This window comes from Photinus pyralis, unplaced genomic scaffold, assembly GCF_008802855.1.
Source record: "Photinus pyralis isolate 1611_PpyrPB1 unplaced genomic scaffold, Ppyr1.3 Ppyr1.4_LG1, whole genome shotgun sequence".
NCBI classification, from domain to species: domain Eukaryota; kingdom Metazoa; phylum Arthropoda; class Insecta; order Coleoptera; family Lampyridae; genus Photinus; species Photinus pyralis.
The window spans coordinates 5,213,899-5,284,675 of record NW_022170249.1 but is presented as its reverse complement, the minus strand read 5'-3'; the positions used below and the strand labels follow the sequence as shown (position 1 = coordinate 5,284,675).

At 35.9% G+C, this 70,777-nt stretch overlaps 8 protein-coding genes and 1 long non-coding RNA gene across 9 annotated transcripts; 5 read left to right on the top strand and 4 right to left on the bottom strand.

Moving 5' to 3' along the window:
• Positions 1–14,482: 14,482 nt before the first annotated feature.
• LOC116178384 lies at positions 14,483–18,919 on the bottom strand. The gene is made up of 5 exons (XM_031497874.1): positions 18,163–18,919; positions 18,016–18,103; positions 16,943–17,896; positions 16,665–16,884; positions 14,483–16,583 (listed from the first exon to the last, which is right to left on the bottom strand). Exons 3-5 carry the CDS (start codon positions 17,867–17,869, stop codon positions 15,403–15,405), a joined length of 2,328 nt encoding a protein of 775 aa, XP_031353734.1. The 5' UTR covers positions 17,870–17,896; positions 18,016–18,103; positions 18,163–18,919; the 3' UTR covers positions 14,483–15,402.
• A 1,320-nt stretch (positions 18,920–20,239) lies between these two features.
• Positions 20,240–21,564, bottom strand: LOC116178448. Its single transcript, XM_031497942.1, has 6 exons — positions 21,309–21,564; positions 21,121–21,255; positions 20,963–21,055; positions 20,577–20,912; positions 20,471–20,525; positions 20,240–20,418 (listed from the first exon to the last, which is right to left on the bottom strand). Exons 1-6 carry the CDS (start codon positions 21,466–21,468, stop codon positions 20,391–20,393), a joined length of 807 nt encoding a protein of 268 aa, XP_031353802.1. The 5' UTR covers positions 21,469–21,564; the 3' UTR covers positions 20,240–20,390.
• A 3,637-nt stretch (positions 21,565–25,201) lies between these two features.
• Positions 25,202–28,699, top strand: LOC116167751. The gene is made up of 6 exons (XM_031483284.1): positions 25,202–25,675; positions 25,730–25,804; positions 25,877–25,963; positions 26,014–26,118; positions 26,170–27,001; positions 28,656–28,699. Exons 1-6 carry the CDS (start codon positions 25,598–25,600, stop codon positions 28,697–28,699), a joined length of 1,221 nt encoding a protein of 406 aa, XP_031339144.1. The 5' UTR covers positions 25,202–25,597.
• On the top strand, positions 26,907–30,696 carry LOC116178415. Its single transcript, XM_031497905.1, has 6 exons — positions 26,907–28,686; positions 28,873–29,366; positions 29,425–29,551; positions 29,639–29,823; positions 29,883–30,039; positions 30,193–30,696. The coding sequence occupies exons 2-6, from the start codon at positions 28,902–28,904 to the stop codon at positions 30,660–30,662; spliced, it is 1,404 nt and encodes a 467-aa protein (XP_031353765.1). The 5' UTR covers positions 26,907–28,686; positions 28,873–28,901; the 3' UTR covers positions 30,663–30,696.
• A 6,044-nt stretch (positions 30,697–36,740) lies between these two features.
• On the top strand, positions 36,741–38,879 carry LOC116167681 (protein ANTAGONIST OF LIKE HETEROCHROMATIN PROTEIN 1-like). Its single transcript, XM_031483178.1, has 2 exons — positions 36,741–37,303; positions 38,076–38,879. Exons 1-2 carry the CDS (start codon positions 36,875–36,877, stop codon positions 38,877–38,879), a joined length of 1,233 nt encoding a protein of 410 aa, XP_031339038.1. The 5' UTR covers positions 36,741–36,874.
• Positions 38,880–52,903: 14,024 nt separating this feature from the next.
• On the top strand, positions 52,904–53,697 carry LOC116178469. The gene is made up of 2 exons (XR_004146848.1): positions 52,904–53,049; positions 53,104–53,697. It is a non-coding gene; the product is annotated as an uncharacterized LOC116178469 (long non-coding RNA).
• Positions 53,698–57,312: 3,615 nt separating this feature from the next.
• On the top strand, positions 57,313–60,367 carry LOC116178392. The gene is made up of 2 exons (XM_031497887.1): positions 57,313–57,991; positions 58,043–60,367. The coding sequence occupies exon 2, from the start codon at positions 58,054–58,056 to the stop codon at positions 60,319–60,321; it is 2,268 nt and encodes a 755-aa protein (XP_031353747.1). The 5' UTR covers positions 57,313–57,991; positions 58,043–58,053; the 3' UTR covers positions 60,322–60,367.
• A 1,567-nt stretch (positions 60,368–61,934) lies between these two features.
• LOC116167616 lies at positions 61,935–63,165 on the bottom strand. Its single transcript, XM_031483055.1, has 3 exons — positions 62,437–63,165; positions 61,987–62,388; positions 61,935–61,940 (listed from the first exon to the last, which is right to left on the bottom strand). Exons 1-3 carry the CDS (start codon positions 62,944–62,946, stop codon positions 61,935–61,937), a joined length of 918 nt encoding a protein of 305 aa, XP_031338915.1. The 5' UTR covers positions 62,947–63,165.
• Positions 63,166–63,769: 604 nt separating this feature from the next.
• On the bottom strand, positions 63,770–65,872 carry LOC116167519. The gene is made up of 3 exons (XM_031482945.1): positions 65,401–65,872; positions 65,076–65,176; positions 63,770–63,949 (listed from the first exon to the last, which is right to left on the bottom strand). The coding sequence occupies exons 1-3, from the start codon at positions 65,870–65,872 to the stop codon at positions 63,770–63,772; spliced, it is 753 nt and encodes a 250-aa protein (XP_031338805.1).
• Between the last annotated feature and the right edge of the window lie 4,905 nt (positions 65,873–70,777).

Here is a 70,777-nt window from a genome sequence, read left to right as displayed (position 1 = left end):
AAGCAGTGCCTAGGAATTAGATATAAAGAGCGAAACAATGGCCCGTATGAATAAAAGTAAGCAAATGCTTATACTTGCAAATTTCAAAGTAAATACTCGTAAGTGCTCCTTCCCACTGGGCGACTTAGAAGCGCTGCTGAGCAGCAGGACAGGACGCAGTGCAGTGCTGCTAAACAGACCAGCATGAAGGGGCAGTTACGAGTATTTACTTTGAATTTTGCAAGTATAATAAGCATTTGCTTATTTTTATTCATACGGGCCAATACTTGCCTACAAATGAAAAATAAATAAACCTCTCGCCAGGAAAGATTGCCGGTCCCGGTCTACAATCTATGTTTTTCTAAAGATGTGAGCGACTTCCGGAATAGTATCGTTGAACAGAAAGACGTTCCGTTCAACATTGGCACGATTCTATTCCGGAAATCGCTCGCATCTTAAGAAAAACATAGACTGTAAATCGACACAAGGAGGTGTGCTGTGACCGGCAATCTTTCCTGGCGAGAGTTATAGCTTCCTGGCCAATACAATTTCGATCCTGGATATTGTCTGGCTTCTATCACTTCCATAGGAACATTCCCATCACTGTAACTTAGTTTATTATATCTACTTTCACAGCCTTTAGTTTTATTAATCATTTTTTTCCCTATCAAAATACGCTACTGTGGAAGAAGCTACCGGACTCCTTTTATAGGCAATGGCGGAAACAGGCACCTCAACAGTAACTGCGTGTACTAGTGGCTCAACACCAGAAAGGTCTTGATTTAATAGAAATGATTTTAGGTTGTCTAGAACACCAGTGGTGAAATTTTCTTCACAGTTCGCTGATGGTGAATGCGAAGACATAAATTTCTACCGGCGATTTAAAAGAAGCAATAAAATGGGGCACATTGGGAGAGACATTGCGACGTCCGTAGCTTCTTATCGCTGCAAAAGTTTTCAACAGAATCTTGATTAAACGCCCTTGGAAGAAAATATTCCATTCGTAGCACTAATTTGGATCGAAGGTAAAGAAAACCTTTCAAAGCTATACCTAATATTCATGATAATGTAAGAAATAACATATTTAATCAAAACGTTAAAACATTTCTAGGAAATTATGCACTTTTTAAACAGATCGACCTGTACCTACATAATTCAAAATATTATTTTAAAGAATGTTAGTTACATTTCGATTACTTACTCCACTGGGATATACGCTTCATAAGTGAGCCAACATTCCAGCTAAATACTTGTGTCATTAGTGAATCTTTCATTTTATTCAGATCATTTTGGGTAAATCTTGCATTATATTTAATCAAGTTATTGCGGATCCCTTTAAATATATGCGGCACATCGTACAATGGGAGAACCTCCTGCTTCTTTATCAGAAATGCATGATATCGATTCTCTATGCCTTGTGCTTGTAAATGTTTTGCAGTATCCCATAATAGGCTATTTATTGCAGCTCTATTTGCAGCCCCTTGATCGCAAATTGTTGCGATTGCTTCTACTCCAATTGCTTGACACTCTTCAATTATCTTCTTAATCGTGGTCTTTAATAGAACTGATTTAATAGGTCCAGAACTAAATGTAAATCCCAATGGTTGTTTCCACTGTCGATAGAGGCCCTTCAACATGAAGACATTGGCATGTGTAGCGATTCGAGGTGATCGATGCTCACAATGTTCAAGTCCATCTACACATTTAAGACTGGAATTGTACGCACCAGAGGGAGATATAGCCATTTCATCAAAGACTAAAGCAGCGATCTTCTGATTTCTTTCCATGCTTGCCAGAACACATTCCAAACTTCTAAATAGTTGTTCATTTATGCCCGGGCGCAATGGTAATTTATTTAGTAGGTACATTTAATAGTGTTTTCCGTGATGGCATGCTGAATATTTTAGATAATAATCGGAACACTTTGGGACCCGCTTTCAGCAAGTTTAAAGCAAATATTTTTTCATCTAATGAAAATCGTCGACCATGGGGTGGTTGCTTCTGGGTTCTAACTTGTTGGAGTATAAACATTTCGGTAGTTTTATTTACAGTTTCGAAAAATTGTGTGTGAGTTTATCATTACCTCAGCATTGCGTAGCCTTGTTAAAATCGTTAATTTTAGACTGCATTTTAGCAGTTTTGACTATTTCACGTATCTGCATATTGTACAGTTTTTTACACCGTGGTGAAAATCACTTGGTTCGAGTTACATTAATGTGTTCTAAAATGCCTCGTTTTTTTTAATACCTGTAAGAGTTTGGTTAAATTTATGATCCACATTTTACTTTAGAAATACTTACATAACGGTAGTGATTGAATCTGTTGTGGATGTGTCGATGGTATATTTTCCGGTGACTGTTGTAATGGTAAATCCAAATTAGCAGTTATCAAGTTCTCAGGGATAGGTATAACTAAAAGTATGATGAAAATGGTTGGTATTCCTCACAATGGGGTAGTTCGATCAGGAATGGTAAATACACGAAATCGCCCCACCTCGTTCCATTATCATAATGGAACGTGGTGCGTTCCGAAACGTGTCGTGTCTTTTCATCAGTACTACCTGTCAACTTTAACTGTTACTAAATTTTGGATGCGTGGGGAGATTTCGTGTATTTACCATTCCTATAACTAAAAGTAGGTAGTTTGTATTAAAAATTTAAACAAGCATATCGTAATAGGTACCTTGCAAACTACGTGATGTTGATGGTTCATTTATAAAGTATAACGCGCAAGCTTAGAATACAGGGCAGGGCACTATAAAATACCATGTGCAATTTGAAATCAACACACGCCGCTGATCGGCCAGCTAGCTCCGTTAGCCAAATAGTTCACAGCGTAGAGAGATATGCTCTTACTCAGGGTAGTAGGTAAGCGAATTAAAAACTTTGATAACAAATTATTATAAAAGGTTCCAAGTAAATCTCCGCCACTAATACTTACTGGTGCTTCGATTCAAGTCTTTCGGGCGCCACCTAATACCGATAACAATTTTATCTGCAGCCACCGGAATTAGGAAAGGCAGCTTCAGTATAAAAAGAGTCAACAATTGACCCACAAGAAAAATTATTGTTTATTAACCAAAGAGTATGCAAAATACAAAAAAATTAAATCTTCCCATGAACTATTAACACAAAAATGAACCCACCAACAACCCCTGAAGTTATGTGACACCTCGTACCGCTAAGCAACGACAAGTATAATTAATAGAAATTAAAATTGAAATGATGTACTATAATCGGTAGCTTGAGGTGTTGAAGTTAATCGTAGTAACGAGCTCTTTACCTTATAAGTGATTACTTCTCTAGAGTAATTCGTAATTGATAGTTAAACAGTCCTAAAGATCAAGCATACTAATTACACGTAAAAATCTCCACTTACATATCTGGGTCAAATAAACTGTTCATAGATATTTAGGTCTTAAAAACAAAAAAGAAAAAAAAAAGGTAGAAGGTACGTCACCGCTAACGATAAATTGTGTCGGAAATTCCACAGGTTCCTGGTGTAAAAAAAATATCCTATGGAGGTAACAAAGCTTATGCTCCAGGTATATTTCTCTCACGATCTACGTTCGGCTGCCCTTAAGATCTTAATGATTCTACGGGATGTTTTACAGCACACTCATCTGCAGTAGGCCGATTATTTCCCCGGATTGAGCTGAGTATTAACCCCCTTGCAAAGACTCTAAAAAATAACCTAATTACGACTACGTTATAACCCACAATGATGCTAACCTCTTATTCAGAGTGTATATAAAAGAAAAGAACTGGATACGTCCCAAATGACTTCAAAATATACTATATGGTCGGTATTTGTTCCCCTACAATAGAAAAAAGAGCATCGTAACCTCAATTCGTGCACAAGAAAACACTTACGATTTGGAATGCTCGAATTTTCCGTATTAAAAGTCCATTTCGGAATTGTAACCGAACGTTCAAAAAAAAGTCTACCACAAATTACATTATGCATATTTGCTTCTTGCACTCTTCTAGATTTAGAGATTGTCCAAACAATTTTTAACAAAGCACTGGGCAATGCCTGCGTCCCATCTGGCCCCAGCAGCAGCGGCAGTACCAGCGACGACACCAGCTGCCACTCATCGCAGAAAAGTGAAGCGCCACCTTTCAAGTGGCCTCATTCGGCGATTCTGCTTCTTATGGAACCTCCTGCTTAGTGTTCGTCCAGTTCTGGTACAATGACAGGCAGCAGGAACATTACTGAGACCCGCACCGATAGCCCTGAACCATCCCCTGGTACTATCCGTTGCCATTAGAGGCAGACATCAGGATCGGAAAACACTCCTAGCAAGAGGCGAGCATTGGAGTATGAAGCTTCAATTGCTAACGCAATCCTCGAGAGTAGAAGGACCGCAGAAGAAAACAAAAACAGGAGGCATGAGGCGATTCTTGCGAAACTAGATCAATTGCTAGAAAAAGCATAGCCAAAAGTTTGTTTCAGTCTGTAATTTTTTCTTTAATGAAATTGTAAATGAGCGGACTGTATCTTAAGTAAATCTTACCTTTAGTTTCGGCGAATCGGCGTAAACTTGTTTGAAATTGTGAATGGGGTGGCGAAGGAAAGGACACAAGGAAAACTCACCCCAATCACCTAAAAGAACTAAACGTTTTAACTGTTCTGCTTGCTTTTACTTAACTCTCTATGCGAATAATTGAAATCAAAAAATTATTTATCATTCTGTGCACGCATCAGTTATGCGCAGGTAACTAAAATTGGATTTGAAATCATTGAAACGAAAGTAACAAAAACGCGGCAAGTTTAAATTGCTCATTCATTAACAAAACCGCCCACCAAAAAATGAAACAATGAAACATTTTTTACTGAAATATTTACAAAAAAAAAAACAAATTATTAGTTTTCGCGTTTTCCTCACTGCTCAATGGGAAAACGTATTAGCGACGTAAGAGGGCGCGTTAAAATAGTGTTAGAGACCTTAATCTTGGCAATACGCGAGATGCCGTCTCTACCAGGACATAATGTCATGATTCGACCAATAGGCCAATTTAAAGGAGATGATGTCATCCCTTTAAGAAGGACGGTATCTCCAACATTAATAATGGGTGCCGGATTGGTCCACTTGGTTCGTTGCATCAAAGATTGCAAATATGATGAGCTCCATTGCTTCCAAAAGCTTTGAATGCTCTGCTGAATGAGCTGCCAACGCGTTAAACGGTTTTGAGGAACATCCAATAAGGAGGTTTCTGGTAACGACAACATAGAAGAGCCAATTAAGAAATGTCCAGGCGATAAAAACTCTACATCGTCTTGAGTATTTTTTACTACGGTACCACATAAAGGGCGGCTATTACATATAGCTTCTACACGACACAAAAGGGTATACAATTCTTCAAAAGTGAAGATGATTTCCTGCTACGCGGTACAAATGAAATTTCATTGACTTTACAGCTGCTTCACTTATCCCATTAAAGTGCGGAGTAGCAGGAGGGTTGAAGACCCATTCAATTTTACGATTAGCTAAATTGGTAAAAATGGTTTCAGAAGAAGAGGAAAGAAATTCCCAAACTTCTTTCATGCGATTGGCGGCACCGATGAAATTGGTGCCACGGTCAGACTGAATTCGCACGCAAAGACCACGTCTGCCTACAAAACGATCTAAGGTGGCCAAAAAAGCGTCCGTCAAAAGTTCAGACACAACCTCAAGGTGCATGGCTTTAGTAGAAAAACATACAAACACACAAATCCATACTTTACTAGTAGGTGCTTTGCGCCGACGACTTTCACGTATGGTAAAAGAGCCTGCAAAATCCACGCCAATCAGTTACTTACTCTACGGACAGTAGCCAACGCTGTTGCACGACTGACATTAAACTTCCCACAGATTGATCTGCAACAGAAGAACAATGTACCACATCTTGTAAGGAATAGTGTGAATGCACAAACACAAAACCTGTATGAATCAAGTGTGGCCATCCTCCAAATTGTGAGAAGAAGCTGCTTTACTGGATTGATCATGCCTACTGTCGGCGCAAAAAGTATGTGCACCCGAGTTTAAAGATTAATAAAAAAATAACCAGTTGACCTATTTTAATGAGAGGGGTATCAAATTAAAGCTCGTTTAATTTTGCGTTGATTAGGCCTAAAGGATATTTTTTCCATAAAATTTAACTACATTTAGAACGCATAAAGTGCAAAAAATGCCCCTTTTTTGTGATATTTCTCGTTACGGTCAAGTTTGGAGTCGAATAAAACGAAAACCACCCCATGAAATCGCTTCAATTTTAGTATGCTATACATTGAACCTTTCTAAATAAGTAGTTAAAATTTTAGTACGAGAATTTTTGTAGAGGCTAGAGCCATTTATGTAAGTTCCGATTTTATCAGAAACGGGAGGTCGCACGAACTTTTAAAGTACATCGATATCAGCGGCTTATTGTCAATAAAACAATAGATGTACTTTTAAAACTATAATTTGATTAAGTTTGTCATAAACATTTTTTTATTTTTTGGAGTTTTTCGCTTTGCATGTCGCGTGTATCGAGATGCATGTGAAGGATGCGCGCGAACTCCCAGTCCATTAGAATGTTACTCGCCCATGCATCTTTCTTATACGAAAGTAGGCGATGCATGGGCGAGTAACATTCTAATGGGCTGGGAGTTCGCGCGCATCCTTCACATGCATCTCGATACACGCGACATGCAAAGCGATTTTCGTACTAAAATTAATAACTACTTATTTAGAAAGGTTCAATGCATAGCATACTAAAATTTGAAGCGATTTCATGGGGTGGTTTTCGTTTTATTCGACTCCAAACTTGACCGTTACGAGAAATATCACAAAAAAGGGGCATTTTTTGCACTTTATGCGTTCTAAATGTAGTTAAATTTTATGGACTTCAATTCATCTAACATTTGTCACATTTCAACCAGTGAAATGTCTCGATTTCAAATTGCTGCGCCAATGGGAACGAATTATAGTGATAATTGCATGTGTGGTATTTCAGCGATTATTTTTCACATTTAACAGTCGACCAATGAAAACGCCGTATTCAAAGCTACTGGAGAGAATTATTTCGGATATACCCCTGCTTGTTGCTAGGCAGCGAAAAAATTTTTGAAACAAATAGCAACCCATGTCTATAAAGACATTTGTTTAACAACGCTTAGTAATCGTAATTTTGACGTTTATAAGTTAATACAAGTTTAGTGCAACATTTTCTCTAAAATGAGTCGTTTCGGTGTAGAATCGCTACAAAATATACAAGAAAAAACTAAGGAAAATGTGCCGTTAAACACCATTAAAACGAAAAACATGGTTTGGAAACAGTTTTCTTCCTTTTGCGCCGACAGGAATTATGAATTAATGGAAACCACTTCAAATGAACAACTCGCTAATATTTTAACAGATTGGGCTTTCAACATGCGAAAATCGAACGGAGAAAATTATAAAGAAAATGTAGTGAAAACTATGTGGAACCAGACTGCAAAAATGATACAAGACAAGTACTTCAACGAATTCAACAGAGAGACCCATTCAAAAACCCAACTTTTAAAGTAGCTAGAGATGCGAGAAATGCGAAAAGGCGCACACTTCAGGCCGATCCAACCAAACGTACCACCAGTTTAACGGCTTTGGACAAAAAAGACATAATAGCTATGATGAACGTCTGGAACGAAAATACACCAGAGGGATTGCAACGAAAACTATTTATTATCATTTCCGTGGAATTGGCTTGGAGGGGTAATGAAGGACTAACGGCAATCGTGCATCACTTTAAGGAGGAATTGGGAAACGATGGTATTTATACTGGTAGAATTGAATACAATCCTGTGTTCACAAAGACAACACAAGGTGGAGAACGGAAGTGCGCAAATAGTAAGTGGCTTTGCAAATGAAGAGGCTCTCAATTACTGTCCGGTAAGGTTGTTAAAGAAGTTATTGTCTTTTCGAGGTAAAAATATAAAGACGGACCGTTTATTTTTAACTGTACAACACCTCAATTGGAGAGATTTGCAAGGTGTTGGCTGGTACAAAGACGTTCCTGTAGGAAAAAATGTTATGGGAAAATGGATGAACGATTCTGCAAAACGCGCTGGGCTTAACACTACCGACAAGAAAATAACGAACCACTCGAGCAGGGCCACTGCTGTATCCACACTTGCAAAATCTGGAGTTGGGGAGCAGCAAATTATTAAAATTACCGGGCACTCCAATGCCAATTCAATAAAACCATACTTGCAGCTAGATAAGGAGCACCATGAACAAATATTAAAGAAAATGCGGCAAGATCCTACATCTACAGTTGAAATGAATTCGGCTACCTCCACAAGTTATAATGCCCCTAAAACAAGCAATAATGTCTTCAACAACTGCACCTTCAATTGTACTAATCTTTACTTAAATTAATTGTATGCAATCTGCAGTTTTGTAATTGTGTAATGTAAATAACTTAATGATTATTGGTGATAAATTATTAAATTTCAAATAAAAAATCTTGCAACTAAGACAAGAATTGGTGAAGTGGTTTACTTTCCAAATTTGAAAAATAATCTAGCCAAATACCCCTCGAGCATCAAAATTAATCGAATATTTCCCTTAAGTTTGGCTGCATTGCAACGGGCGGTGTCAAATCTTGGCAGAACAAAAATCTCGGGATTTTTGTTCTGCCAAATTTGTCACCACACCGTTGCTATGCAACCAAACTTTCGGGAAATATTCGATAATTTTGAAGCTCTCGGGGTATTACTACTGATTATTTCCTTCGTCTATTAAATGTCAATTATCAACCAATCACACTTTTGATTCCTGTTTGACGAAACCAATCAACACCCTCCATTAGCGACTATTTTGCATGGTGCACGATAGCCGACTATCAGCATGACTTATCAGCTTGTGCATCTGACAGCACTTAACTTAAACGTCAAAATCGTGTTTTTGAAGTTTTTGAAATGAATCGTTTTGGCAAAACCACAAGCGAAGAAATGATGGTGGTGTGGTCCAGTCTACAATCCCGCATAATATACAGTGAGGAGTAAAAATAGCGTATGGAGGCAGTTCACCAAATTTTGCGAGCATCGTCAATGTAAACTAAATGAATCAACACCATTCACAAAACTGAATGATATTTTGACCTGGAACATGAAAAAAGAAGATGGGGAATAAGGTTATAAAGAATATAGTGTAAAGTGTATGTGGAATTCAATTCAGTCAATTGATACGTATGTTTGTATTTTGTAGATTGTTGTTGATATTTTGCATAAATGATATCAAACTGTTTCATTTTGTGAATATGCCTCCCTGGTATAAATAATTGGATTCAAGAAATAATCTTCATAAATATAACACGACCTTGATTAATAAGCGACTATTTTGATTGCTGCTAAATTTCTCTTGTATTTATTAATTTGACTCGACATAATTTTGGCGTTAATAATCATAGATGAAAGCCCTCGAGCTTCGCTCTCGGGCTTTCATCAGATTATTAACGCCAAAATTAATATGTCTCGTTAAATTATTATAAAATACAATCGAAATTTAGATGCAATCAAAATAGTCGACTATTTATCAAGGTCTTGTTATATTACCCTTGATAATTTCACGTGTGGTATTTCAGCGACAATTCAATGCGATTATTCAATGACATTTGTCAAACTTCCACCAGTGAAATGACGTATTAACCGGAACATTCTTCTTAGTTTGTTAATCAATTTCGACAACCGTCTTATCACCACATCTTTTAATTTAATCACTCATAACGAATTAGCTTGGAGCACAAAAGTTCGAATAGAATCAATAGCAAAATGAAAAGCAACTTCCATAATTTATTTTGACGTTTATTGTTGTCATGGAAATAATTCGCGTGGGTAATTATGCTTAATTTTTCTTTTGATTCATTGAATAGTCCTCCGAATACCATTCGTAGTCGAAGTATTTGTAGATTATTTTTGAGCTGCTGCTCCACTCATACTAGCATTCGTGACAGCACCTCAAAAATATTCGACAATACTTCGACTACTTATGGTATTATATATGAAAAAATATCCTTTAGGCCTAATCAACGCAAAATTAAACGAGCTTTAATTTGATACCCCTCCCATTAAAATAGGTCAACTGGTTATTTTTTTATTAATCTTTAAACTCGGGTTCACATACTTTTTGCGCCGACAGTAGTCCTGGATATTTTCTTGTGAGAATTGCGCCAATAATGCCCAGCACATATTCAAAAGTTTCCCTTCGCATACTGTTGTAAATAAAACATGAAACAATGAATACGTGCAAGAGCAAAAACAAATACGAGTAGCTACTTAAATACCCATACCGGAAATGTGATTTGAAGTCACTATCCAACCACTGTGGCACCACTTCTTCCACATACTTCTTAATTCTTGGAATAGTCCTGCGCTGTCTTTTTCTACTTTCTACGTGCAGTAACACTTGCGTTCCTATAATATTTAATTCCTCTTCGCTACTACTATCGAGCAATTCCCCAAGGCAAATTGCGACACCTGCCAAAATGATTTTTTTATGTCTACTCGGGTCTGCCATTTATTTACGTTTTCACAGAAATAGGTTAGGTTCGGCGAGCCTCTTAGCGTCAACTGCTATTAGCCTCGCCAAACTACTCTAGTGATGTATGATTAGCTATAAAACTAGCTAAAATCAGCTCTTTCCGTTTGATTTGATCGGTACAAACTACAACACCGGAAAAGAGTTCAGGGGTACGTTACGCTAATAAGCCCCCCAGGTATGATCATGAAATTGATAGAAATGGATAGAGGACACCTTAATAACACGTTTAGATTAAAAAAATTTGCGGAAGAGGGCCTAAATTTTCCACAATCTTAATTAAAAGTTGACCTCATTTTCTGGAAATCTGGTGTTATTTTACGTATATTTTGTAATTCTTAAGTTGGCGAAACTGAAAAATTTTATGTGATAGCTCTTTTTCCACTAATAAACACAGGTGACAGTAAATTTTTGTGGGAGGTTATGTTAACTTCTTCGTCTACTAAAATGAAATATGCTGGATTTAACGTGTATATTAACAGAATGTAATAAAAGTAGTACAACAGGTATAATATACAATTCAATTTTAGGTTTTGTTCGACTTAAACACCAAATAAGCGACACTTCCATGTGACTAACATTTTAATAACACCACTTTTTGAAGCTTATACAGTCTAAACTTGAATGCATTAGGGAAGAAGGATGTCGTAGAGAAGGTTGCATGTGGCAAACATTTCTTGGTATCGATCACCGAGAGGGGAAACCCGGGCACTTCCTGTATGTTTCATATGAATCGACGCTTAGCATCCACCGCCTAATACGGTCGAGAGGGGAAGGAACATCTCTCGCATTTTCTATAATAATATTGTCAATCTCACTTCAACAGCCTTGTGTTATTTCCAAATCACTGGGATTGAAACATGAACATGAATTAAGGAAAACATGTAGGGAACTGCTTACTACTATTATGATATAATTAAAAACACATGTATAATTCTTATACATCATTATTTAATGTTTATTATATCGTGAAAAAATAACATAACCCCTTAAGAAATTAAAGTTGGCACTGAGGAATTTTAAAGTAGTTAGAGCGCGTTCGGCTGAAGTCAAGCGAGATACTCGGCCTACCTATTACTTACGGTAAACGTCCCCAAAAAAATGTTGTGATGAAGGAAACATAATTAGAAATACGGTATGAGTGGTATTTTGTACCTCAACACAATGCAAACGTCTTACATGAATTTTAAAAAGGTATATACAGTAGTCAACTTGACTAGTCTCCCTACTTTTCGACGCTGTTTCAAACCTTTGCACACTAAATGTTGACGACACACCGCGACTAAATATTCACAGTGTAAGCGGGAAATCCTAAACGAATATATTTATTTTTAATCAAAACGTATGCGAGACGTATCTAAAAGCCGAGAAACTAAATAATTTGGCGTTTTACATGAAGTCGGTATAGTGCATTTGGTTTTTCGATGTTGGCGCCAGAGATCCCCAGCCGCTATCTTGATCTCGATCTGATCAGTGTGTCAACAAGACGTGTGCAGGCCTTTATAAATATCGCTGGTTTTGGTGTTCTTTCTGAAAGACACCATGCCTTTTGTGAAGGAAAGTGCTCAGCAGAAGAAGGAAAAGATTGTCCTAGCTCAGTTATATACTAGACCCATAAAAAAAACACTGATAGAAACGAATCGGTAATAAAATAAAAGTACCACGTTTTTAAGCGCCGCTCGTGTTTGGACCGCAAAGTTTTTAAATAGTGATCTGTAATACCTTGTTGCCACAATTTTTACAGTGATCTGCATTACCTACAGTCATTGTTTGAATATATTGATACTCTATGGTTTTTGGCGCGTTTTTTTAAATTAAAGCCAAGGTACTTGAGGATCACCGTTTACAAAGCAAATGAGATTAATAGGTGTTTTCAGTTTTAACAGCTTAAGTAAAAAAATATGCCATAAAAAGGAGGAATATCCAATTTGATACAAGGAGCGTGTAAAAAATTTTTATCTAAAAATATTATAGCAAATTAAATACATACATTGATACAAATTAGGGTATATTTTTTTTTGTAATTTTAATAATTGCTTTATTGCAAGTACCTACTCCTAATAAATACAAGTATCTCCATAATTAGGTAACTGTGTTCCTTTTTTTTTCATTAAATATTTTTTATGTGCTGCAACTTAACTGGTTCAATCAAATGTGCGGGAGGTTTCTTTGCTAAAAAACTAACAAACTTGGCATCTTTACCCTTAGGCAACTTTGTTAAGACTCCTAAACCGCCAATATAAAACAACATCGCACAATTAATGATACAAAGGCATCTCCTACATTATGTTCATACAATTAAAAGGTGAAAAACTAAAATTTTTCTAAGTAAAAATGAACACAGAAGATATATCTTTGAACATACGCTATTCTTGGTATCCAATAAAATAAACTATTTAAACAATTACTAACCATAAACATTTAAATAACTACCAGGAATAACTAATTTGCATTTTGGTACTTCCTTGCCAAAATTATGTCATGATCAAAATTTAGTGTCTGATATTTGTAAATTCTTTGACATGTGTCACAGACCTTAATTTTTTAATTAACAATCGGCCTACATAACCACTAATGTATGTAATTATTGATCTGTGTAGTTTGGTTTTTGTATGAAGGGATTATGTGTTCTGGTACCTCAATTTTTTGATTATACAAATTTGGTGTATGTACCAGTGACTGGCTAGGAATACCAGTAATAAATGATTTGAGATTGTCTAACCCTCCGGAGTTAAGTCTTCCTCACAGTTAGAGGAAGGTGAATGAGTAGCCAGAAAATTGTTGACTATCAATGATTTCATTGATGCCACAAAATGAGAAGCATTTGGATTAATATTCGGTTTAATTATGACTTCTAATATAACCAAACAAATTTCAATAGGGTCTTGATTAAAGGCCCTAGTTGCCACAAATGCAAATTTCTTATTTCTAAATAATATTTTACATATATCATAAAAGCTCTTATAGCATGTGCTAAATTTTTTAAAGATGGATTATATACAAATTTCTGTCTCTTGTTACAAAAAAACTGCATCGATTCCACCACTTTAACTGCATTGGACCAAAATGCTGAATGGGGAGAGTTTGTTTATTGTGACACAGCTTCGATAAACTTTACCGGGATGTTGACGCAGCGCTTGATTGTTTAAGCTATCAAATAGCTGGTCTAAAAAGAGGATCAAATCCGCAGTATCCCTTACTTCAGACCCCAAATTGAACTCATCATTGGTGTCTGAAAAAGTTTAGATAGCTCAGTGTATAATGTACTAGTTAAAATGTTGTCTACAGGCATGCATATCTATTATTTTCAGACAACTATTGCTACCCTGTATTACATGTAAAATATAATAATTTATTCATAATGAAGCAGTACCGAATTAGGTTTTTCATTTTCACGATTATTTGTTTATATAAGTAAATGTCGAAACGAATGGTCAAATAATTTCATAACACTGTGTATATAGGTAGTTTAAACAGCGCGCCTTTTTAATTAAAGGAGGAAGGGTAGAGGTGACAGGCAGAGGAGAGTATGGCGGCTTTTGCCTAAAATTAAGTGGTGATTGAGGCGAAATATTTGCTTACATTACGAAATCATTAGTTATTAGCGTGTGCAAAGTGTTTTGTGAAATAAAGGTAATCGGTGGGAAGGAAGATTTCACGTGAATTCGACGAAGTAGAGATTCACCACGTGCTTGAGACGCCTTCAGAGATACCAGGAAAATCCACCACGTGCCTGACAAATTTGGTAGTTACCAGCCTGCTTGGAGTAAGAAAGAAAGCCTTCTATTGAGTACCAGGAATCATCACCAGAAGAAGTCATTTTGTATATTGTGAAAATTCCTGACGGGCAAGGTGGTCAGTAATGCAGTTCGCCGAAACACATACCTGTATCGCTGGAAGCATACCCACCAGAGAGCTATAGTAATTAAGGGGGATCTCACATCGCTCATTTACATGCGCATGCAGGAGTTTCGTGGACAAATTCCTGAGACTTTATTTTACGGGATAGAAGATTGGTTAATAGCTTAATCTGTTCATAAACAAATTTGCCATGCTTCTATAGTAACATATTTTTAAGTTACTCGAGTGAGCGAAAGAAATATCAATGTAAACATAGCCAATATTTGTCCAAACTTCCGCATTGTTGGGGGGTTGATAAATACATTAATTAAAAATGTAAAACTACAGAAGCATAGATTTATCTTTCTTCTGTCTAGCAAAAAAAATTTGGAGAAAAAATATTCATAAATAAACTTGCTAGAATTTGTGCACGAAACCCTTGCAATTCAACATTTTGTGAAATTTACTGACCATAATGTGGCGCGACGTTACGCGTTTAAAAGAACTAAACGTGAACGCAAACTGGACGTATTAAGGAGGATTTCTCACAACCGATTTTAGTGAATTGCATGGAATTAATTCTTTGTTGTATTAGGTCAGTGCATTAACAACTGAATAAGACGTAAATTTTCTTCACACCAAACAATAAGTAGATTAACTAATGGAAGGATGTAATGATGCGAAAAAATCTAAATACCAAAAACCTTATGAATCATCAGAACTTTCAGAAACTTCGCAGCTCATTCACAACCTTTAAAAGTCAAAATCCGTAGCGGCAAAATTTTTCGAATTCTTCGGAATCCCTAGCTGATTGCATTCCCAAATATGCCTCTCAATACAACAAGTATATTTCCAGAAAGGGTGACAAAACCCTATCAATGAGCGCTTCAAGAAGAAAATATAACAGACATAAAAAAGATATTTTGATGAATTATAACATTTAGAAAAGGCAAGTAAATGGTACTTTCTTTGTTTCTCAATTTTTTTAAAAATAAATAACAAGTCACTATAATTTTACCAAACACCATCGATTGGCGAAAAAATCAATTAGATTCGGCCTGCAACTTTCTTTTTCTGTTTTCTATAGCCTGTAAAATTGTGTCCGGATCACGAATGGGCATATTGCGCACTTTACGGGGGTCAACAAGTTCGGGCAATAAACACTTCATATAAAACGAAACCAACTTTTCTTCCATCTCAGTTTTCCAAAACTGATCGTCTTTCAAAATTGTTTCTGTTTTTAACCCTTTTGGTGTCCAAGCAGCAAACACACAGTATTGCCTTCTGGTGATGTGCAGTTGTCCCTGAATTTGGTAGTACCACTTGTGGTTCTGATTCACTTCACCTTTGCTGGACCAAAACAAAATCTTTCGTTTGGAAATGCCTTCTTCGGGAGTCATTTCTCTGGCTGACCATGGGCACTTCACTTCCAGTATACCCATGTCTCCAATTAAGCCATCAGGAGAAGCCGCCAAAAATGGATGACTCGAATCGATGAACAAACCACAAGGTTGAATTTTTGCTCCCACAACCTGTTCAACTGCTTCTCTCGCATTCTTTTCGTTGCGCTTCCCGTAATCACAAGCTTGACTAAAAAAGTGTTTAGAATATATTATGGAGTCCACTAAAACTTTACACGAAGTATATTCTCGCCTGCGGCATACGTCGCCAAACTTAGAAGCTGTAAGTCGCTTTCTTCTTTCTATATACCACAGACTGCAGGATTCTTGGGTTTGTGTTGCTCTTTCTATTTTTTCAATTTCATGATCACTTTTATGTAGGTTTTCTAAAAAAATCTGTTTAGCTAATTCATAATCTTCCAAATTCAGATCTGGCTTTTTACAAGAATCACCATAATCTTTATTGTTGCTAGTTCTATCATTTTCCTTGTCTCTACATTTGGGTTTTTTCGGTTTTTGTTTTTTTAAATTATTTCTTCTAATAGATCGTAGCTCAGCTTTTATTGCATACCGTTTTGGAGTTAGACCGTTAGACAAATATTTTTTTACCGTAAATAAAGGTTGTTTGGTGTTATGGGCTACAACTGCTGCCGCACATCTACTTTGATAGGACCTTTTTTTCGTATAATTTACACGTTTCCCTCCGATATATTTCGCAATTATAGAATTAAAGTGTTCCACAATATTACTGTCCACGTCATGAATTAGGCTTCTAGCGTGGTGAACCAAAACATTTATGAATGATTCCAGTTTCTCGTGTAAATCTATAATGGAATATATTTAAACTGACGAAAATGTTTATCGAAATGATATCTCTTATTTACAATACAATTTAAAATAAGTACCTGTGTGCTTTAAATCCGTTACTACACTTCCATGCGCAATAGGGGCTGCATCACAAAAATATTTCAAAGCTGCACAATCTTTGTGTTCACCAAACACATGACTAATGCAGTTGCCAAGGTCTTTCTTCAAGTTATTCACTTTTTCTTGAAATTGAATAGGTTCCGATTTTCGAAAAGATATTGCCTTGCAAACCGCCCAACGAAGTCTTAACTGATTTTGCTGAAATGATAAATTAACAGTTGTATGTAGGGCTAAAGTGAAAAATCAAGACATCTACCTGTATCTTTTTACGAAGTATTAGTGGACCCGATGATGTGTCTTTAATTAACTCCCGTATTTTTCTGGAAAAATTTCTTAACAGGTGGTTCTTACATTCAATTTTCTCGACAACCACAGATTCATAAGGATTTGTATCTAAAATTTTTTTATAGCAGCTGCTATCACCATCCGCAATCAATTTCTCATAAATTAAGCCGTACATTTCCATGCTTTTTGAAAATCCCTCAGCGATAATGTCAGCTTCCATAGCAGCCGAAGACCCATTCCAATTTTTAAAACACGTATGGGATTTAACTGTGTCGCCTGTTGTTTCAGCTATTTTGCATACCGTGCAAAATTTATTTCTGACACCCAAAAACAGAACTTTCTTTGTTCTGTATCCAATAACAGCGGCAGCACCTGATGACGAGTTGAAATTTGTATGGTAGGATCTTTTCGCCCAAGTTCCGTCTGCTACTACCGTGATACATGGAACACCATTTTTATCGACGTCTTTATTACGTAGGGCAATTTGCTTTTCTTCCTCTGCGGCTTCCTTCATCGTTCTTAAACTTGTTTCTTCCCAAGCTTCAGACACCTCATCGTGCAACGCAGTGTACATGCGTGATGACATGCATGGTATTTCCAACGATGATGTTACTTGTTCTAAATGGGAAAAGCCTGAACCGATAGCCATCATGGCAAGTACCGCGTCCCTGTTGACGCTGGCATCCGATGTATCAAGCTTGAACGTTTCATTGCACATGTTACATTTTAGGTGTAAGGAAGAACGAATACCCTGCATCTTTTCCTTTTGGAGCACTACGTTGCTCAACGAACAGCCAAATTGTTGACCGTGTGCTCCTATACGCACAATAGATTCAAAAAATGATTTAATATCCACAATGCGTCGACCTTCCAACATTTGGCTATTTGGGAAATCCATGAATGTGCTTGTTATTGTTGCACTACCCTACAAGTTCAAAACGTCATCAAAATTTGGAATTTTTTTACATTTAAATTCAGTAGATATTACACAAAATTCATAATTGACACTATTATAGTATAAGATACCTCAAAAGTAATACGCACTACTTACAGTTGGTTGATTTTCAGGAATAACATAAGAACAAGAAGGCAAAGCAGTAGTAGGTGAAGTTGGAAAATTAGGTTCATCATTCTAAAACATATTATGAAGTAGTCTAGTAGTCAGCTACGTAATTTTATCGAAATAAATACCCTGAACCGTTGAGTGCTGTGATCTGAAGTTGAAGAATTCTCTGCTGTTGAAATCGGATTCTAAAATATAACTGTCAAAAAGTGCTTATCAAACAGTTCAAATGGTCACTTGCCTGTTTTTTAACAGGGAAAGACTTTCTTTTTTTCCGATAGGTGCTCAAGCGCAAACGAGTTTTATTCCCCCGTCTATAATGATTTTCTTCGTCCATTTTTATTGCTTTCACATCACACTTCGCAAACACAAATTAAAAACTTTACGCACTCAGTACTAAATTTAGCCGACGTTTTACCAATAAAAGAAAATTTTTAATTGAAGTACCTCGCATAACATAAAAATGTAGACTAATAGAATGTGTTAGATATCTGAGCTATATAAAGTTTTATTTTTGGTGAATTGGAAATTGATAAGGCAAAACTTTATTTTTAATTCGCCCATTTAATTTATTAAACATATACAAAGAAATGAATGCTTATCGCTGTAAAAAGATAAATAATAGCTTATAATTGAAATAAAAGTGTACGCGCCACCATATCAGGTTGTTTTTGCAAATTTGTAATCAATTAGCATAAATTAAATTACAAATGGCTGGTTGCTTACTGCGGCACTGTAAAAAAGTTGGTTCAAAGCAATAGCCAACTCGTGGTTGCTCGCCGTTTACCGTAATGCATACGAATGTAATAGGACATGCCCCTTTCGTTTACATATTTAGCACTCTTCAGTCCCCTTAGAAACTTTTCTATCGTGTGAGATCCCCCTTAATCTGGGGATTCCGATAACCAACCTTTGTGGAACATCACCTGTGTTTATTTCGACAAGGTATTTATACGCATTCTTAAATACGAAGTACAGAAAATATTGGCCAATGTAAATTCACACGTTAATTTAATCCATCACAATTATTTGTGGTTGTTGACATTTTGCCTTTGTAGTTGCATAAGGTCTTACTTTGAGAACACTCGTTTTCGATATACATTTTGCCTGTGTTGCGTATCGTGTAAAGAACTTTAAGTTTTGGTAGAACATTTTACTGTGAATTATTTGCTTTTGTTGTCAGAAGTTTTACATTATTTGTATTGCCGCCATTGCCATATGAGCGTTGGAATTACCGTGTTTTAGGATTTATTGTTTTTGTATAGGGTGTAATTGCCTATTTGTATTTTATAGATGTAGACCATTCGTTTCTTGTAAGGATATAATAAATTTGTAGTTTTGTAGTTGTTGAATTGGTGAAAAGCACAAGTTCAGTACGCTTTATATTTTGATAAAGGGAATCAAAGCTTATGTAGGTAAAAGCATCCCAATTTTAAATCAGTTTAATCTCAATTCTCAAGTATTACTAGCCGGCGCATAACAAACATCGAAACCCAATATCACATTATATACAATACATGTACACATTTATTTCATATTTATACAGGGTCAAGAGATATACAAGGTAAGTCAAAAGCTATACCCAAAGAACCACTACAATAATTACCCCATTTTGAAAGCCTCATCATTAGAGATCCTACTGTATAACTAAATACTTGTGTGCAATAGGAAACTTTCATTTTTTTAATTTTCTCTGGAACCACATGCTCATCTGTTAACTTGGAACATAATCTTAATGTTGGTTCGGAACTGTCCAAATTATGAAATTTCACGATGTGTTTCCAGCTTGCGATCCCTTTTTTGTTATTCATAACAAAGTGAAGATCTTTATTTAATAAGTTATTACGTATTCCTTTCAGTAAGTGAGGGACATCATAAAAAGGAACGATTTCTTGATTATTAACAAGAAATCCAAACAATCGATTTTCTTGTCCCTCCCTTAGGAAGTGCTCCCTGGTGTCCTTAATAAGGGAATTTATAGCTGCTTGATTTGATGCCCCTTGATCGCATACTGTTGCCACAACGTCTAGGCCTATTTCTAAGCAGTTCTTGATTACCTAAAGACCTATATATTAGTAACCTAAATAAGTAGCATAAAAATGACTAACCTCTGTAAGTTGATATTTAAGGTTTTCACAGGTCACAGGCCCAGACGAAAACGTAAAAGAAACTGGTTGTCGCCACTGGCGATGCAGTCCACGTAGCATAAAAAGATTGACATGATCTGCTAATTTAGAAGATCTCTTATGACCAAAATCTTCAATTCCCACAATAATATCATTGTGACGATTATAATATACATTTACATCAATCGACATTTCGTCAAACATCAAAATACAGATTTTGTCGTCTTTCTTCATACCTCTAATATTCTCCTGTAGAGACTTAAAAATAATTTCGTTAATTCCTGGTTGTAAAGGAATTTTTTGCAACAACTTGCTCAATGTCCTTGGATGAGGAAGTGCGAAAATTTTTGACAATAGTCTATATCCTGTAAAAACGTAACTAAACATTTCGGCAGAATACCTAATAAAACTCTTACCCTTTCCACTGGCTTTGTACAGTGATAATGCCAAAATTTTGTCTTCAAGTGTATACCTTCTACACTTCAGAGCACGTTCTTGGTTCCGAATTTGTGACAAAATAAATTGGTGTGTGTAATTGTTTACTTGGCTCATTATCTTCTGAAATCCTTCAGAATTGCATAATTGTGCTTTTTGTAAACGAATTTTATAGGAGGTTATTTTCCTAGCCATCCTTGCCATCTTCACACTCCAGGTGGTCAACTTTTTGTAGAGCAGGTTGGCCCTTGGGTCAAGTTGAGAGGATCGAGTCACTCCGACATCTTTCAATAAAGATAATCTTCGTTTCTTTATCACTAAAGCGCAGTAATGTAAATATATTTAAACGATTCAATTGTTTACATACCTCTCACAGAATTCACTTCCATTGGCTGTGTCCTTTTGTTCAAAGTATCTTCTGGGGCTTCCTGGTTGAATTGTTCCGATGAACCTGATATTTCTGCATTAAACAAATTAATTGCCTAAGTAGGTAATTCGTGAAAAACATTGAAATGTTGCGCATACCTATCCCATATTCTGCTTCCATTTCCTGCTTACTCTTATGAGATTCATCTTCTGGGACTTGTAGATTAAATTGTTCAACATTTAACTGGCTGCAACTCAATATTTCATCTGCTTGTTTGGATGAACAGGGTATTTCTACATACAAATTACATTTAATTATGTAGGCAAATTGTTAAAATGTGATTTACCTTCTAAATATAAAGTGGGAATGGCTGTATACTTTAGTCCTCTTCGAGATCCGGCAATGATGTTGTGGGCTTCAAAATGTCTTTCACACACTCTAAATGTATTATATATATATATCTCGAAATCGGTATAATTAATGTAATTCCGCGGTCTAAGTATCATAAGCCACCTTTTGAAAAGTTCAGAATAATGTTTGGGGTTAGGAAAACGATGTCTTGGTAAAAATTGATCTTTACAATTATGTACACAACACTTTCTTTTAGGTGATACCGAAAAATCCATTTTGTGGTCGTTATTTGATAAACGAAGAATTATTATCACAAATCACACACGTGATTTGTGATTATTGTGATTATTATGTTAATAAACTCAAACAAAGCATAACTACAGTTATTTAATCCAAATATAAGTTGTAAAGCACTATAAAAAATACACGGATTGTACGCACGTTGCCGAAACACATAACCTAAAAATTTCGTTACACATTCCAGAGCAATTTTAATTCTATACAGAGACCTGTTTAAATGGATATGATACGTGCTAAATAGTTACCGGTCCAAACACAAGTGGTGCTACAAAACGTGACGATTTTCACGGATGTGCGATTCGTTTCTATCCGTGTTTTTTTTATGACTAGACCTAGTGGAAAAGTCATCAGATTAAAACGCGTGCTGCATAGCGCGCCGCCGCGCCAGAGCAGACGCCGCTTCGGCGGTAAATATCTTCCTTATTTCATCATGAATACGTACTTTTCCGTGCATATTTAGATTCGTCACAAAATTTCGCTTCTAATGAGACCCATCTCGTTTAAGCCTTGATACAAAAACCTTCGCTAGCTCAAAAAAACTGAGTCTGTCCATAAGAGCCCATGTTAAAATACCCTGTTTTTACTGTCAAATATCTCAGAAACGGCACATAGAAACACTTTTTTCTTTTGACCATTAGAAAGTGCGTCTCTCAGAGAATAAGTGACCAAATTTTCACCAACTTCTTGTTACTTTTACCTAGGCGCTCTAACTACTTTAAGAACACTATAACCAACTGAAAATCAACAATGTAATTTGAATAATATAACCTCACTTACGACGAAATGAAGTAAACTTTGAATGAAGATTGTGGAAAATGTAAGGCTTCTTCCGCAAATTTTTAAACTGATAACGTGTAATTAAGGTGTCCTCTATCCATTTCTATCAATTTCATGATCATACCTGGGGGGCTTATTAGCGCAACGTAACCGAGTTCAGATATTAATTTAATTGTTATTTAATAATTATTTACTTAATAAATAATTTGATATTTAAGGTGTGTATTGAATATCATGGTAAGTACTCACCAAAGTTTCTTAAACTGCAGTGGTTGTTTATTTTACTCATGTTTGATTTATGTTTGGACGTTGTAGCATGTCTAATGAGGTCACCTCGATGCGATCGTAATTCTGCATTGCATAATTTGCAATAACTTTTATCATCTTTACTTATTAGCCAACCTAAGGTGCGTTCGGTTTGGAGATCACAGATCAGAGCAGATTTTTGTCACGTGATTCTCGGAGTTTTTAGAGCACACGTAGTGTAAACGAACGCGTTCACAGCGACTTGTTACAAAATTTGTATAGGTTAGGGTTGTTGGAATTTTGTGACAATAAATATGTCTGGTAAAAGTGCTGTTTTACATTTGAGGATTAACGAAGCTGATAATATTGCAGTAGAAGTACCGTATGACGTGATTGATGCACAGGACGGTAAGTAATACATTACGTAATAATAATTCCACAAAATTGTGCCGTTTCTACTTTCCAAGAGATCCCTCGATACTTGTGAATATAGTACAAGAATATGTCTCCGAAGAAATCAAAACACTTCAAGTTATTGGGCAAGAAGAGGTTCAGGCAAGTACTGAGGAACAGAAGATCTGGACGGACAATAACGTCATAATTTTGATTGAATTATACAAGAAATATGTGGCAGAATTTGAAAGAGGTATTAAAAAACATGTATGGACGAAGATAGGAAGAATTTTATCTGAAACACAGAGAAAAATTTTTAACCTCATATCAATGACTGTCGTGTCTTGACTTGAAAACATCAGCACAATGTACTTTTACATTGGTATGATGTAATGTTGGTATAGAATCAATGCTATTCAATCATCAGTTAATAACCTTGGGCGTTAATGCTAGGACTACGCAACCCTTGCGACAAGGTTGTACATTCATTCGGTTGATGTGAAATTGTATCTATTGTAGTAGTTTTACATACTGACAATGTAAATTTTGCCTTACGGTGATGCCTACAAATGTTTGAAAATTGTGTACTTTTCATTAACAGAAGTTATTGTTTCAATGAATCTTATAATCGATTAATGCAGGCAGCATGCCTTCCACCAATGTATAGGTAGGTACTACGTTTCAAGTAACACATATGCGTTAAATTATCATAAGAAAAAATGCAAATTGTTTTGAGATACAGCATTGAACTTAGTAACTTGCAAGTTGCAAGGAAACCAGAGTTTCAATGTAGGTATTCACAAGTTGCTGGACGATTGTTGCAGATAATCACACCAGCAGAAAAGATGTTAAAAAAGTCTGCGGGTAGCCGCATGACTTAAACGCATTTTTGGTGTGTAGATCAGTGACATTACCGATTACAACAATATAAATATCCGGCGGACACATAACTTTTAAGCACAAAGCTAACGCAAAAAACCGGAAGTCTCTATCTATTGTAGTTTTCGAGAACTCAGAGATCACCAGCCGGCCAAAGTGAGACTATAAGCTGCACTTTTGTTCCAAAAATGCGATATAATATATTTGTGGGGAAGACATCAATACCGAGTTTTATAAGCTCATACTTCCACCCCAATTCGAGATGATGGAATTCCTAAAGTAATGCTGAGAGCATTATGCGGGTCACTCTGTAATATAGGGGCAAGCCTGTTGACGGCCCAGTACAATAAAATTTAAAATAATTAATAAATCTATTGTGCTTCCAGTACTGGATACCAAGTTGGTATATTCTCACCTTCGAAAAGAGATTAAAACCTATTTCCAATCGTAGTTTGCAATATTATTCCATCAGAACCACTGAAAGCACAGTACGACAACATATTCATAAGGTAGAGTTTAATTGCCTTTTGGAGAAGAAAATAAATGAATATGCATTTCCCTATGGCTATGGCCACTCTTAAAACGATAAAAAGGTTTTCGCCATAAGGCCAGTAACATTAGCGCATTTACCATGAATTGATCAGTACCTCCCAAAAGGTCATATAATGGACTATTTAAAGGAAAATAAGTTAAGCATAAATATTTTTATAAATAAGAAACTTAGCATTGCGTTGCGCGCACCTGATGTTTACAATATGCGATTTGTTTGCCTGTACTAGCTAGAAGCTTCTTTGGTTAAAATTTTAAAGAATTATCTCCACAAATAAGAAAGTTGGCATTACCCAGTCTGCGCATGAGCAGGATTTTTACTATACCTATGAGTAGTTAAGGTCTCCGACGGACGGACGGACAGAGAAAGTGGAATAGCGCACCCAACTTCGTTCAAAAATGCGCTAATCAGTAATCACTGTATGTGTGTATAATAAGCTGATGTTCCAAGTTCCAAGCCTTTTATGCTTCATTTATTATGCCACTCTTGGTTTTACTTTATCAAGGTACCGACCAATGACGCGTCATTTTGTTATGTTTGAACTACCTCAAACGCAGGTTATTGTGCCTTGAAATAATAATTCCTTGCCTGAAATCAAGGCGCACACTCGCCCATGTATATGTAATCTGTTGATGTTTCAAGTTGTTGTATTAATGTTCCAGTGTCTTGAACCAAGGTCCGTCTTCCACTCAGTAATGCACGAATGCATCATACCGCACATCTAGTTCAATAGTGCCATAAGTGCAAAAAATTCAAATTTTCACTTAAGTCCATATTGCTGTTCTTCTATGTCTAACGCATGCACTGCAATATAGCCATATGTAACATTTTAATATTATTCAATGCAGTGTAAGATATTTCCCTATTGCAGGTTCATAGTATTGTGGTGCAATAGAGCCGTAACTGTCAGTTGTGGCCATATGATTCTTGAATACTTGCGCATCATGGTGCGCTACCGCCGCAAACAACAGTTATGGCTCTATAGCATCAAAAACTATTTTGCCGCTATAATTATGACGCAGTTGCTTTCCTACCAACAACAGTGAAGTGTGTGTTTGTTTCCGCTGGCAACAGATTAATTTGGTGTTAAGTGAACAAATATTGTATCTTGAGCGAGTATTGCACATTCGTTTGTTATTATGTCTCGTGCAAAAAAGTTAGTAAAGTTGGCTTTAGATAAAGATAACATTGAAAACGAGGATCCGAAAGAGAGTGAGGTTCGAGTAAACAAACGCTTGGTTTTATAATCTCTAGATGTATTTGTATTTTAGAACACCTCTAAACCAAAGAAAACGTATGCTGAACTTCAAAATTGCCAGTTGGTACCTAACGTAATATTACAAGAAGTAAGTCTAAATGAATCTGTCATGATTCACGACAAATAATATTGTCATTTATTTGAATTTTTATTATTTTAGTATTCTACGAATCAACCCTTTTTATTGGACTTAGAGGTAGATTTTTCGAAATACAATGATCCCATTTTTGGATTAGAGGCACATAACGTAAGTTGATTTAACTTTAAATAACAATTATGTACTTATTTTTATATTAGAACTCAACAACGCTAGATTTACCAGGATGCTCAGGGAATACTGCAGTGTCAGAGATTAGTAATGGACATGTTGTGACTCCCTTGGACGACCAGCAAGCGGAGGAGGTGACCAGTTAATATCAGAATCTTCCCATATTACACTCATTTGCGTTCTAGATTAATAATGATGCAGCCATTTTTGACTCAGATGATTCCATTAATGATAAAGATTACACACCTTCAGGTGATGATTCTAGTTCACCAGAAAACACAAGCTCTGAAATCGAAGTGAACCCTAATAATGATGTAGAAAAACGGATTATCGCTGAAGCTCAAGATGAAAAGAAAAAACCACGTAAAATAATCGCTAGGCCCGAAACTTGGAAAAGGAACGTGAAAAAAATGAGGGTAAATTCAGGTTTGCCCTATGTGTCTGAAGGTAATAGGGAGATTCCTGGAAAACGTTTAAAACCTCCTTGTACAACAAAATGCAGGTCAGCGTGTACTACTAAATTTACCGATGCTGATAGACTAACTATTCACACTTGTTTTTGGAAACAAGGAGATAATGCTCTTCAAAGACAATTTGTAAGTAGTCACATGGAAACTCTAAAAGTAAAATACCGTCGAGCCATTGAGGGAAGTAATCGCAGTGAAAATTTGTGTTATTACTTGACGCTGCGAGGAATTAAAATACAAGTGTGTAAAACATTTTTCATGAACACCCTGGACATTGGTGATAAGTTTATAAGGACAACATGGAAAAAATCGAATGGTAATGCTCTGATAGAAAGAGATCGAAGAGGAAACTTCAATAAGAGGGAAACAATCAATACTTCGATTAAAGAAAAAATTGTTGCTCACATCAACTCTTTTGAACGAATAGAATCTCATTATCTCAGAGCACAGACGACACGAGAGTACATAGACGGATCTTTAACGATAGCGCAAATGTATCGATACTATAAATCCGAGCAAGAGGCTGAAGGGTTGCCAGTTGCCAAAAAATGTACCTATGAACACATTTTTAAAACCCAATTTAACATATCATTTTTCCAACCTAAAAAGGACCAATGTGCAATTTGCGAAACCTTTAAAAATTCTGATACAGACGAAAGATTGTCGCTTCAGAAAGGATACGAACGGCACATTAACAACAAAATCAAGAGTAGAGAAGAAAAGGCTCGAGACGTCGAGAAAGGAAAACAAGATTCTTCCTTTAAAATAGCCTGTTTTGACTTACAAGCGGTTTTACCGACGCCTTGTGGAGATGTTTCCACATTTTATTACAAATGCCGTTTAAATTGTTTGAACTTCACAGTTTTTGAAATACCATCGAAAAGAGGGTTTTGTTACTTTTGGCATGAGGCGATTGCTAATAGAGGTGCTAATGAAATAGCAACTTGTATATTACATTATTTAAAAACGGAGTGCAAAGGAAAAGATGTCATCTTCTATTCCGACAACTGCGTAGGGCAAAATAAGAACAAAATGATTGTTTCTATGTATCTCTGCGCAGTTAACAAATTTGATGTCAAAAGCATTACACATAAATTCCTTACGGTAGGCCATACCCAAAATGAAGGAGACTCAATGCACGCCAGTATTGAGCGCCAGAAGCGTAGAGTACTAAGAAGTGGCCCTATTTATGTACCGTCACAATGGGCTCCAATTATCAGAGCGGCCAAGAAAGAAGGTACACCCTACATCGTGAATGAACTTGCCACAGAAGATTTTCTGGATTTTAAAAAATTTAGCGACACAATTGGGAAAAATTTTTCAATTAATTCCAAACAAGAAAAGGTTGTGTGGAATGAGATTCAAGTTCTACGCGTAGAAAAAAATTATCCAACGTCGTTTTTTTATAAAACTGACTTTGACTTCCTTGAATATGAACAAATTAACATCCAGGAAAAACTAAGGCGTTGCATTGACATTAGCGCATGTTATCCCGAAAAGGCCTTTGTAAAAGCCCCATCGATATCTCAAAAAACTAAAGAACATCTTGCTTATTTATGTGCAAAAAATGCTATTAAAAAAGTGTACCATGGGTTCTATAATAACATAATTGGTGAAAAGTAATCGTTTAACTTTTTTAGAGTATAATGAACGTGCTTTTATATACTTTTATATATTTTTTACTTTTGAATAAAAAAAATATTTCAGTTAGTAATTTACTGCAATAACGCCACAACTACTAGAAAACTATTTGGTTTTATGCACGGGTGGTTCAAAAGTGGTGGACGCAATATGGCCACAACTAACAAAATTATACTTTTAATTAATCCATTGATAATGGTATAAATTAAAATCAAAGTATCACATTAAATAATCAATGTATGACAAGGCGCACAAAAATCGATAGTAATATGCAATTGTTATGGTTGGATATCTAAACAGCACTAACTTTATTTGCACGTACTCTAACATTGTTGTGTTGGCACTTGCGGCACTATTGAACTAGATGTGCGATACTAAGGACACTGCCTCAACCGAAGGGTTAGGTGCCTTGAAATAATAATCAGACGTCTCAAATCAAGGCTCGCAATCCTTGTTACAACGCCTACATGTCCTAGTGACCTGGGTTTTAGCCTATGCCACGCACTATTCAATTATTTCGCGATTCGTAACGAAAAGAGCGTAGTGTTTGAGTGTTGCTGCAGGTTACAGTCATTTGGAGAATACGAACAAAAGGTACGATCATTGAAAATTATCTAATTTAAAAAAAAAGAGTGCATGATTTGTTAAATATTAAAAAGAGAACGCAGTCGTCCTTGCCCAAAATACAATCTAAATAGTGAACTAATTTGCATGATCCAAATAAATAATTCTGTACCTATATATAAGCATTGATAAGTATTTTGACATGTTTTTTTTCAGATCAGAAGGTTTTCGTGCCTCAGCTCAAAATGATGGGGAGACACCATGTGCGGGAGTTGCTCGAAAAATATGACGTTGGAACGCGAATTGAATTCGAGCACTATCTCTCACTCTGGAGACAATCAATTGGTATCCCTCTAAATTCCTATGAAACTGGCCCCACTGGAAGTGGTATGACAAGGCAGCTCGCAAGCACATCCATCTGGGTGGACAATCTTGAACCATCAGACATAAGGTCACCGTGTTCATCCCATCATTCAACCGATGCGGGATCAGGTGCCAAAGTGCTATTGGCAACTATTCTGAAAGACTCCCCGAAAGCAGCGCTGTTGATGGAATACTGGGAAAAAAATTCGAAATTTGAAAACGAACAGAGAGGAGCCCTGATCAGTTTAATAGCAAGATACTTCGAGGATAATCGCATCCCCATGACAATGGCAGCAAGCTATCAATTGGAACGAGAGATAGTCGAGAGATTTCCGACTGAGAAGCTGGTAAGTTGGGCTTAATTAATTCAGTTCAAAATATTGACTCCAACTTAACAAATTCTAGGAGTTCTACCGCACTAACAAGAGAGGAAAACTCTACAATAAATGGAGGAACAGCAACGGTAGATTCAATAAAGCTGTTTTGAAAAAAACGGAAAAAACGGATACAAGCAGGACTGATATTGCTCTTGGTAAGTGAATAAATGTTTTGTATATATTATATATATTTCAATATATTAGTTTATATGCTTATCAATTTACGTTATTATTTGTTTCAGATTCAGAAAAGGACGCGGAGGATATAATAAGGTCACTGCGCAATGACGATCTATCTGCCGAAGAGCTCGATCGGTTTTGGAAGGCGTGCGGGAATTATCGATTGAATCAAATCAGAACAGCCAATTCAACAGCAGAAATTTTTAAGAAGTGGCCGCAATATAAAACTCCCTCCGGATATAGATTTGTACGTGGAATCATTCAGATTTTAAATAATATTAACAATAAAGTAATTTACTTTTGCAGATTGAATTTGATTTCGTCATTCTCAATAGAGATAGTAAAGACCCTTCTTCAATTTGGGAGGCCGGTGCGAATAAGATAATACAATTCCTCGCAAATAGTATCAAAGACAAAGAGTTGAAAACTTTGATAAAAAGTCTGGACGAAGACATGGAAGAGAGTAAGTAGAAATTAACTTATAATGCAGCTTCTCGTGTCCTCAAATCGACTATCGAAAATATCAATTGATGATTGCGTAGATAATATTACCTACGATTACATAGTATACCTTAAGTATTACTTTGTCACACTAACTTTCATTTTCTACCAATAGATGGTCGGAACGCCACAATTCTGTGGCTTCTTCATGGGTTCTTTGTGCCCAGCAATCGAGGAACACAAACCGATATAAACGGCAAGAAAAAAATTACAAAATACACTATTCGAGACTCTCAGCAGTATTTCCTCTACCTGGGAAAATCTGCCCAACAAGTAGAGCAATGGATAGAACACAGGAAGTCCAAAGGTACAGCCATACAGCCATTTTTATTCGCCATTGCAGAGAGTCTCAAAGAAATAGGAGAGGTTTTTGTTTATTTCGACGACGTGAAGTTCAAATTTTATAACATAATACGCGCAATGGACATCTGTTTCAAAATATTCCACGTATTCAATCTCGAATATCCGAATGAGTGCCACATGTTTTGGACATTCATCGAAACATATTTATATAATGTAAAATCAAACAAAAGTTATACTAAAGTTTATGAACTTAAAGACTTTTTGAAATCAGGCGAGAACTAGGTGCGTCTCATTTTGTATTTTGTAAGTATATTTTATTAATAAATGAGGCATAACGGATTTCATTTGTGTCTGTGTCTCAGTTCAACTTTTATCACAGTTATGTGCAGGGTAAGTATTTTGTCTAAAAACGTGTCAACATATATCAGTACAAATAATTACAATTGATGCTTTAATAATAAGTCATTTGAGCATTTCTATAGGTAATTAATGTACCTACTCTACTCTGATTCTAAAATTAATGACCGGGGACGTTGTATCAAACCATCTTTGATCCCCATGTCTTGTCAAGGCACACTAAAATATTAATGCGATGCATATTGATTCACTGCTATTGATTTTATGTAGCCCGATCCTTTGATCAATGAACGTAGCTTTAACCAATAGGTAAGTGAACCTTAAATCAAGACATTGGAACTTTAGGGATAAGCAAGAATACATGTATAACGTGTACTTGAAGCCTAATACTAATTTACCGCAACCTCAACCCAGAATTGCTAGGCATTGCATTGAGGTTTTTGATCATCAAAACAACATAATTTCAACGAACGAAATGACGTCTTCAAAGCCTTATACTAAGGAACCGCAACCTCAACCGATACTCCCAGCCATTGTATTAAGGCTCTTGAACATCAAAACAACACAATTTCAACGAACGAAATTGATGTCATCAGAGCCTAATACTAAGGAACCGCAACCTCAACCGATACTCCCAGCCATTGTATTAAGGCGCTTGAACATCAAAACAGCACAATTTCAACGAACGAAATTGATGTCATCACAGCCTAATACTAAGGAACCACAACCTCAACCGATACTCCCAGCCATTGTATTAAGGTTCTTAAACATCCAAACAACGCAATGTCAGCGAGACTGAATTGATGTCATCGGAGCCTAATACTGAGGCACTCGCTATTAGTCAATCACCATCGAAACCTTCTAGCAATGGTTATAAGCTTTGGAAGGATTTTGAGGTCAAAAGACTTGTTTCGATCACTATTTTTCTCATATTTAGGTAGTTTTTTCTTTCTGTGAAAGATTGGAATAGAAGTGTCTGGTATTCAATGTGATACAAAGTGGAAGGGTTTGGTAAAACACTACAAGTTGGTGAAAAAACACAATGACACGTCAGGGAACGAACCGAAGTACTGGAAGTTTTACGATATTTTAAATGACATTTTGCACAAAAAACCCGAGATTGAAGCAGTGGCTACATGTAGTAGTGCGAAAGGTTTGCGAAGAAATGAGGAAAATGGTAAATCTTTATGGTTACGGGTGCATTTAATACATTCCATTGAATTTCAGATGTTGCATATGGTAATGATTGTGCTTCTTCCTCAAGTGGAACCAGCACGCCTACGCCTACTAACAAGAGAAAAAGACGAACTATGGAAAACAGTGCCGAGAAGCGTCATCGTGAACGACTACAACGTCAAGACCGCTTTCTTGATATACTGCAAGATATAGCAAACACTATGAAGAACAAGAATTGTGGTGGTCCTGAAAACGAATAATACATTTGTAATTATTTTTTTATGTACAGTTTGACGTTAATTTCTTAAAAGCTGTTTAGTTAATAAATTGTTTAATAGAATATTACATATTTGACTTCTACAGTGGCGTGGCTACAGAGGTAATGCATGCATAATATTTAATCGTTTAGCAATAGCATTATTTCTAATATTTCGATGGTTTCCCGCATCTATGGCATTATTTTGACGTTCTTCTTCTAATTCTTCATCTAGATTGACGTACTGATTTGGTAAGTCGCCATTCATGATGCAAGCATTGTGCAATACAGCAGCAGTAACTGTAAATAACGATACAAAATCTAGTCTTACAGTTTCTACATATTTTAACCTACGAAACCGACCTTTCAAAAACGCAAATGCATTTTCTATTTCAACTCTGCGTTTAATTTTTTATTAAAATTTATTTGCATTTCAGTTAAATTTCCCAAATTTTTGAAACCTACAATTAGCGAAGTTGATAATTTATACGCAAGGTCTCCGACTAAGTGACTATTGTTGTAAAACTGAACTGTTCCATTTTCAATTCGTTCACATAAATCTGATTTACTGAATAAATTGGAATCGTGCAAAGATCCTGGTTCACCCGCATATAGATCGATAAACATCCGTTTATGGTTGCAAACACCCTGGACTAAGATTGAATGAAAATGTTTCCTGTTTACATACGAATTTGGGGAATGCTGAGGTGCCAAAATTTTGATGTGGCTGCCATCTATGCATCCTAGAATGCCTGAAAAACTCAAATGTCTTGATTAAACTGGATACCTAAAAAATACAATTACCTACCTGGAAAGTGGCTTCTTCTTTCAAAGGATTGCATGGTTAGCAATGCTTCTTCTTCTGTGGGCCATTTTATTATTCCATATAGTGCATTTACATTAAGCAATCGCTTCGACGTTCTTTGAAGTATATCCCAACAAGTCGATTTGCTAACATTAAATCTTGAAGCTACGGATCTAAACTCTTCGTAAGTTGTGTCTTTGTAGTTATGACAGATATAACTCACCTAAAGCTTTCCAAGTTTGCTAAATACCATATAGTGATTAATAGCTGTTTTTCCAGGTATATTTCTTGCCTTCCATCAGGTTTTCTATGCTCCCTATTCTTAATATCATGTAGATATCCCAATATGATATCAAAAGTGTCTGGTAAAAGCCGAAAATGTTCTCGGAACTGGTGGGTGTCAAACCTCGGTACAGTATATTCAGCAAAATCAATAACTTTAGGTAATGTAGCACCTTCCTCTTCATATTCAAAAAAATCAAAAATCTCATTTGCATAGCTGTAAATATAACTTGGCAAGTTTAATCTAATTACATTAAGTAAAACTCACTATAAAATCTGTAATAACACTTCATTATTCATTTTATTCCACTCAAACAGGCAGAACACAGGTTATGTATTGTTGACGTCTGTCAAAAATTATAAAAATCTGCGAGCTCGATCCTTAAAATCCGAGTGAATGGAGCACACTTTTTTGTCTCTATTTTGACGTAAACGAACGCATACGTTCTTGTCAGAGTTGTCAGATTTCCAGTTTCCGAACGTTTTAGAGCAAATAATGAAAAAGATGACCAAACCGAACGCACCTCTAATGTATTAAAGTCATATTTATTCAACAAAAAACTTTGTAGGTTAGGTACCTTTGAATTGTTTTTCTTCTTCCCATTCCTTTCGGTGTTGTTTCACATATTTTGCCCATTTACCCATTATGAAAAATAGGCACAGTAATAGAGGCTAAACACGTTACACCACGACCGGCCCGACCACACCACACTTAAAATTTAAAAATTGCAACTTGCGTATCGGCTGTCGGTCGCGCACTCGACTCGGCACTGGAGACTGGAGCTATAAATAAATGATTGTATCTGTTTGTAGTCAAAATATTCACATTCCACAATATTCATGCGCTGCGCGCTACTAAAACTGAGTTTCAAGGTCAAAAGTGTAGGTATCAATAATGTTACGCGATGAAAATCAAATCCATTATCGCCCAAAATGTGGTTTGTGGTTTAAGCAATAAATTAACCACAAACTACATTTCAAAATCGCCCAATTTGCGATAAAGCGCCCAATATGGCCACACTGGTCACAGCTCGCTGCCCGAACGTACGGATAATGTGAACGTTTTAAGAGGGGATAATAACAAACGACGGTCGCGGGCGACACCAACTTGTAGTTCTAGGGTTATAATTTTATTTTCTTGTAGTACTTTAATATATTGTGGTACCAACTCATTAGGATTACCTGTAATTATTAAATTTGGCAATTTCTTGTTAGATATTTACCAATTTTGTATAGCTGTCAATGTGGCGTAAGTTTCTGTGTCTACAGCTACAGAAATTGTATCATCATTGATTTCGAAATATACATGCTGCATGTTCTCGTCCATGTCTCAACTCCAATTTATTTTGTTTCAACCACCGACAACAACAAAAAATACAATAAATTAATCAACTATTATGATATTATTATTTCGTTAGGCCCGTTTGTCACGACAACATTTTTGCTCACATTTATGATCGCTAATCGTGACCTTCTAAATTGCGATAGAAAATTGAGTAGAATTCATTTTCTGATTGCAACGTATGACGGAAATCTTCGATATTTTGTGCTGTAATCATGCGCACTAGAATTCCTCAATGTTGATTTCTGTCAACTCTCAAGCAATTTTACTATAGATTCTTAGGTTAAATCTACGAGTAATTTTACTCGTAGGGTTAAGGCGGCTCCACACGCAACGGAAAAACCGAAGGCATGCCTCGAGGCGCAAGACCTCAAGGAAAGCCTCTATGTGTGTATGGAGAATTCTGTTGAGGTTTTCCTGCGCATCTGACGCCTGGAGGCCGGAAATTTCAATACAAAATCTCATTCGATTTGTCTCTTCTTTTATAGCGCCCCAAGGCCGATCGTATTGTGTGGATGGGTGGGAGGTAGGCCTTGAGGCGATTCCGTTATACCCTATACGTATACCGTGTGTCAACCACCAAACCTGGTCATAGACACATTTAAAATTACACAATTTTTAAGAAGAAATATGAGTTTCCATATGAAATATATATTTTGTTTAATGTCATATTGACACACGGTGTATAATCCAGTTAAATTATATTTTTACCAGGAAAGTTGTGGGGTAGTTTTGATTTCTTTGATTCTATATGTTTTTTGGGGTGCTGAATCCGAATCTGAGGTTTGCCAACAAAATTTCATGACGCAACACTGAAAAAAATACAAAAGAAGTTGAAAAAGATATTTTTTTGGCAGTTTTGTGCTTACAACTGGAAAACTATCAACTTTTCGAAATAACCTTCCTATTCAAAATGAAAGTACGTAAAATTTCCTACCGATTCCACTATTTAGTTTTTTACTCGATGAACGGTTCGGGTTCAAGCGCCAGTTGAAAATTGGCGTATTTCGGCTGCTTCCACAAAACATAGTTTTTTCGCACTAAAACCCTAAATTAATATTAAGGGTCGTCAATAAGTGAATTCCTTGCATTTACCTACTATTATTTGAACTTTATATGTACGGGTGATTTTTTTTATTTACATAACGTTCACGGTGTTTATTGTAGCCCAGAATTGTATGAAAAGCTAATTTCTAACGAAAAGCGGTATATCATATTATTATATTATTTATAATATATAATACTTATACTGTGCTATCTAAAACTATTCCCACTCTCTTCCGAACCAGATAAAGAAATTACAAGACCCTACCGTAGCATGTTTCAATAATTTGTTGAATTTGGAAAAGTTGCGCTGTGGTCATTATTAATTCAAAAAATTCAAATGGCAAAAGGAGTATATTGATTTCCTATTCAACGGCATTATCCCTCTTGCTCCGGTGTTCTGAAGAATCACGTACACTTTGAGTTTTAAAGAATGTTTGTTCTATCAATGTTTAGGTCTTTTAAATACACTATCCAAGATTGTGAGCCGATGTCGTTTAGAAGGTCTGTGAAGGAGTGGGAGAGTTTTATACCAGACGGAACAGTTATAAAATCGTTTGAGGACTCCGGTAGGCAATGAAAAGTACGGATTTATATTTGCACAGAATAATAATAAAATAGTAATAAAAGATGGGTATTTGCGGATACAGCCGAAATACGCAAATTTTCAACTGGCGCTTGCGCCTGAACGGTTCAACGAGGAAAAAAACTAAATAGAGGAATCTGTAGGAAATTTTATGTACTTTAATTTTGAATAGGAGGGTTATTTTCGAAAAGTTGATAGTTTTCAAGTTGTAAGCACAACACTACCAAAAAAATATCTTTTTCAACTTTGTACGGGTATGGGTTTTGGAACGACGATTAAGGACTCCAAAATGCTTGATTGTAATCCAGAATCATTAGATCATTAGATTCCCAAAAAACCTAACCAACCAGCAATAAATACAAGGGACAATCAAAAAACTAACCACTTACCTAACACCAGCCTTTTCACTTCAATTAATATAATTATAAAAAATCGGGTAAAAATTGGCCTAATGGCTGTTACAAGTCTGAATAGGAAATACCGCTTTTTGAACTTAATCGCATTACCTTGCCTGCGCAATACGTAAAGGGCCCCACACACCTCGTTCTTTCTCGACGTTTTTACCCGACGGGTAAAACTGTTGGAACGATGGAACGAGAACTGTTGAGCCTACACACCTCGGGTAAAATTGTGCCAGTTTTCAAAGATGAACCGTATACAGTTGTTGGCAGTGGCAGCGGATGTAGTTGTTAAAAAAAAGGAAGCCACGAAGAAAAGATCACGGTCCAAATGGACCAAGGAATGGCTACTCAAGCGAGGTATGTTGTCCCATATAAATTTATTGGAGGAACTAAGATTGGAGCCAGGAGATTGGCATAATTATCTTCGTATGGATGAGGAAACCTATCTAAAACTTTTAAGATTGGTAACACCGTTAATTAAAAAAAGTGACACTCATTTACGGCCGTCCATTAGCCCTCACGAGCGCCTAACATCAACATTACGATTTTTGGCCACTGGCCGAAGTTATGAAGATCTCAAATTTTCTGCAGTTATTTCGCCTCAAGCACTAGGCCAAATTATACCAGAAACTTGTGATGCTATTTATAGTGTACTGAAAAATGAGTACTTAAAGGTAAGAAAATTAAGACGAATTAGCTTCAAAATCACTTTATTATTATAGTTCTGTTTGATTTACAATTCCGGAAGTTCACTTGAAAATTGGGCAATATATGTAGCTGCAGTATATTGCTGTGTTTGATTATTTTGTATTGTATTCTGAGCAGTGTGGCCCACTTCTTGAATTGGAGGTTGAGTACCTGGATACTGTTCCTCTAATCTTTGTTGTGAATACTGAGATGCTGGGTACAGTAAATTCTGCTGTTGCACGGGTGCATGAAAACTATGTGGATTGAATGATGACATTGGAGGAAAATGCGGCTGGTTCTGCTGAGCTGACCAATTTTGTTGATTTCGAGTGTCGTATAGATTCATTTTTGTAAATTTGTGTACATTTCCTAATTGGCTTTCAAATATTACGTCCATTATAATTTTCTCCGTTAACAGTGCTGTATGCTGTGGTAAAGTTCGTAATTTATGAGCAATATTTTTACCAATTACATCAAATTGATCTTCTACTTGTGATTGACTGTCCAATTGTTTATCTATTTTCATGAGAATGTCATCGGCCTTACATCTTTTGGCTCTACTGTTTTTGGTGGTAACAGATCTACTACTGCTGGACATAGTAGCAGTTGATTGTGCGGAGGTAGGTCGCGAAGGCCCTACAATCGCAACTGGAGATGGGGCCGGTGACTCCTCTTGTCCACTTGCAGTTAATCCGCTCTAAAAAAATAATACTTTTATGTAATTTATGCAATTATGTAATTTATGTAATTCAATTGCAGTTTCCAAAAACGGAAAATGATTGGAAAGCTATAGCGAGAGAGTTCGAAGACAAATGGAATTTTCCTAACTGTCTCGGAGCCGTGGACGGGAAGCATGTCCAGATCGTACCACCTCATAATAGTGGTTCCTATTTCTACAACTATAAATGCAGTCATAGTCTCGTGCTATTAGCTGTTGTTAATGCAAATTATAAATTCATTTATTGTCATTTTGGAACAAATGGCAGAGTATCTGACGGTGGCGTTATAGAGTACACAACTTTTTATGACAAGTTGAAAGACGGAACATTAAGGATACCACTAGCAAGTGAACCAAAAAACAGTGGGCGTCTCCTTCTATATGTATTTATTGGGGATGAAGCCTTTGCTCTTCGCGAGGATTTTCTGAAGCCATTTAGCCAAAAACAACTTAATAGTGAAAAAAGAATATTTAACTACCGGTTATCCAGATGTCGACGAATTGTCGAAAATGCTTTTGGAATTTTGGCCGCCAGGTTTAGACTATTTCATACCGCCATTAATATGAAATTAGAAAATATCGACAAAGTGTTGGCTTGTTGTGCGCTGCACAATTTTTTACGAGAAAGCAGCAGTGATTATTACAGCCCACCAACTTCTTTTGACAGTGAAGATATAGAAAGGGGTGAAATCCAACTGGGCTTACGGCCTGAACCAAACATTTTGGTGAATTTGCAAAGCAGCCACAACAGAAATGCTACAGACAATGCCAAACACGTTCGCGAACAATATATGCAGTATTTCTGTAATGAGGGAAGTGTCCCTTGGCAAGAAGCCTTTATTTAATATCTTTGTTGCTATAGGTTTTTGATTGCTCTTGGGGTTTCTTAATCTGTCAGGAACAGCAAAAGCTCAAAGTACCATAGGTGAGGAATGTAAATCTCTTCCGCTCCTGCTCCTGATTTTCTTGACTCCTTAACTTTTTTCATTTCCTTTCTGAAACTACCACGGAGTGAATCTATTTTCTTTTTTATTGTGTCTATTGTCGCTGATGGGTCCACTTCTTTTAGTTTTACCAATAATTTTTCATAACCTTTATTTTTTTTGTTCGGTCGCTGTATTCGGCACTTTTGATTTTCCAGAGACACGGAATACTTCTGTATAACTCAATAAATTCCGTGAGGAATTGCTTATTGACTTGCCTTAAGTCAGTCATTATCTCAAATGTGCATTAAAATGTGCATGTGCCACCACTGATAAAACCGTCGTGTTTAGCCCACACACCTCGTGTTTACCCGAAACGATGGAACGAAAACCGACAAAAATCAAGCACAACTTGATATTTTGGAACGACGGGTAAAACCGACGGTTTTAGTCCACAAACCTCGGTTTTGCAACAGTTTTAACCGAACCGTCTTACCCGTCGGGTAAAAACGTCGACAAAGAACGAGGTGTGTGGGGCCCTTAAGTTTGATATCCAACTTTAAAGTATGAAAAATTGTCGGTACTATCAGAAATTGAATAAGGCGCCAAATTTGAATTTAAAAAATTGAAATTGGTTAGTTCAGTCTGGTTTCGGTAATTGTGCTATCGCATTTGCATAGGATTGTAAATTTTTTTTAAATGGCTAGCATGAAAAGTCCCCCTTAGTAGAAGTGGGGGACTTACTTTCACTTTCTAATGACATAAGATCCCCAGGGTCTGGGGGACTTGCTTTCACATTCCAATGACGAAATAGCCTCGAAACTGTTTGGGTTTTCTCTGAGGTTTTCTCTGTCTAATGCATGGTTACATAGGACATTCCGTGGCTTTTTGAGTTTCTAATGACGCTGTGGTATTTCATGGTCTTCGTCGTGATGTAAACGACATTGGGCATTCATGGCTTTCTCAAATTTCTATGGTCTGGCCTTTTACATTCAAATGATGCAATAGCTTGGAAACGGGCTGGTTTTTCTCTCTCTAATGCATGGTTACATAGGACATTCCGGGTCATTTTCAATTTCTAATGGGACGGTGGTATTTCATGTATGCAGACGACATTGAACGTTCAATGATTTTACTAACGATGTTTGCGAACCGACAGGGCTCTCTCTCGTTACGTACGTAGCTTGATGATCGAAATTCTAATGAGATTGCGGTGTTTCATGGACTCTCTCTTTCTCTCTAATGTATGGTTACGTATGTAATTGGCATTGAGTGACATTGGAACATTCCGTGGCTTCTTCGGTTTCTAATGGCGTCTTGGTATTTCATGGTCTTCGCTGACGTCATAGGAACGTATGAGGTGAAATGACAAACACATGCATTCCCGAGGCATTTTTTACTGTATAAAACACGAAGCGTAGGTTTATTATTCACCGTGGCGTAGGTTAATGAAGTACAGTCGCACCGATGACAGCGGATTTTCGTGCTTACTATTACAGTGAATATCGTAAGTATCTTGATTGTTTTCCTCTTTATATCTTTGTTCTGAATATAATATAAGCGAATAATTTAATTGTGATTGCTTTTTTACTATTACAGATAATCAAATCTCAATGGCTCACGAATTCAGCTTTGATTTAAACGAATTGAATAGCAGCACCTTATGCAAACCCTTCATATCGGTAAAGGACTTGATCGCTGGGGATAAACACAAAGTGCTTAAGATGGACTACATATCAACCAAGTATGGAGAGAGGGTGATGGTCGAAACCGAATCTTTCAAGTGTGTACTGCCAGAGCGGTACTATAAATTTTTCCAAAGCGATTATCGTATGGCCAAATTCAACGATCAATTGAAAACAACGGACATACATCTATCCAGCTTAGGCTCAGCGGGAAAAACAACAAATCTTCAATTTGTATAAATTTACATTGTTAATTATTATAATGATATAAAATAATAAAATTCTATGTACTTTGAGTGGTTAATTTTGTTAGGTGTAAAACAAACCTTTTAAAAAACAGGGTATAGGATTAAATTTTAGTTCAGTTCACAGATGTTCTTGAAATATACAATCAGCCGACTAAGCTCAACACAAAAAACTTGCAACGCTTAAGGAGATATTTTTATTACAACACTCGCTCGCTCTTCAATCTTAAGAAAAAAAAATGTCTAAAAACAAATTGAATAGCGGCACTTTATGTAAACCCTTCATATATATGTAAAGAACCGAATCTTTTAAGTGTCGAATAGACTGAAAGCAAAAAATCTTGCATGTGATCGTTTCTATACCCTAGGATATTTTTACGTGTATTCGTTTTTATTACAACACTCGAACGCTGTTCAATCTTAAGAATATGTTCTATTCAAAGTTTAAAACAATTGAATAGCAGCACTTTATGCACGACCTTCATAAATACATGTAGGTAAAAGGACTGAGACTTTCAAGTGTGGACTATTTTTTGGTTTGGGGGTTTTGTTTTAAGATTAGATTGAATTATTTATTTTTGCAATGTCAGGACGCATTTGTTATAAGTTACAAGTAGGTGTAATTAGGAGAAACTTTTCTAATGAGTCGGGTGATTTCACATATTTGGAACCTCATTAATTAAGCGTAAATATAAAGTCCTGAATCTTGATATCATCTCAATAAAGTATGGCGATCGGGTAATGGTTGAAACGGATAGGTACTTTTAAATGTGTTTTATCTGAGCTGGTACTATAACTTTTTAAGTGTAGTTCAATTATAGACGTTTTCAACGAGAAGTTGCGAAGAACGGCCACCTACTCGAACAGTTTAGGTGTAGCAGGAAAAAACAACAAATTTAAAGTTTGTTTAAATTGTATTATATTGTATACTATGATTGTATTAGCCTATTGTAATAAAAGATATTAAACTTGATCATTTGTAAGTAAATTAACATTCAAAAAGTGTAAAGAGAATATTGAAACTTGAAACTTTGACATATGCCTGGCGTCGCCGCCTCTCCCAGGATTTAGTCAACTGTCGTGAGGATGCGTCCCTGGTAACTATCAAAATCGTATACATGGTTGCGACGATGTACTAAGTTCAATTCTTCGTATGACGACTAATCAAAAACAAATTGTAATGCTATTTCTAACTTTAAAAGTTCGCTCGAATTGTTTGAACGTTTTGTAAGAAAAAATTACAAGTATTAAAAATAAACATATCATCTGAGTCTAAGTGAGAAAGAGATAAAAGTATTGCAAACCTAGGATACTCTGAAAAATACAAATCATAAATTTTTTCACAAAAATGCACAAACATTCTCAGACGATACACAGTAGTAGATTATGAAAAGTCTCGTGAAAAGTAAATTAGAAAGATAATAGTCATACATAACCTGATGATGGAAATTTTAAGGTGACGCTGTTTTTGTACGCGCAAATCCAAAACAGAAAAAAGGCTGTTGCAATGAATTCAATTTTTTCGACATGTAACCATTACTGCAAATAGAATTAGGAAAAACTGTGCCGTTCGATTAGTGTTACGGTAGGTATATAAAAAATTTAATAAACTGCTTTCAAAAATAGAATGAGAGTGATATGTAATTTTGCAAATCCTAAGATGTTCTTAACAGAAAAATGACAAATCACGTATTTTTCACTTCGACTAAAAGAAAGGTGTATAGCAAACAAAAAAACAAGCGTAAACTTACTTATCAAATGCATTTAAGATATCCACACGCAACGGGGGCTGCATTGAGGTCATTACTAAGAAGCTGTATCAATCTAGTTGGTAATAATCGATGTTAATTTCTCAACTACTGTCGCTTACTAAGCGAAATAAGAAAGGAATTGAAAAAATGCAATTAATTACTTTGGTGTAGTGGAAAAACAAATTAAGCTGTGCTAGTGAAAGTCTTTGTGTAATGACATACGGTGGAACTCAACGACAAATTATTCAAAACGCTGCTAATTGTAACCGATCAGAAGGTCAAAATAAATTCTCATTACTCACAATGTGTATTTTAAATATTTTTGCACGTTCACTATTGAAACTAGGAAAATTACTAGATTTTAGTTAACAGGCCGAAATCCGTTTTATTTTTTCACGTAAATAGTCCATTTAGTTACAGAACTTTTAACGAAAAACTACACTTTTGTACTCGGACTCTTATTAACCGTACCTACTGGTTGCCTTTAAATACATAAACAATGATTTTTTACGAATAGAAATAAAAGTCAAAATTGCTCATAACCGAAAACTCTTGCTAACGGACTTCAAGTAAATTACACATACAAAATTTAAAAGCTTTCAAACTCAAAGGAAGTTTAGTTTTTAAAGCGTGTACTGTCTTTATTGTTTGAAGTATTTATGTTTTCAGTTCATTTGATAGCATACCTATATATACAATCACAAGTCGAGTCGAATTAGACGATAGTTATAAAGCAAGGACTAGAATTAAAATAGCTAATTTGTATAACGTGTACTGTCCTTACTGTTTATGTAATTACATTTTAAAATGTATAAAAGTATATCAATGACGATACAAAAAAGCAGATATATTTTTAAAAAGGTCTATAACAGAAGGTTTAAAGTTGACTATTTAAAACACATACAAAACTTAAAAACTTTATATTTTTTAGACACCCGAGGTTATGCACGTAATGGCAAAATGTCTAATTACTTTGTTTTGTATGTCCGATGAAAAGGTGAATAATTCAAATTGAATAAAATGTGCAAAGTCTAACAAAGATTCAAAAGATGAATTTTGCGTATTACTGTTTTCAAAAAATAATAAGTACGTAGTAGGTAACTGAAAACTTCGAACCCCGAAATAATTAACGATACGAATTCGTTGATTTGTTTTATAACATTTTAAAGACAAAAATACGAAAGCAAAACAAAATTATTTAGGGTTTGCTCTGCCTTTGATAAAAATCTTCGAGTTTAATTTTATAGATTCATAAAAAAAGATTAGGAAGATATTCGAAATACTACGTTTCAGAACTTGTAACGTATAAGTGCCATCGAAATCACTGCGTATGTTGAGAATGTATTAACTCATAAAGATCATCATCATGTAAGTGATGTCCAAGCTCATATAGATTCCAATTAAAAAAATTACATTATCAACAATTTTATTTAGAGGAAAAAACATTAAGATAATACATATAAGTACATTTTTTTTTGCGATATTGTACTTTCGATAACTTAATTAATAAAAAAATAATTATAAAGGAATAGTCAATATTTAACATTCTGCTTACAAGTTGAAAGTAAAAACAAAAAGTGGTTGTTGTGATTCAAGTTTGGTACGGTAATTATGCACCTAATTGCTTGCTGTTATTTAATTTGTAGGTAGTAGGGTAGTGTCAATATAAAGAAAAGAGCATACTTGTCTGTCTATGTAAATTGGTTTTTATCATTATATACGGTTATAATGGAAGACCTAGTACGCCTATTGAATTTATCTGTAAGTGTAAAAAATTTGGAAAAATTAAACGAAAAATACAATTTAAATATTGAAGAGTTGTCAATGTGTTATAGTGCCATAAATCAATTGAGTGCGTCCTTTTTTGAAAACTTTGTCTTCAAATGTCAATCTTTTTGGTGTAGCATAGATACAATGCTAGAACGTGCCGTCGTTCCCGTACCAAATGACACGTTGTACAATTTGTGTGCTAAAAAAATGCTGCGGAGACCTTCTGAATGGATTAATTTACCAATCGATATCCAAACGGAATTGTCGTGGAAAAAGAAGAAGCTAGATGATCTCGGTAGAGACCTACTACATCTTGAAAAAGAAACGGACGCAGAGTTAGTTAAACGAGTGAGAGACATAAATAGTTATTTAATTTCCAGTCAAGAACTTGTAGATACTCTAATAGGTAGTTTAAATAAAATTAAGGATGATATAGATATTGAGTTGTTTAATAATAGTTATTTTGTAGATGTTAGTTTTAATTACTTAAACTTATACGAAAGGATTTGTATAAATATTGTTAGTATGTCTGATTGTTATAGACAGTATTATAGTAGATATAGGGACTTAATTTACAATTGGTCATGTATATATAATAAACAGATTTAACGAGGGGTATAAACAATCTTTTATTGTTCAAGTTTAATTTTATGTCGATAAAAAAAGGTTAATTAAAATCTCTGTCTTTACTTTGAATTTTCTGATTGTCTCGATTTACAAAACATCCAAAAACTCGTAACAAAAATTTGCAAGTTCTGAGGAAATGGTACAGGATCATTACCCACTACTTGGCTATAAGAAAAAACTAAGAAAATTGAACAAGTTAATTAAATAAAATTAAATTCGATTTTTTTTTTACAATCTCTATCTTGAAACATATACCACACACGTGCTATCTTCCATAAATACATATAAAAGTTCCATATCAGAAAACAGCAATCGCTTTTAAAATTGAATAATAATTTGAACTTAGCGAAAATTAACATTTTGTACCTCATCTCCTCATTTTTATATAATTCAAACTACTCTACTTTTCTGAAAAAAGACCATCACATAACTTCAAATCAAAACTTTTGTGTTTTAATTTTATTTCATCAACAATTTTGAATATTCGAAAAAGTTGAAAAAAATTACAACTACACAACGATTTTCGCGCGTATCGTACAAAACTTTGGTAAGTAGATAAACTTGATACCCAGTTTTTCACAAACATTCAAGACTACTACGTTTCGGTTTACAATCAGAATATCGCTCCGGGCATATAGCCCCGAGCAAAATATCCGATTAATATGCTTGTAGGACGTGGCTGAAGTGTATCTTGAAGAGAAGCCTATTACGTACTCGTTTTATTACAATACTCGTTCGCAATACCGATATGAATTCCAGTTGGACAAGTTATTGTACCTTTGTAGCAAAGTACCTAATTAGTAATTAGCATTACATGAATTGTATTTTTTGATCCATTGAAGTGAACACTTTCATTTTTCAAAATTTTGTTTAAGTGTGATTCTTTCGGTATAAACTACTCATCATTTACAACGAAATGCTCTTAAGTACATCGATAGTAAATACAACTTTGCCCACCGCGCCTGAACGTGGAGTACATAAAAGGACCTATTTGATTTATAGTAATAACACCTTCTACATTTTATGATTGAGTGTCAAAATTGTCGTGAGGAAAGTAACATCATTACATCAATTACATCATTTTACACTTAGTTCAATTATTTGTGCATGGTTTGGCTTTTTAACTTAGCAGCAAAAATAATTCAGATTACTTATGTCGAGTTGCTTGGATTTTCTGATCGTTTCGCTTTGCAATTGGAATATCGCACCGGGCAGAATATCATCCATCATCTTCAAGAGAAAACATTCGGAAAGAAAGAGATGGATTTACCGCGCTCGAATTAAAAAAGACATTTTGTATCAGTGTCCGTTTATCTAAAACAGCCTGTTCATGTGTGTTGTTTATTGAGGTCAATACAAAAGGCCCGTATGCATAGGTTAAGTTGGAATGGGCGCGCCCATTCCAACTTAACTATTATTGTTATTACTATAAATCAAATAGGTCCTTTTATGTACTCCACGTTCAGGTGTGGTGGGCAAAGTTGTATTTACTATCGATGTACAAGAGCATTTCGTTGTAAATGATGAGTAGTTTATTCCGAAAGAAACAAACTTAAGCAAAATTTTGAAAAATGAAAGTGTTTACCGTACAGCACTGGGTTTTCGTCGCCGAAAAAATTCAACGCGAAAAGAAAATAACACTTCTAAACGGGGTGCAAGAAGCACGCAAAATGGGAGCAACCGATATAAACCGTTGGCTCAAAATGCTAAGTGCTCCAAGACGATCGCTGAGGGTACGTGTTGACCCTTTTACGTACTAAACGCAAGTTTTTTGCAAAACTATCCCCTTCTTCAGAATTCAAATGAGAAAACCACACCCAAATTACCATAAAACAAAAATGGCTCCCGCTAGAAATTCTCCCATTGGTTTAGATAAAAAAAACTTAAACCACTTTAGCTTCGTCATCAGCCTCCACGAAACTGCTGCGTAAGCGAATCTCACGGTTTTCTGCTGACGAATGAAGACTCCTGATCCCTGGGTGGTTGGGTGCTATATCCGCTCCTATTCTCGGTCTAGACGGCGCCCCGTGTGATTAACGAACGACAAAAACTCGCATTACTCATGATGACGACAATCAACTTTGCAATCTTCCCACGACGAAATTAAATTTGAGCGAGATTAAATCTATCGTACCATAGTCTTGAGCGAACCGAACTGCCCAAACATAAATGATCACAAACTTTCTAACCGGAACAAATAATGAAATATACAGGGTGACCTGTACTATCATGACAAGAAATTTCGAATTTTTTAATGAAATTCGGCGCGAAATAAAACCACTCGTTACAAGATTCCTTCCATTTCGGTGATTTAAACTGTGTGCCATGGGTCGCTTAGTATATTTTTAGGAATGTTAACGTCTACAAAGTAACTCTTAATTATTCTATTTAAACATGACCGTGTGGTGGCTTTCTTTAGCGGGTAAAATTTTACATATTTTTTGAATACGTCTAACAACACTAAAATAAAAGTAACCCCACCCCTACTCGTGGGTAAAGGGCCATATAAATCTAAAGCTACTAGTTCTCCTTTTGTTTTGGGAACAATCGGTCTTAACGGTGGGTTAGACATTACGCAATGTTTGGTCTTCTGACAAATTTCACAACCTTGGATGTACCACTTGACATCCCGCGACATGTTATTCCGCCATAATTCACTTTTAAGCGCCCTCCAAGTTTTGTAGGCTCCGAAATGACCTAATCTTTCATGGTAATCCCTCACGAATTGGAACGTTAAAGAATTTGGCACACGTGGTAAGTAATATTCCTCATTATTTTTTCTAATTTACAGTGCATTATTGTATATAATAAATCTTTGGTGCAGTTTTTTCATGTGGTGTGCGATCCGTCGGCATTTTGAAGTTATTTCTTTAATCGCCCCACGTTTGGCGCCAGATGTACGGGTATGGGTTTTGGAACGACGATTAAGGACTCCAAAATGCTTTATTGTAATCCACAATCATTAGATTCATAATTCCCAAAAAAACCTAACCAACCAGCAATAAATACAAGGGACAATCAAAAAACTAACCACTTACCTAACACCAGCCTTTTCACTTCAATTAATATAATTATAAAAAATCGGGTAAAAATTGGCCTAATGGCTGTTACAAGTCTGAATAGGAAATACCGCTTTTTGAACTTAATCGCATTACCTTGCCTGCGCAATACGTAAGTTTGATATCCAACTTTGAAGTATGAAAAATTGTCGGTACTATCAGAAATTGAATAAGGCGCCAAATTTGAATTTAAAAAATTGAAATTTGTTAGTTCAGTCTGGTTTCGGTAATTGTGCTACAACTTCTTTTGTATTTTTTTCAATGTTGCGTCATGAATTTTGTTGGCAAACCTCAGATTCGGATCCAGCACCCCAAAAAACATATAGAATCAAAGAAATCAAAACTACCCCACAACTTTCCCGCTAGATGCCCGTTTGAGCACAAATGGCCTGTATTAGTAGTTTTGTGTGAAAAGAGGTCCATTGCATCCAGTTTTCATACAGTCATGGCCCGTGCAAAGCAAAAACAAGAGGAATTTATAGCCAGAAATCGTAATGTGGCACTCAATGTTTCATGAGGTGTAATTGCGGTCCTCATTATGGTGTCCTTTTTGTAAATGATCGACGTCACCAATGATAAGAGCCTTAAGTATGTGTCCTCATCCATCCGCAAATAATTGTGCCAATCTTTCGGACTGAACCTCAGGTCTTTTAATAAATTTACATGGAAGTAACATTTCCTTTTCTGTAACCAGTCTTTAGTCCAGAACTTTCGCTTCACTCTTTTTTTATTACTTTCGACAGCTAACAATAATCCAACAACAGGAAGAACGTTATCTGTCGACGTCATCTTTGCGCGAAACTGGCGTGCCTTAAGGCTGGCCTTCGTATATTCCGTTGCGTGTGGAGCCGCCTTTAGATTCATAGTACCTTTAAAGTTTTCTGGTTTTATTGATTAGCATTAATAATTGATTTCATTTATGTTTTTTATTCTAGATTTTTGGAGTTTGGTTAGATATGTTACAGTGTAAATTCGGACTTGCGAAAAATGGATGATGATGTTGCTATGTGGAACTGGATTGTTATGGCTTGTGCTCTGAAGAAACGCAAACGACGTAAAAAGGCAACCAGAAAAAGTACTTGGTGTAGGCCTTGGGTAGCCAGAAGGAGTCTAAATAAAGACGTACTCGGTGCCGTTTTTAACATAGGTGCAGTCGCAGCGTTGCACCGACGGATGTGTTTTTTTTTTAAATCGAACATAGGGAAATTACATTGCATGCAAACTCCTATGTTCGCATTTAAAAAAAAACTCACTGTATATAAAGAATGACATTACGAATGATATTAAGAATACCTTTCATGACATAATCCACTAAACGTTATTAATTCATGAACCAAATTTATTATTTAATACAAACATTTTATTTTTTTTTTATTTAATAATAAACGCAACCTACAGCTGTTTAGGCCAATGATTGGTTGCGAAAAATATAAAGACATTATAAATTAAATATAAAGACATTATAAATTAAGTACACACTTATATACCTACATAGTTATGCATACTATACATAGAGTTATTAGTATTGGTTTAAGATCTGCATCTGCGTAACATGCCTGTATGACTAGGTAAAGGTTAGAATAATACCAATATCAATTGTGGGATGCTACTGTGGGTAGCTTGTAATTAATATCAGAGCTGCTGTCGTAATATATCCTTGATTTTGATTTTTAATTTCGGGAGAGATGTTGAAAATATGTCTATTTCGGATAACTTATTAAAAGTGTGGGAAATTTTGTGTAGAGGAGAATTTATGAGGTAATTTGTTCTTGCTCTAGTTGTTACGAAAAGAGGAACATGACGGTGCGAGTATTGTGGTACATAGAATTTAAGTTTCTGTAGGAAGTTAGGAGAATCTATTAAATTATGAACCAGTTTATGTACAAAAAGCGATAGCGCTAAAGTTCTGCGTTTTTCTAATTCTATAAAACCAAATTCATTTCTCAGAGATGATGATGGTACATATGTTGGGTAAATGCCATGTTTCCTGAGGTATAGAAATCTTAAAAATTTTTTTTGTACTTTTTCTATTAGATCGATGTGTGTTTTGTAATATGGCGACCAAATTACGGCAGCGTACTCCAAATGAGACCTTACATACACATTATACAAATTTGTGTATGTATTAATGTTTGTGAATGACCATGAATTTCGTAAAATAAATCCCAGCATTTTAAGACTCTTATTGACAATATGAGTGATGTGGTTACCAAATGTAAGATATTCATCAAATATGACTCCAAGGTCTTTAAATGAATGCGTTATTGTCAGTTCGCTACCGTTCAGTTTATATTTATAGTCAAATATTTTGTGTTTTCGGCTATATTTGACGACAACACACTTGTCTACGTTAAATGACAATTTGTTTCGCTTCGACCAATCCATCACTCTATCTAGGTCCTGCTGGAGCTGAGCACAGTCATTAATGGAATTGATAGGTTTGTAAATTTTAAAATCGTCTGCATAGAGCAGGCCTGTGGAGTGCTGTAAATAGTCTGGTAGGTCATTAATGAGGATTACAAAAAGTAACGGTCCCAAATTTGATCCCTGAGGGACTCCAGATAAAGTATAGAATTTTTCGGAAACCGAACCATGATATGTTACATACTGCTGCCTTTGATTTAAGTATGAAGAGAATAATGCTAACAAAGATTTAGAAAGTCCGTAGATATTTAATTTCTCCAAAATCACGTCGTGATTCACCTTATCAAAAGCTTTAGAGTAATCGGTGTAAATTACATCCATCTGAGCACCGGATGCTGAAGTCTCGGCAGCATCTTGTGTAAAATTAAGTAAATTAGTGACTGTTGATCTACTGCGCACAAAACCGTGTTGGATCGGGGTTATATAAGGAGTCATATGAGAATATAAATATTTGTAGATGATTGCTTCAAATATCTTACTCGGTGTCGATAACAACGCAATGGGTCTGTAATTAGTGATATGAGAACTATCCCCGCTTTTCAATACTAGGCAAACTTTTGTTACCTTCCATGCCTCCGGAAATGTGCCAGTTTTGATCATCAAATTAAAGATCACCAAGAGAGGATAAGTTAAATGTTCCGCACAAGCTTTATATACATACGGAGGCACCCTATCGGGGCCAACTGATTTTTTGGGTTTTAGTCGTTTTAACGCTTCGGAGCCATCAGCAACAGTGATACTAGATAGATGCAACCTTTCATAATGCGACTGCTCGATAGCCGTTTCAATGTTGTATGAGGATGCTATCTGGTCGTACACGCCCGAGAAGTAATCCGCAAATCCATTCGCAATGTCTTTTGCTAGTGGAATACTCTTGGTTATTGAACTTCATAACACGATTACCCGAATTTAGGTTTTTCTTGGTAGATTTGACAAACGCCCAGAATAGATTTGGATCAGCATTGATGCTTGCTTCACTATCATTAACATATTTTTTATAAGCAGCACGGATGTCCTTTTTGATCTTGGATCGTAATGACCTGAAGTTTTGTCTATCGTACGCATTATTGTTTTTCTTTAATTGTTTTCTAATTCGCGCTTTCCTTCTACAGTCTTGTATTATTTTAGCAGTGAACCACGGAGGGTACGTTCTTCTCTTGTAGTGGGTTTTGGGGACATGCAAGTCTAAGACTGAGTAGAGTTTTCGATAAAAAACATCTACTGCGAGATTAACGTCATCAGTTACATTTAGATTCCAATTCATATCCCTGAGATCAGTACATACGCTTAAAAAGTCCGCTCTTTTGAAATTGTACTGCTTATTACCAAAATTGTCTAGGTGTTGCATCCGACTGTGACTAAAGTTTAGATGACAATGAAGTGACGGATGGTGCAAATCTTCCCTAACCAGAGATATATCAGGATCAGCTTTAACTACATCGATATCAGCATTAGTCAGCACAAGGTCAAGAATCGTGTTATTAACATTTTGTATTGTATTGCGCTGATGCAGGCCTAAAAGATCAATAAAGTTCTGAAATTGTACATGCTTTAGATTGTTATTATTATTTTGCAAATGAATCCCCGGTAAGTTGAAATCCCCCATTATGATAAGTTTACAATTATCCTTTAGAAGTAAGTTTTTCTCTACGTTATTGTAAAAATTTTCGTAGATAGGTTGAGGCGAATTGGGTGGAAAATAGACAGAACATAAACATAAATATTGATTATCTACCTGGATATTTACCCAGATATCCTCGCCAGTGTCTGATTGCAGATTTAGCATACGTTTGCAGTTAAAACCACTTTTGATTGCTACCAAAACTCCTCCCCCTTGTGACTTGCCTGTAGTAAAACTTCTGTCTCTACGAAAAACATTATAATTAGCACTGAACAGTTCCGCATCCCAGACAGACTCATTGAGCCACGTTTCGGTTAGAACGATCACATCGTATTCTAGCTCGTTGGCCAATAGATTAAGCTTAAATTCGAAAGTCTTTGTTTTTAGTCCCCTAACATTCTGGTATAATATTGATAAGTTTTTGTTAGTAATGCACATTGATGATTTGTGGAGCGCGATTAGTTGCTTGATTTCTTGTATAAACTAGAAACTAGAAAACCGTTGTTTTTATTTGCCATATTCGTCTGTGGAATTGGCGTTCAGACTGATGTCGCTAGTCACAGTTTCGGATATTTCTTGTTTTAGGACGTTTATTAGTTTGGAGAATCTTGTCTTTATTGTTCGATGCTGTAGTAGTTTGTACCGGGTCTTCATCAATTACTGAGACCCACGTGACCAAATTTAAATTTCCCGCTTTAAATATTTTTTCTTTATGTTGGTAGACACGGACAGTTGGTTAAAACGTGTATCGTGGTTAAAACAAAATACCCAAATTGCATATTTGTTTATTTCACCTCCTGTCAATCTTTGCTTGTGTTTACCGTTTTTTTCGAATTTCTTTAACATTATCTTAAATCAACAGCCAAAACAGTTCTTTTCAGAGCTCTTAACGCTACGAAGTTATTCTGATGTAAGTTAACAATTTTTTAAGGAGAATTGTCATTAAGTTATTCTGAATTTTTAGTGTATCGCTGTAGGAAGATGGTGTTCACACCAGAGCAAGATGCTTTTATTTTAATGGCACATTTCCGCAGTGGTAACCGAAATCCTGATGGAACTTGGAGTATTCACTGCAATCGTGCATTGAACAGTTTTCCGAAGAGAACCCTGATGTTAATATCGACTACGATGTATTTAAGAACCACAGGTCACGTCTAATAACACGATATGAAAACAAGCACTGCATTTGCAAAGGGAAGTCAACAGGCAGACCGCTAACGAAACGCTTAGATACCTCCAAGAATTTTATGGCGATCGAATTATAAGCACTGGTTTGTGGCCTCCAAGAAGTCCTGATCTCACACCATTGGACTACTTTTTGTTTGGACGAATTAAAAATAATATATTTAAAAATCGACTGCACACACTCAAAGAATTGGAAAGGGCGATACGACAAGAAATAAACGATGTGACGCAAGATGAACTCGAACGTGTATTTGAAAATATGAAGCGTAGAGTGAATTTGTGCCTGGAAGTGAACGGTGGCCACTTTGAGCACCTTTTGTAACAATAAATAGTACAATATATTTCGTGTTTCTCTAAAATACTTAATTCGGCCTTCAAATATTACTGGGCTTCAGTAGTAACTTTCCTAGGGGAAAAAAATCAGGATTACCACTCGCGCATTTTTAATTGCCTAACCACCTGCAGTCACGTGGGTCTCAGTAATTAATGAAGACTCTGTAGATTGAGCGAAGCATAATAGCTAGTCCGTAGTGGTTTCGAGTAAACTTGTTCATTATTTTTAATGGTTCCGCACTTTGCCTAGTCATTTCGAGTAAGTTAGCGAATTCGTCGTATTTAAGACAGTATTGTTCCTGGTTGGCTTCAATTTCGTCTTTCGCTGATGCAAGAAATTCATGAATTGTCATTTGCGATTGTGTAATACGTAATTTCTTCGGTCTAATTACAGTCTTGCTACTAGGTGCTGTAAATTGGCCTGTTTCGTGTGGTTGCTCTTGGCTTGAGGCAGGGTGGTTTTGGACATCCGGGAGGTTTGGTGGGGTGTCAGGGGTGTCAGGGGTTGTTGGTGCTGGCCTCTTGTTATGAGTCGCAGTTGCTTCCGTTAGGCTTTCGTTTGGTGGGGTGTCAGGGGTTGTTGGTGCTGGCCTCTTGTTATGAGTCGCAGTTGCTTCCGTTAGGCTTTCTGATTGATCGTGTGTGAGGATATTGGACTTGTTTAGTGGTCTTGCATTAGAGGAATTATATTCAGCAATATTTACGAAGCTATTTTTATTTTTTGGGCAGTTGATTGAGGTGTGTCCAGCTTCTTTACATATGAAACATTTCATTTCATCCCCGGATATGTATATTCTATAATCCTCGTCATTGAAGTTGATAACAATAGTTTCAGGGATTGGCGTGTTGTCATCAATTTGTATGAATACTTGTCTTCGAAAGCTCATAATGTGAAAATATTCTTCATCATTTAAGCCTGCCCTTAAGCATGATACCTTTGATGAGAGTTTTAGATTAATTTTTTTCAGCTCAGTTTCAATTACGCAGTGTGGGATACAAGGTGAGACGTTGGATAGGATTAGTCTTTTCGTTGGCGAGATAAATTTCCGTATTGGTATTAGCCGGTTTTGAACTTGAACGTGTTTGTGTGCACATATGCTGTTGACAATTTCTTTAGATTTTAAATATATGCAAACGCGATTGTTGGATATTTTCGATGCGAATAAGATGTTCCTTCCTCCTACAACTTGCCCTACGCTGAGGATACATTCTTTGGTCGGTATATCGTCTGAAATGTCTAGGACGATCGCTTGGTCTTTCGTGGGGAAGATATCTGTTTTTGCTACGTTTGCGAAAGTAGGTGAGGTTGTACTGCCGGTTTGGCCCGTATTAAGTTTGAGTTGATTAGCCTGCCTGTAGTCAGAGCCGCTATTTCCTGGTTGGGTGATGTCCATAATTGTAACTTGGTTTGTTTGTAGTGTAAAATGAGTATTTAATCAGAGCGTTTCATAAATATCATCTCGGTCGCAGTGACCATCAATGTGGCCACGCTGATACACGATACTTTCTTATCACCTTGTCCGTTTAAGTACGTTTGTTAAGAACAATTAATATTATTCAACTTACTGATTAAATTGTTCTGACTACGACGTTAACCTGTCGTTGAGAGCTCCGAGAAACACGTCTTTCACTCACCACACTACAAATTTTGGGTAATATAGTGCAAACATTTTATTAGATGGTTTTAATCCTCATAATCAAAATGTTTATTCATATAATGCATCCGCAAAAAGTATATTTTCTATCAATAACGTTATTTAATAATTACTAATTCATCATATTACCTAACGAAGATCGCGAAATGCTTGTTACATATTTTTACATTTACTTAATAAAATGAATTAAATATTTATTGTGTCAACAAAATAACCGTCAATTAACTCTATTCGTTAATATTTTTTTCAGTGATAAGGCATCAATATTAAAAGAACACGAAGTATGGTATGACGCATGTCACTTCACTTAATACTAGAGAGGGAAAATGGAGACCAGTTTGACTTCCAGACACTAGGGAGTTATAGTTTACACGAAATGTATAGATGGCCCCACTCCTGGTGTAGATAGCATACGATTGGGGCAATTGATGGGAAACATGTGAGGATACATGCTCCCTAACATTCTGGATCGCTTTATGTAAATTACAAAAAATATTTCTGTATAGTTTTACTGGCAGTTTGTGATGCTCAATATTGTTTCACATATGTAGATATTGCAGCCTACGGGTCTCAAAGTGGGGGGGGGGGACATTTTAAAAACTCCGGCTTTGTTAAATGGGACGTTAGATATACCTCTGCAGTTAACTTTGCCAGATACACATATCACAGTGCCCACCTTTTTTGTGGGTGATGAAGGATTTCATCTTCAATGAAACTTACTTAGGCCATACAGCAAGAAGTGATTCAATCACAAACAAGTATCACCGCTTCTAAAGCCTTTGAAGTAAGTAGATGTAAAAAAAATGATGGAACATTAATAGCAGTAATAATGGGTGGGAAAATACCTGATACAGCAGCCATGAAACGTGGCAGAATATTGGAAGATGCTGTTCGAAAAACTGTAGAAGTTAAACTAGGTAACAAAATTAGGCAATGTGGCATAATGTTGTCCAAAACGTACCCCATGATAGCAGGATCACCTGATGGTATTCCATCAGGTAAAGAGGGTATTATCGAAATCAAGTGTCCGATAAGTTAAAAACTTATATTCAAGATGGGAAACCCATGTGCACAGATGCAGTTACAAATGTTTCTAACGAAACTGGAAAGATGTTTTTTTGTGTAGCCCACTCCGATTACCAAAATAATGAAAAAGTTGAAATTGTATACGTCACATTTGATGAAGAATATGTTTCTAGTATTCTGTAAACTTTAGTGCTTTTTTGGAAAACAAACGTGTTCCTTTTATTATATGTGTAGTGTAGTGCAGTGGCTCACCAGCACTTTAAAGTGATTAATTTGTTTAAATCATTATTACATGCTTGTTTTCTAAAATATGTTTTGCCAAATTTAATTTTTTTGGTAATTTTTATTAATCGAGTAAAAATTTGAATTCTTAATATAATTTTGTAATTTCATTGAATAATAGAATCTTGCAAATTAATAAAAGCACATGCTGTTATTATAATATCATCCAAAACTTTGACCAAATTAGTGTATGCATGTGGTTTTAACATAGAAAATTCCTCTCGACATGACTCCTTAAACTGGCAATTTGTATAGTTTTCTTTGCTTCATTTTTTCTAAATTTTTCACCTGATGTAACACTGGGGAGGTCGAAGTAATTGACACCCAGCTCTATTTAAATATTGTTCAAGATGTTTCAATCCTCTGTCTGCCATCACATACATGTCCGCACTCAACGATTGTAAAAAATCACAATATTCAACTAAGCATGTCAATTAGCTATACTTTATGTTTTTATTAGTACACACCTATATAGACCCAAACTAAAAGTCCGAACTTATCAATAGTACCTGTATCTATATTATTTTTTGTAAAATTTTGTAAAATAGAGAGATATTGCCGTTTTATTTAGCGTAAACGTTAATAACGTAAACGCATGCGTAGTTCCAAAATCAAATAGCGTCTTCGCTATTTATGTATAACCAAAAAGAGATATATTGCATATCGAGGGCTTCAAACCAGATAGGCGTATCAACCAAATTTATCAAAATGACAATTTCGGGCGTATGTGTTACATGGTGGTGTTTTCTATGTCGTGCCAGAGGGACTTATAAATTCTAATACAAATTACGACTATATAATAAAAAATAGAAAGGCGTATACGCCTATGGTGAACTTAAGGTTATGCCAAAGAGGCGTATGTACATACGCCCCTTCCAGATGCGATGATGGTACACATAAGGTTATGCCAGAAAGGCGTATGTACATACGCCCCCGAAAATGTTGCTTTTCTCAGTCGGTAAACAGACGCAAATGTCATCAGAGGTTATGTTTGAAACACTTCTATTACTGTGTCTTTGTGTTAGTTTATTTTGAGTTTGTGTTTAAGAGGTCTTAAAATGTTTAACACGACATCACGAGGCAAACTAATGTTACAGTTATGTGCTGCAAATCAAAACAAAGAAGGTAGGTCTACACAATCTTCTTTATGTATAGTAGCGGTATTGTTGTATTTAGATATTACCACATTTGTGGATAAACTCCCATAGAAATTAAAATCATTTAATTTTTTAGATGATGCAACTAATGCTACCTTTACAAGTAGTAGCACCTTTGTTGAAACTACCAGTGATCTAGATAAATCATTAGTTGAAGTCGGATTGCGGCCAAACATAGAATTACCATCAAAGAACACTGATGGCCACATAACTGGTATTATCAAATCATAGTAATTACCTATTTTTCTAAATTAAATTTGTTTAGAGTTAATAGAGATGAGACCGGATCCTTGTGAATTTGAAAATGAAGTGATTGTTATGGATGAAAATCAGTATGAAACGCAAATTGAAGATGTAAGAATAAGAATGGACAATGAAGGTGTGTATGAAACAGAATTTGAAACTGAAATGATTGCTATGGATGAAAATGAGTGTGAATCTGAAATTGAAGGTAGTGTAAGAATAGACAAGGAAAGAGTGTATGAAACTGAATTTGAACAAAATATTAGAAAAGATAATGAAGACGAATATGAAACAGAATTAGAAGAAAATGCAAAAGATAATGAGAGCAGTGGTGGTGGAAAACGAAAGAGGGCAAAACGAAAGGTTCCACAGCAGTGGAAGAAAAATGTACGGAAAAATAAACGAAATGCAGGAGAAAGCTACTTGACAACGGCAGGAAAAGTTGCAAGAGAGAGAAGACCAAAAAACCTTGGTGAAACATGTAAATGCAAACGCGAGTGTCATTTAAAAATTCGAGATGAAGATAAAATATCAATATCAAAGAGCTTTTGGGATATGAAAGATTTGAGCAGACAACGTGACTTCATTGCAGCTCGTGTTCGTCGCCAACTTGCTGAACGAGGTCGAGTGGAGAGCTCGAGAAGAAAATTCTCACAAACTTTTTCGCTTCTTCAAGGAGGAACAGAGCATCAAGTATGTAAATACTTTTTCCTGCAAACTTTAGATATTTCCGAAAAAATGGTTCGAACTTCCGTTGAAAAATCAGCTCGAAACGCTGCAGGAATTCCCTCCCCCGATAAAAGAGGTAGACATACACCTGCTAACAAACATGCAGAAGATGAAATCGTGTTCGCAATCAACCACATTGACTCGTTTCCCAGAGTTCCAGCTCATTGGTGTCGGAGAGATACCAAGAAGGAGTATTTGGAAACAATCTTAAACAAAGAAAAAATGTACAACTTGTACCTCGAGCACTGTATTACAAATAAAAAAAAACCTATATCACGCACCAACTATAAAGAGATTCTTATTGAAAAAAATATAGGATTTCATAAACCCAAAAAGGATCAATGCTGGTGCCACCATTTTGAGCAATTGCCTGCAGATCAAAAAACAGACAGGCAAGCCGAATTTGATCTTCACATTCGTAGAAAATGTGCCGCAAATGAAGAGAAAAGAAAAGATTCTGAAAAGTCCAAAACAGATGATACGTACTTATCGGCCAATTTTGATTTGGAAGCGGTGCTGTACAGTCCACTGTTTCATGCAAAACCAATTTTTTACAAAAGAAAATTAGCAACATTTAATTTTACGATTTATGAAGTACCAAAAAGACAGGGCCATTCATACATTTGGACGGAATTCGAAGGAAATCGAGGTTCCAATGAAATTGCTACCTGCTTAAATAAATTTATCCACAGTATTTCTAACACTGTCCGACATCTAGTGCTGTATTCAGATTGTTGTCCAGGGCAAAATCGAAATGCAGTTGTTGCGTGCATGTTACAACAAGCAGTATGTCTTGTACCACATCTAAAAATTATCGACTTGAAATTCTTAGAACCAGGCCATACGCACATGGAGTGCGACTCCATGCACGCTGCCATAGAACGAGCGTCTGAGAAGTCGAAAATTTTTTGGCCAGATGACTGGATAAATATTGTGATTTTGTCAAATAAAAAAAACCCTTTTAAGGTAAGCGTTTTGCACCACGATGACTTTCTTGATTATAAGGACTTGCAAGGGAAAATCATGGTAAACAAAAAGAAAGCTGATGATGGTAGTATTCTCAGTTGGAAAGAGGTAAAATGGTTGAGATTTGACAAGGAACAACCTAATGTAATGCAATATAAAAGTGAATACTGGGAAGAAGAGTTCAAACGTATAAACACGGGACGCAGAGGAAGAAAGCCAACAGCCAGGAATTCAAGCTATGAGATGAAGAAGGCGTACACTGACCAAATCCCAATTCAGAAAAAAAAATTTAATGATTTGCAGCAAATGTGCCATGGTAAAGACAAAATTATTCCTCGTCAATACCACCAATATTATAGATCACTTCCAGTGCAAGCAGGTAACACCAATAGTGAGGATTACGACTCAGAAGATGAAGTGTCACTTCAAGTAATGAAGGAGCGTTATGATGATGATTTCTTTGTGGCGATTTTTTTGTATTTCTTTCGAATTAAAATAAAAAAAAATGTATTACGCCTTCTTCTTTTAACTGCATTGGCATATACGCTGTTGAACCACATAGGCGTAAAGACCATATTTTCGATTTTTTTTAATAAAATGACCTAAAATTTTACATGCATATATTTTATTATTCAAACAAATAGTTTAATGAAATTCATACGTCATAATGAAAAAATAGAATTTTAAAACGTTTTTTTCATTTCCTGTAAAATTATTGAAATGGTTGATACGCCTCTCTGACCTGAAGCCCTCGATATCGTATTTATTCACCGAACAGGTATTTACGTGCAAACAGCTGATCGATTTCGACTATAACCTATAAACGAATTCTATTCTTCTGCATCTGTAAGTAAAGCTAAACCTTTGTATTAAATGTAAGTATTATTTATGTAGTGTATACAATTAAAAACAATTCTTTTCAGTAACTTTATGATGAGCGGTAAAAGACAACGATTTACAGCAGATGATGACATTCTCTTATTACGAGAGGTTGCCACACATAATCCTTTGGCTGACCCTGCGAAATGGCTAGTGGTTCAGGAAAATGTTGAAAAGGCATGTGGGAAACTATTTTCCACGAGTTCATTAAAGGACCACCTTTTATTATTATTAGAATTATGGTTGAAGAAGGACAAAGAAACCCAAATAAGGTAAATGAAAATTGTTCACATTTTAGCTATTCATATCGCAATGGCTGTTTACTATTCTTAATTTGCTCCCCTAATATATGCTTGTGTCATTTCTGTATTGTATTTAATTTTAGATCGGGGGTTGAAGAAGCCTATTCTGAGCGGGATATGCTTCTCAAAGAAATAAATGATTTAAAAAATGAGGCCAGCAAGCATGTTAAGCAAAAAGTAAAACCTACAAAAAAAGAAAGTGACACAGCTTTAGTAGGAAAAGGTGCGAGAGACATGTATGCTTTCGAATACATAAAAGAAAATGAAAATTTGCTACCCTCATGTAGTGGAGAACACTCTTATGGTAAATATTTATTTGTAGCCATTTAGTACTTGCTAATTTTTATCTATAGCACACTTTTCGAAAGGCGAAGAGAGCATGGAAGTTGCAGTCAGTGAGGGAATGGGTTGCTTCTTCAGTGGAAAGGGATTTACCAGTCCAGGAAAACATCACTCCAAAACGGATAAGTCTGTTTTATTTATACAAAAGTTCTATTAAATATGGTTGGTTTTAAACAGTTAAAAGAAAGGTCAACACTGCTCGTGGAGCAAGAAAAGCAGCTTTAGAGTTTCTTAATGAGAGGGCGCAAAGAGAATAATTCTTTAAAACAAAAAGAGTTACAATTAAAAGAGAAACGTCTAGCACTGGAGGAGAAGAAATTAAATTTACAACAACAGTTCGAGTTGCAACGGTACGAAATTCCTGAAAAATTGAGAATGGAAGCAGAACGATTTAAATGCGAAATCCAAGAAAGGACTCGTACCCATGAATTGTTGCAGCAACAACAAAATGTTACTGACATTTTATTAAAACGCTTGCAAACATATGAAGCAAAATAATAGTAATAATTAATGTAATAAACTGGTTTATGTATCTGTAAATTTAATGTTAAGTAATATACTCTTCTAAAGTTGGTGGCACAGTATTAAAATATTGACATGTTTGGTTTCCATACATGCATGTATGAAAATTTGTAAGTATCACTGCTGCTTTGTACATCATTTCACAGTCTTGAAGCAAAAGTTTTTGATTTTTTTTTAAATCTAGAAACGAAAATTGCGTAATTATTTTTTGAAAACCCCATTCTACGGCAATCCTGAGCAGTTTCATTGAGTTGTTAAATTCCTGCTGATGGAGGGGCATATTAGGTCGCGTTGGATATGGACACAATAACAACTCCATTATCCCATATGCTTGATCGCCATATAACACATAAACGTCTCCATTTTCTAAACGTGCCACCCTCTCAAGCTCGTCGTAAAGATTTGAATCTCGAAAAATTCCTGCATCATGCCTTCTTCCTGGGTATCCACCTTTAAGGCTTACAATTATTCCATCTGGACACAGAACCGATTGGTACTTTAAGCAATGGTATCTTTTGTGACCAGAATAATACTGCTCTTGGTCTAGTGTCGGTCTACAAATCGATCGTGTTGTCCCATCTATAAATCCCCAGCAGTTTGGTATTGCACCACCTTTTGTCTGCACTGCCTGTAACAAAACATTAGAGTATATGTATTACATAATAGTTATTTTTACGTGTGCATAATACTGCAATCTTCCTTCATCTAGCCATCTGTTATTTTGAAGATTGTCCAATAAATGACCATACTCCGCAACAAGATGACTTAACATATGATTAATAATTTGCGAAGGTGACTGTGGTGATAAACCAAACATCACTGTAAGATCTTTTAACCTGTTCGGGTATGTCAGTCGCTTTAACATTATGCATAATGCCGTTTCACCTATACAAACAAAACATTTGTCTACTTGAAACACACTTTTAGTATGCAACTTACTGCTTATCCTGTTTCGTGTATAGGTTCTTATTTCATTAGGAAGCCCTAGTATTTGTACCAATCGCCTAATGTCATTTTTTGTAAAACGAAAATGTACTTTTGCCTCATCATCGGACCATTCTTCGAGATTAAATACCACTCCGTTGTTATTGTTCTCTTCATGATTAATTAACTGGTATAAAATTGCATCTTCCATGTCATTTGCATTAAAATTTCCTAAGGCCAATACTTCCAATAATTCGTCCATATTATCTAATATTTACAGGTATAACTTGTAACTTATGACATTAATTTTTGAAAAGCAACGACAAAATTATGATTTCTGTTTTATTCAAATGTAAGGTGACGGTTCACGTAGTCAATTCGGTATGTTGTTATCCATGCGAAGTACGACGAAATTGTCCGAAAGATTAGCTCTTACTCTGAGATTCCTAGCAACTGGAGATTCATTTACAAGTTTGCAATACCTCTTTCGCATATCCAAACAACGAATATCTGTGATTGTTCCAGAAGTATGTGATGCACTTATTGAAGCCCTAAGGGACTACATAAAGGTAAGAAAACAATTTACTTCAAAAAATCAATATATTGTAATGTTAAACAATGTAGCTTGCATATAACAACATGTCATGTTATTACATTTCTTCAGGATTTAAAATTTCAGGATTTATGTTAGTCAAGTAGGTTACTAAGGTGTCTTCTTGTTGTGGAGGCCTTGAATCAAGGTCCTGAACAAGTATACATTGGGAATTTGAAGGAGTAGGAGTTGGAGGGTAACTATCTCGAGACGAAGTCGGTGTAGTGAAGTACCCAGCAGTGTTACGGACGTTGTGATTGGGGGTAAATTCTCCGATATCTGCTCTGAACAACACATCTAATATTGCCCTCTTCACATGAGGAAGAGTGTTGCTGTCATATTTCCTGAGTTCACTTGCAACATGCATTCCAAACGTTTCATAGTGGTCAGTAGGAGTAGCCGATGTCTTTTTCAAAATGGAGTATGCATCAATTAGCATTTGATTTTGTGCAGTATCAGCAGCATCATTGCGACGTTGTCTTTTCCTACCTTGTTACATGTTAGAAGTAGGCACCGTCGCTGTACTCGTAGACACCGCCGTAGCAGTTGTAGACGCCATCGTTGTATTAGTAGACTCCGGTGGTTCATCTTCGACCGTTGTGGGTTCATCGACAATAGATTCATCATTGTTTGATTCTTCTCGAGTTTCCTCAGGATCCCTTTGCGTATTAGCCTGTCAACAAAATAAACATTACAAATACAATGTTTGATAGGGTGCTCTTTCATAAGAGATTTATAATGGAGGCCTAAAATTCCAAGACTTGCCAAATGAAATTTTGAATCCTGTAAAATTGTTTTTTATAAATACTACTCACTAGTCGGCGTTCCTTAGCTTTTAAATTAATGATGTGTCTTTTATTTTAGCTACCCTCTTCTAATGAGGAATGGTTAGCTGTGGCAAAGGAATTCGAAGAGAAGTGGAACTTCCCTCATGTAATAGGTGCAATGGACGGGAAACATGTCCAGCTTCAAGCACCATGGAACAGTGGCACTGAGTATTATAATTACAAAGGTTTTTTTAGTATTGTGCTCTTTGCATTAGTTGACGCCAACTACAATTTTTTGTATGTTAATGTTGGCTGCCCTGTTAGATTTTCAGATGGAGGCATTTTCAAAAATACGACATTGTACAACAAATTAGAAAACAAGGAACTGAACATACCAAACCCAAAAGCATTACAATTTCCTTACAGTATTAAGGTACCTTATATTATATTAGGTGATCAAGCATTTGAGTTAAATGGATATACTATGACACCATTTAAAGGTACTCCACAAGTTGGTTCTATTGAAAGAATTTTTAACTACCGCCTATCCCGAGCACGTAGGGTCGTAGAGAATGCTTTTGGAGTAGCTAGTTCTGTATTTCGGGTATTGAGAACACCAATACTACTACAACCTGAGAAGGCTAAGAAAGTAGTTTTAGCAGTTGTATATTTACACAATTTTTTGCGAAAACGATCTACTGTAAATCATATCTACACACCGGCTGGATTCTTAGACAGAGAGGAAAATGGACAATTTATTCCAGGTACATGGAGAAACAACGATGAATTCCGTGGCATGATCCCAATTGGACAGACACCTCGAAGAGCAAATATGACATCAAAAAACATCCGAATCCATCTGGCTGAGCACTTTGCCACTAATGGCTCAATTCCATGGCAAAATGACTACTGATGTTTCCCGGGTACATGTAGAAACGACAATGAATTGGGGGGTTGTTGAATGAAAATGGTTTGTTTTTACATCGTTATTTTTAAAGCTTCCACAAAAAAATGTTTTGTAAATGTACTTACATTATCCATTGTATCGAGTTGGTCATTTGGCATGTCCTTATCACAAAGAAAGCCAAACCATGTGTATGTAAACCATTTTGACTGGTAAACATCTCCTTGACCTGTAACATTAAAACTCAATTCAATTTCTTGCCAATTTAAGTTATATAGTATACTTCCAACTTACAGGGCGTTTCAGAACTCTCGCTACAAACTTTAGGGTATTGTTCCTTAGTCAATAGTATGAGTACTGTAAATCACGTCAAAAATCCAACTAAGTGTACTGTACACAAATGAAAAAATGTTTTAATGATATTACGTAGTAAAATAATGATTAAAAACATACCTGATCCTGTAACTTGACTTTTCTTTTCCCTGGACTTTTCACGTCGGTAAGAGCCCAACAAAGACGTCATCTTCTTTTTCAGTTCTTTCACCGAAATATTCATTGATACCGATATTTCGCGCCACAAGTCTTCTCTCTTGTTTTTATTATAATATTCAGGGTGCTTCGAGTCCCACAATACACGTTTACTTTCATAACACTTCACTAATTCTCTAATCACGTCATGATTATCCATGATGGCAGTTTCGTTGTGCAGGTATTTGGTGGTTTGCAGTGCAGAATTGTCTATTGTACGGTGCGAGGCTGACAGCGGTATCCACTTGACGCACAGCTCGGAGCGAGGCACCTTTGAGCACTGCTCTTTTACCGACAAGCCCACGGCTCGCCACGAATTGTGCGACGCGAACGCCTCATAGTGAGCAACCCCGGTATCCACAGTCCGAGGCAAAGCCGAGCATTCGCCACGAGGCATTCGCTGCAAGCTCGCACTGTCGATACTAGGCTTAATTCGTACGTAAATAGCGGAGCCCGTTAACTTTAATACCGTCAACGCTATTTTAAAATGAAAATGCGCATGCGCTCATGTCAAAATAACGTTACGAGGCGAGTAGCCTTAGCAAAAAAGCTAAAAAATCGTCCGAAGTCACCTCACTCTACGGTACATGTATCGAACTAATTGTTTTGGTGAAAGAATTTTAGTGATAGGTATTACGGTTTTCGAGTAAATGATATTTCTATATAGCAGCGCACTTGCTTGGCTGCTATCGGCGCCGGCCGGACAGCCGACTTGTCACCTGTAGTGGAGCGAAATCACGCTAAAAACTATAATGCCAAATGGTAAGCGCAGCTGTTCTGCATATTATATTGAAAACATAATGTAAATTACATTAGTAGAAAAAAATATGAAAGTCGATAAATCAATTATTGTGCAACATCAACTTCACTCTGTGGGAAATTTGTTTGAATTATTGGTAGGTCGTTTATTTGCTTCGGAACGGCTTCCACAGTAAAATGATATCCAAATATTATTTTCCATGGACCATCTAGAACCTCCGATGTTATCTAGTGTTGCTTTGCATTGTTTGCTGTGGTACCACATAGCCACACATTGAATTAGTATATGCATCTAGAATTTTACTGAGTGTAGGGGAGAATGGGGGAATAGCGGTCACCTAAGCCTTAATTAGAATTGTGGCAAAGCGGTTGATCATTTATCGAAGATCCTTGGTTTATAAGATGGTTAATATGGCTACTATACATTGACAAATTCTGATAACAGCAATATTTAATACCATGAAGAAAATTTAGATAAATTGATGACACGTCATTGACCGGAATCACCCCACTATGCGGGTAATTACGATCAGCATTATCCCAATGCTTTTTAAATGGACATATCTTATTTGGAACATGTTTTATTAAATAATCGTAAATAATAACAGTAAGTACGTTAAATACATCAGTACATTGTTCGTGAAACACAACAAAATAAAAAAAAATTTTTCCAAAACTAACAACACTTAATTTTAAAAATGGGAAAAAAGTGAAATTGTCTCAAAATCTATATTTTAATGCAAATGTCACATATCGTTACCCTAATTCGTAAACCTCGTAACTCCAAATTATTCAAAAATAAGGTTTTAACGCCATCTTTTAGTAAAATATGGAATGCATTTAATCCGAAAATCTCAACTCCACGATAGTTCGAAATTGTATTATACAGCATATAAAATATCTCGTAACTCCAATGAGGTATTGGGTGTAAAGAAAACCTCGTAACTCCGATCAAGAAAATCTCGTAACTCCTATTGCGACGTTGAATGTGCAGAAGATCGCGTAACTCCAACGTTTGTTTTTAAATTCGCGTGCAGTTTTGACCGTTAAATTTTTTACTCTATCCTCTGTTTCGCTCTTAATAAAAAGTGTAGTGGTGAAATTAGGGTGAGTATTTAATTTAATGTTAAAATACCTATGTAAAAACCTATGTAAGAACCAATTTTTATATGAAAATCATAAATGAGTTCTTACGTTTTTGTAACCTCAATTCCAGCGGCGTATCTATCGTTACAAAATGGTAAAATTTAGAAGCAGGTACGATTCATACGGAAATTGTTGAACAGATTTCACCGTTAAAACCGTCACTGTTTAAAACTGTAATGATGATACATTTGCATTTTACGATGATGATAGTTTTTGTCACATTTTTTTCTTTTACCTTTCAGATGTCTAGGGCAAGTCGAATATTACAGATGGCCTTAGAACATGACGTTCTATTTGAGATTCCTACCTCTACTTGTGCTAAGAATATAGAAGCCGTAAACGATAGCTCTCAGTCTTTAGCATTAAATGAACATTATATTAACCTAGAAAATATGCAAACAGTAAGTTCTTGTATGCCTGAGACAGCTACATCCGAGACTGATGCTTCTAGTTATACTACTATTTTTGGAGAGGTTATAGATAATGTTAAGGAAGGAGAACAATTAATTACTTTTAAAATTACTGCAAATAATGCAGAAAATGTGTCTAACACTGACGAAATAAACGAAGATAATAGTAGGGGAGCTAACACGAAATCCACTGAACGAGAATGATCAAAATTTTAACCGATGGTGTTCCATTTTGCCCTATCAGAGTATGCTAAAATCGATCGTCTGCCGCCTCAGGTCATATGACTTAAGGCGCTGCGGGTACTTCTTGTGGTACCAATTCTGAAAGGTTGTTTTTCGAGAAAATAAGTTATACACCAAATGAAAACGTTGATAATAGCTCTTAAAAAAATATTTAAAAAAATCCCGCGCATTTGATAACTCCGTAAAAAAACAATTCTTAGTCGGTTTTTCACGAACTTTCTACGGATATAACTAGGTTAGGGTGGGACGAATGAAGCTGATTTTTTTTACAGACTCATGATAAGCACTACTAATGACTTAACGGTGTTTCGTTTTTAAATTTTGTCTCTAATTACAAGATTATCTTATTATCTTAACATTATAAGATATCTTATAATTAGAGAAAAAATTTAAAAAAGAAACACTCTCATAGTCATTGGCTGTACCTATCATTAGTCTGTCAAAAAAATCAGCTTCATTCATCCAACGGTAACCTAGTTATATCCGTAGAAATTTCGTGGAAAACCGACTAAGAATTGTTTTTTTACGGAGTTATCAAATGTGCGCGATTTTTTTAAATATTTTTTTAAGAGCTATTATCAACGTTTTCATTTGGTGTATAACTTATTTTCTCGAAAAACAACCTTTCAGAATTGGTACCACAAGAAGTACCCGCAGCGCCTTAAGTCGTATGACCTGAGCCGGCAGACGATCGATTTTAGCATACTCTGATAGGGCAAAATGGCACTCCATCGGTTAAAATGTTGATCATTCTCGTTCAGTGGATTTCGTGCTAGCTCCCCTACTATAATGTGTTACTCAGTGCAAATCAACATAAATTTATAGAAACACACTGTGCTGCGACAAATAGTAGCGAAAATACAAATTATGTTCCCACTTCTCTCGACAGTGAAGATCGCTTAGTACACGAATCGGATAATTCATCGAGTCATTCAATTACAAGCAGTTCTAAAAGGAAAAGAAGAAAACGACACCAAGTGAATCCAGAAACTTGGAGTAAAAACAGCAATCAATTGAAACGAGAGAAAGGAGAGGAGTACGAAGGCAGGAAGAAGATTAATGGAAAATGGAACTATGCAGTACCTAAACCAAAAAGGCAAATGAAAGGACGATGTAGCTGCACGATGTCGCAGAAAATTAGCAAAGAAAATTCATTAAAATGTAATGAGATTTCAGAGGAAGACAGAAAACAGATATTTAACAATTTCTAGAAATTAACTCATGGCGAGAGGAAAGTTTACGTAAATATGCTTGTTACGCTAAAAACAACACAAAGAATGCGCGATAGAAAGAAGCCAGACAAATCAAGACGCCAATTTAGCTACATTTATTTTCTAAAGTTACGGGAAGAAAAAATACGCGTATGTAAGACGATGTTCCTTCACACCCTAGATGTAGGTGAATGGATGGTAGCTTCTTGGAAAAAAAGACATGAAACTGAAAATGAAATTGATGAATCTTTAGAAACGGACAAGGAAAGTAGCACTCCAAGATCTAAGCAAGTAATGGTCTTTAAGGAACGAAGAGAATGTGCAATAGATTTCTTTAACAGTTTGCCCAAAATGGAATCTCACTACTGCAGGGATCGAACAAAAAAATTATATTTGGAACCAATCTGGCGTTCGAAGATGCACTTATATAATGCGTATTCCAGCAGCTGGTGCGTAGAAAAAAATATACCTGCTGTATCGACAACAATCTCTGCACACATATTTGATGATATCAATCTAGGTTTGTTTACCCCAAAGAAGGACGAATGTAGCGTATGCGTTGCAAGAAATACGGGAAATTTAGATGAAAATGAATACATGCTGCACCAGACCAAAAAAACGGAAGCAAGAGATGAAAAGTCGAAAGATAAAGCTGATACAATTAATAAAGTCTATACAGTGGATTTACAATCGGTTCTTTTATGTCCAAGATCAAACGTTTCGGCGCTCTATTATAAACAAAAATTGATAGTGCACAATTTTACAATCTACAACATTAGAACCAAAGAAGCACATTGTTTTTTATGGAATGAAAGTGAAGGCTCTGTAGGTGCCAATGAGTTTGCCTCCATTCTTACTCATTTTATAGAGCAAGAAACAATTAATCTCCAACAAAATGAAAAATTAATTTTCTATAGCGACGGATGCTGCAGCCAAAATCGAAACCCTACTCTTTCCAATGCCCTCCTGCACATTTCCATAACCAAAAGTGTAACCATTATTCAAAAATATTTGGAACGTGGGCACACGCAAATGGAAGCAGATTCTATGCATTCGTTAATAGAACGAACAATGAAAAATAGAAAAATCAATCTTCCGGCTGATTACGTAGATGTGTGCCTTAAAGCGAGAATGAATCCTGAACCTTTTAAGGTGATGTACTTGACACACACACATTCTTTAAAAACTTTGGGCATTTGAATTACTTTTCATCTATTAGGCCGGGGAAAAAGGTAGGAGACCCCACAGTTCAGGATATTAGGGGTTTAAAGTATAACCCTTCGGGAACCGTTGAATATAAACTAAGACATCCTGAAAACTGGAAAGATTTACCAATTAGAATCAATAAAGCAGCGAGTAATGTGAATATACCTGGATTGTACGACGAGCAAATCGGTATTTCTAAAGAAAAGTATAATCAGCTACAAGCTTTGAAAACATGTTTGGTTAAAGACTATCATTCTTTTTATGATAACTTGCCTCATTGAATGTTATAGATACAGTTGATTTTTTGTAAAATGTTTATATGTATGT

What these genes read in the sequence shown, in the direction of transcription:
- LOC116178384 (XM_031497874.1), bottom strand. Translation starts at nt 17,869, where the DNA reads ATGGATTTCCCAAATAGCCAAATGTTGGAAGGTCGACGCATTGTGGAT. An exon ending in TACTTCGTAAAAAGATACAG is followed by an intron (nt 16,885 to 16,942) that starts GTAGATGTCTTG and finishes TTATCATTTCAG; the next exon opens with CAAAATCAGTTAAGACTTCG. An exon ending in AACGGATTTAAAGCACACAG is followed by an intron (nt 16,584 to 16,664) that starts GTACTTATTTTA and finishes ATTCCATTATAG; the next exon opens with ATTTACACGAGAAACTGGAA.
- LOC116167616 (XM_031483055.1), bottom strand. Translation starts at nt 62,946, where the DNA reads ATGGACGAATTATTGGAAGTATTGGCCTTAGGAAATTTTAATGCAAAT. An exon ending in GATTGCAGTATTATGCACAC is followed by an intron (nt 62,389 to 62,436) that starts GTAAAAATAACT and finishes GTTTTGTTACAG; the next exon opens with GCAGTGCAGACAAAAGGTGG.
- LOC116167681 (XM_031483178.1), top strand. Translation starts at nt 36,875, where the DNA reads ATGAACCGTATACAGTTGTTGGCAGTGGCAGCGGATGTAGTTGTTAAA. An exon ending in TGAAAAATGAGTACTTAAAG is followed by an intron (nt 37,304 to 38,075) that starts GTAAGAAAATTA and finishes ATTCAATTGCAG; the next exon opens with TTTCCAAAAACGGAAAATGA.
- LOC116167751 (XM_031483284.1), top strand. Translation starts at nt 25,598, where the DNA reads ATGTCTCGTGCAAAAAAGTTAGTAAAGTTGGCTTTAGATAAAGATAAC. An exon ending in TTGGATTAGAGGCACATAAC is followed by an intron (nt 25,964 to 26,013) that starts GTAAGTTGATTT and finishes TTTTTATATTAG; the next exon opens with AACTCAACAACGCTAGATTT. An exon ending in GTTGCCAGTTGCCAAAAAAT is followed by an intron (nt 27,002 to 28,655) that starts GTACCTATGAAC and finishes GTGTTGCTGCAG; the next exon opens with GTTACAGTCATTTGGAGAAT.
- LOC116178392 (XM_031497887.1), top strand. Translation starts at nt 58,054, where the DNA reads ATGAGACCGGATCCTTGTGAATTTGAAAATGAAGTGATTGTTATGGAT.
- LOC116178448 (XM_031497942.1), bottom strand. Translation starts at nt 21,468, where the DNA reads ATGATACTTAGACCGCGGAATTACATTAATTATACCGATTTCGAGATA. An exon ending in TCCCACTTTATATTTAGAAG is followed by an intron (nt 21,256 to 21,308) that starts GTAAATCACATT and finishes ATTTGTATGTAG; the next exon opens with AAATACCCTGTTCATCCAAA. An exon ending in GGAAGTGAATTCTGTGAGAG is followed by an intron (nt 20,913 to 20,962) that starts GTATGTAAACAA and finishes ACTGCGCTTTAG; the next exon opens with TGATAAAGAAACGAAGATTA.
- LOC116178415 (XM_031497905.1), top strand. Translation starts at nt 28,902, where the DNA reads ATGATGGGGAGACACCATGTGCGGGAGTTGCTCGAAAAATATGACGTT. An exon ending in CAGGACTGATATTGCTCTTG is followed by an intron (nt 29,552 to 29,638) that starts GTAAGTGAATAA and finishes TATTTGTTTCAG; the next exon opens with ATTCAGAAAAGGACGCGGAG. An exon ending in CTCCCTCCGGATATAGATTT is followed by an intron (nt 29,824 to 29,882) that starts GTACGTGGAATC and finishes TTACTTTTGCAG; the next exon opens with ATTGAATTTGATTTCGTCAT.
- LOC116167519 (XM_031482945.1), bottom strand. Translation starts at nt 65,872, where the DNA reads ATGCCTCGTGGCGAATGCTCGGCTTTGCCTCGGACTGTGGATACCGGG. An exon ending in AAGTCAAGTTACAGGATCAG is followed by an intron (nt 65,177 to 65,400) that starts GTATGTTTTTAA and finishes TTAATGTTACAG; the next exon opens with GTCAAGGAGATGTTTACCAG. An exon ending in AACTCGATACAATGGATAAT is followed by an intron (nt 63,950 to 65,075) that starts GTAAGTACATTT and finishes TTTTGTTGACAG; the next exon opens with GCTAATACGCAAAGGGATCC.